Below are 54,446 nucleotides of genomic sequence, written 5' to 3'. Positions count from 1 at the left end.
TGCTATGTACATGATTTGCCGGTGTATGGGCCGAGCTATGGATGTGATTTGCCAGTGTACGGGCTATGCTATGATATGATTTGTTGACGTACGTGCCGAGCTATGGTAAAATGTGTAATACCGGCGTACGGGCCGATGATTTTCATGATATACGTATATATGCAAAATGCTATGATTGATTTGAAAACTAATGATATGAAATATCTATGTATCATAGTTTTAGTATATATTATATGATATCAGAACCTGGTTGGCTTGGTCTAGGCTAGCACTTGCACGGTATCGTTGCTATGTGTCCATGATCATCATGATCATGATATCTATGTTAACGCCGCTGTACAGAGTGGTGTGAGATTGGATGGTCGATGCGGTTTTTTAAGAAGCATGTGAGCGCCCTTGGTGTATGAACCGGGTCTAGCAGATCCATCGGACTTACATACTGTACTCTTGACTTGGCAGTGGTCGGCCAACCATTGTCAGGTCCCGCCTTCAGGCCACACAACCCAGTCATGTGGGGGTAATACATGACAATAGCCAGCTAACCTACTGGGAATATTTTTGTATTATTATTATATGAGATGATATATGTTTATGAAAATGCAGTATGTTCTGCCATGTTTTGATAATATATATATGTTTTCCCCAATTTGACATAATAGTTTACTGAATATGTTCTATATGGTATATGTATAACACATAATACTCATGTTGTCACACACTAGTATTAGTTTATTTCCCTTACTGAGAGGTGTCTCACCCCAAAATTTTATAAACTTTTCAGGAACCCCAGATAGGAGAGCGGGAAAAGCCTCGCTAATCTAGTGCTGTTTGTTTGCCCTCTTTGAAGGGTAAGTTTTAATAGGACAGTTGGATTTTGTGGGAAATGTCCCTAGATCTTGTTTTTGGGATGTAAATACTGAAATACAGTGGATATAGTGACTCTGGTATTTATGGTAATGTGATGGATGTTTTCGTATTTATAATATTGTGATTGTACGTTTCCTGTTGCTTAGGCTTCCGTTATGTATTCTGATGTATCCCTAGTACCCACGGGTCCAAGTGGATTATGATATACTGAGTTGAGGGTTGTGATTTTGTAATATGGAATATATATATATATATATATATAGAGAGAGAGAGAGAGAGAGAGAGAGAGAGAGAGAGAGAGAAATTAAGTAGGTCGTCACATATGTTCAGATTGATGTTAGCCACCCCATGAGGGGGTAGGAGATGGATAGTCGATGTGGCTTTCAGTGTAGAGTTGTAGACATCCACCCAGCAGTTCAGATTAGGGTGTGGCGGGCCCATCATACTTACAGACATTTTTTACTCGGCAGTGGTCGGCCAGCCATTGTCGGGTCCCGCCTTCGAGCTGCACAACCCGTCATGGGGGGGTATTACATGACACCAGCTAGCTATTCATCCTGGGTATGTTTTCAGTATTATTAGCTATACCAGACAGTTATGATTAGTATGATTTATTAGAAATATGAAAGTATACGTTTTTGCAGTTATTAAATGATGAATGTTTTCTAATATGAAGATTGTACTATACATCTATATCATTATTAAGTATTCATGTTGCCACACAACTGTATTTAGTTTATTTTCCCTTGCTGAGAAGTGTCTCACCCCCGAGCATTAAATGATTTTCAGGAAACCCAGAGAGATCGGCGGGTCAGGGCCGCCGCTGAGTGAGTTGAGCTTCCCTACTAGAAAGGTAAGTTTTGATCTAGGATCAGAAGATTTTTATTGTAAGATCCTAGGTTTATTTTGATGTTTTGGAGATTGTATATAAACATAGTATTTTGGAGATGTAGTAGACTCTGGTATTATGTAATTTATGATTCATGAATGTAATTTATATTTACTGCTACCTAGGTTCCGCTGTGTATGATAGGTGTCCCCGCTACCCACGGGTTCGGGTTGACTATTTTAATTATTATGTTTTATTGTATATTAAGATAAGCAGGTCATTACAAAGGGCGCTAACACTTCAATAAACCACGTGGCTATCCATCCTCACGCTGCCCCATACGACAACGATAACACAATTTCATGATGATCATGAACACATAGCTACGGTACCGTACACGTGTAAGCCTAAACAAAGCCAACCAGGTTCTGATAACATATAACATATTTTCAAATTGTGATACATTGCTATTTCATGATAATAATTGTCAATTCAATATCATCATTTCACATTTCATATATAACGTAAAAATCATCGGCCCTTACACCGACATTTTGTATTTTATCAATCATAGCCTGTACGCCGTATCACATAAATAGCTCGGTCTGTACGCCGACATATCATATAAATGGCTCGGCCTATATGCCAGCATATCATGTAAGAACATTCTCGGCCCGTACGCCGGTATATCATATCAAACTCTCGGCCCGTACACTAGTATATCATGTAAAAACTCTCAGCCCGTACGTCGATATATCATAAAAATATTCTCGGCCCGTACGCCGGTATATCGTATCAAACTTTGTATCATTTAACTTTTTCTCAGAAAACAGTAATTCATATTAAATTCTACTCATGCCACACAAAATGGGTATTTCACATATCTAGAACATAGCGTCAATTACAACAGTATTTTTCGCAAACATAATGCATATATATTTATTTATTTATTTTCCTGAAATTAAATGCTGTAAGATTATATATATATATATATTCATAAAACAACTAGTTTAGTTTATCCCCTTACCTGATTCCTGAAAAGTCCCCAAAATATACTAGTCGTACACCCGCAAGGTTCCCCGTTCAACACCCTAAAAATAACATCTCCCATAATAGAAATTCACTATTTCTACGCGTACTACATTTTCTACAACTGTAGGGAAGGCCAAATACTGAATAAAAATCTTACCCTGAATTTGGGATGAAATCTAAACTAGCTCCACCGACGATCCACTCCAGCAGATTTGTAGAGAACTTCCCCAAGAGTGTCGTGGTGGCTTCAGATTGTCGATCCGAATAAGAAAGGACCTAGAAAGCTAGAGAGAAGGGAGAGAAACCGAAGAGGAGAGAGAAAATATGATTTTTCTTGAATAATCTGCGCTAAAATCCAGATTAAGGCTATTTATACACTGACCTTTGTCAACGAGCCACATCACCTTGTCAACAAGGTCACGAAGGAAGTTCGTTGATGAATGCTTGTTCCTCGTCGACGAATTTCAGAGATAGAAAAATAGCTTCTCTGTAATGACCTGAGGAATAATGGTATTTAAATATTAAAGAGAGAGGGAAATGGAAGGTGGCAGCAGACTTCGTCGATGAATGGGGAATTCGTCGATGAATTATCTATTAACCTTGTTGACGAGGTGACATGGCTCATCGACAAGAAGATACCGAGAGGATATTTGGGGTGACTCTGAATTTCATCGACGAAGGAGAAAGTTCATCGACGAATTATCTATTAACCTCGTCAACGAGGTGAGGTGACTCGTCGATGAAGCTACTAGTATAAATTGTGTGAAATTTGGGTAACGTAGAAAATTGGGAAAAAATCATTTTCTCTCTCTCTCCTCTATGGTTTCTCTCTCCTCTCTCTTCGATTTCAGCTCTATCGTTCACCGAATCGACGATCTTAGGCCACCACGACGCTCCTGGGAAAGTTCTCTCCAAATCTGCTTGAGCAGATCTGTAACGACCTGCTTAGATATTCATATAATAAAAGCAGAATAAATAAGATAGCCAACCTGAACCCGTGGGTAGTGGGGGCACCTGTCATACACAGCGGAACCTAGGTAGCAGTAAATGTAAATTACATTCATCAACCAATAATTACATAATACCAGAGTCTACTATGTTCCCAAAGATACTGTATTTATGTATACAATCCCCAAAAAGATCAAGATAAATCTAGGATCTTATAGTAAAAATCTTTTGATCCTAGATCATAACTTACCCTTCTAGCAGGGAAGCTCAACTCACTCAGCGGCGGCCCTAACCCGCCGGTCTCTCCGGGTTTCCTGAAATAATTTAAACTTGGGGCGAGACACCTCTCAGTAAGGGTAGATAAATTAAAATCATCTGTGTGGCAACATGAATATTTAATGTTGTAATACATATATCATACATTTCACAGACCATAAAACATAAATCATAATATGCTTAGATAAACATATAATTTCATACTTCCAAGTAATCATACAAATCATGTATTATCTGATATAATCTATAATATTGAAAACTACCCAAGATGTATAACTAACTGATGTCATGTATTAACCTCCATGACGGGTTGTGCAGCCCAAAGGCGGGACCCGACAATGGTTGGCTGACCACTACCGAGTCAAAAATGTCTGTAACTACGATGGGCCTGCCATACCCTGGTTCGGACTGCCAGGTGAACGTCTACACTCTACACTGAAAGCCACATCGACTGTACATCTCTCACCCCTCGTGGGGTGGTTAACACCAATCTGATCTATAAGCTACGATACCGTGCTCCTGAAACTGAACTAAACTAACACTCGGGTTCTGATAACATATCGTACATGAACATACATTTTTTATCGTAAATCAAATAATAACATGTTCTGAATCTTATAATAACACAATAATTACGGCCTCTTGCCGAAAAACATGAATAAATGTGGCCTTGTGCCGAATAACATGAATAATTACGAACTTGCGCCGATCATCAATTATGGCCTTGCGCTGAACATATCATATATTCTAAAATCATAATTTACTACGTTTATCATGTTATTCCTGAAAAGATTTGTAAACATGCTTTATTTTGCAAATCTAACTTAACATGGTATAATATTCACGCCACATGAATTGAATAAAACCATATATTCTATTCTAAAATCACATTTCCTATACAATTGCAGTATTTTCCCAAACTTACATTTTCTCTATTATACTCATATATAATCACATGCTTTTTGAACATTATTCTACTATTAAATAATAGTAATTTCAATGAAAAATTAACTATTTTAATTTATCCCCTTACCTAGTTACTAAAAAACCCCTCTATAATACTGGTTTTACACCCGTAGGAAACCCTAAGCAGTACCCTGAAAATGATAATTCCCAGAACTAAACTTCAGTATTTATTCGAGTACATCATTTCCTTTAACTGTGGAAAGACCAAATTTCGAATAAAAAGTCTTACCTCAACTTAGGGATGGATTTCAACAGAGTTCCACCGACGATCCGCTCTGGCAAATATGCAGAGAACTTTTTCTAGAGCGTCGTGGTGGCTTCAGATCCTTGAACCGGCGGAAATTAGGCCCAAAATCAAAGAGAGAAGGGAGAGAAACCGAAAGGAGAGAGAGAGAGAGTGTATTTTTCCTTAATTTACTACGTTTAAATCCAATTTTTTGCTATTTATAGGGTCGAATTCGTCGACGAGCTACGTCACCTCGTCGACGAGTCCAGTAGAAAGTTCGTCGATAAACCTGCACCTTCGTCGATGAATTTCAGACTTCCCCAAAAATCCTCTCTCGGTATCTTCTCGTCAACGAAACTTGTCTTCGTCGACGAGGCCCTCTTGTACCCTCGTCGACGAGGACTTGATAAATTTCTTTAGTTATTACTCCCAAAGTGCAATGTCGTCGACAAACGTGAAGCGTTCGTCGATGAAGTCTGCTACCTCCTTCTGTTTTTGTTTCCACTTCCCTCCCTCTTTATTATTTAAATACCATTATTCTTCGAGTCGTCACAAGATCGTTGGTGGAAGCAAGTTGAAATTCATCCTTGAGTTAAGGTAATACTTTTTATTCGAAATTTGGTCTTTCCACAGTTGAAAGAAATGATGTACTTGAATAAATACAGAAGTTTAGTTCTAAGAATTATCATTTTCAAGGTACTACTCAGGGTTTCCTATGGGTGTAAGACCAGTATTATAGAGGGACTTTTCAGTTGTCGGGTAAGGGGATGAATTAAAACAGTTATTTTTCATTGAAATTACTATTATTTAATAGTAAAATAATTTTCAAAAAGCATATGATTATATATGAGTATAATTGAGAAAATGTAAGTTTGGGAAAATACTGCAATTGTACAGGAAATGTGATTTCAGAATGGAATATATGGTTTCATTCAATTCGTGTGGCATGAATATTGTTTTATATATATATATATATATATATATATATATATATATATATATATATTATACCATGTTAAGTTAGATTTACAAAATAAAGCATGTTTACAAATATTTTCAGGAATAACATGATAAACATAGTAAATTATGATTTCAGAATATATGATATGTTCAGCGCAAGGCCGTTGTAAGAACCCAAACTAGGATATATGGATTTAATATTCGGAAAAGGGGTAAAGTGGTAATTTGGGCAAGCTTCATTGACGAAGCAAGAGTTCATCGACGAAGTCCCTTATGTTCTTGGCGATGAAATTCAGTGTCTTGTTGACGAGGAGATCCCGAAAGATTTTGGAAAAATTTGGAACCTCGACTCGTCGACGAGGCCACCGTCTCGTCAATGAAGGTAATGGCGGAGTTGTCGACAAGGACGCCAATTCATCGACGAGTCCACCTGAATCAAAGGGCTATAAATATCCAAAAGGGTTGCTTCAAAGCTAAGTTAACTTAATATCTTCACACTCTCTCTAGAACTCGAAGCTCTCTTTCTCTCTCTTGATTTCTTCGCCGTTCGTCGCCAGATTCATAAATTTGACCTTACTGCGAGGATCAAGGAAGGATTCTCTACGTTTCTAGCGGATCGAAATCTCGTTTCGAACAGTTTTGTGTTTTGGGACAAAATCGAGGTAAGGTTTGGTTTTCCTTTTTGATTCGAAATATGTGTAGTAATATGAATTGTAAGCATGTATTGTACTATGGTTTGTAGGTTTTGAAGTCTCGGTTCGTAGTTTTGGGGACCGTAGAGTTCGTTGTTGGAATTCGGGTTAAGGTAAGGGGATTCAGTTTATATAAGTTTATTTTCAAAATCGGGATCGATAAACTTGTAGGCTACGATCATATGTATGTTTTGGTAACTTATTTGGGAAAATCTATTAGGTAAAATACGGGATTTTAGGGTTACAGTTTTTGGGAAAATTTAGGGATTTCGGGTATCATCTTTGCTTTGTTTGGAAAATCGTTTGTTTTATTTAAACTGTATTATTGAGATAACTGTTATCCATATTAGTATAAATTGTATACTTGAATTGGAAAACGATGTGATTTTCCGTAAACCAAATAAGTGTGGTATGTATGGTTGTATGTAATTGTTCAAGGTATTTTGTAAAACAGCTATGTGGTGGCTAATTACCGTACGCTGATGAGTATAGAAACGTGAGTTCCAAAATGATTCTAGGTTTTGTGAAATCGGTTAGTGGCGGCTAATTACTGTACGCCGAAACAGCTATGTGACGGCTAATTACCGTACATTGCACCATGTACCGGTATGAAAACCGTGGGCGAGAGTGGCGAGAGTGTCTGGCTCTATATCCGAGGGTGTGAAATATCACTACGTATCCCGGCTGGTCATCGAGGGGTGTGAGTTACACTGTATTGGCAATGTAATCACTGTGAAGTTTCGGGTTTCATGGAGTAGTTGCGTATTGGTAATGTAATTGCTGTGAAGCTTCGAGTTCATGGAGTAGTTGCGTACTAGTGTGAGCTACATCGTATTGGCAATGTAATCGCGGTGAATTTTCGGGTTTCATAGCGTAGTTGCGTATTAGTGTGACGACACTAACCGTATGTTTTAGGTATCGTATGTACAGGAATGAATTTGTGAAAATACTGAAACTATATGGAGTTGTATGGAAATGTTTTCGAACTGTATCGTATTTTATAATGTTATATTTTACGTAAAATAACACTGGTATGCCACATACTGATATAACCCGCTTTCTTTCTTACTGAGAGGTATCTCACCCCGAATGTACGTACAATGTTTTTAGGTCCATCAGGTTGCCGTAATTAACATCCTAACAATCGGAAGCGGGGGTGTCATTAGTTGCTTTTAGTGCTTACTAGGTACGAGTTTTGTAATCGGGTCGTTGTGATGGTTTTTGTAGACACCCAGAGTATGTACGGTATTTATAGGACTGTATACGTTAGTATTGTATGGGTTCATGCATCCTAGCTTTGTACAGACTCTGGTATGATATGTTATATAGATAGATGAAACATTTTTTGCTGCGTAACTGATGAGTATGGATGTATATGTGTATGTATATAGGGCATCCGTGTACCCCACGGGGTCGGACCCTCTTATTGTATTGTATCATGTATGTTTGATTGATACAGAGACAGGTTAGGTTACTATATTCACACTTGGGACCCATCTGTGGGTTCGGGGCGTGACAGCTGTAATTGATGATTGGCGCAAGGCCGCAATTATTCATGTTATTCGGCCAAGGTTGCATTTATTCATGTTTTTCGGCGTGAGGCCGTAATTATTATGTTAATGTAGGATTCATAAAATGCTATTATTTGATTGACGATGAACAGTATATGTTTATGTACTATATGTTATCAGAACCTGAATGATAGTTTAGTTCAACTTTAGGATCACGGTACCCTAGCTTATAGATCAAACATCTATGATCAGCATGGTACCTAGCCATTGTCGGGTTTCGGGCTGCACAACCTGTCATGGGGGGTAATACATGACATTAGGTAGCTATGCATCCTGGGTAGTTTTCAGTATTATAGATTATATCAGATAGTACATGATTTATATGATTACTTTGAAGTATGGAATTATATGTTTATCTAATCATATTATGATTTATGTTTTATGGTATGTGAAATGTACGGTATATGTATTACAATATTAAATATTCATGTTGCCACACAACTGATTTTAATTTATCTACCCTTACTGAGGGTGTCTCACCTTAAGTTTAAACTATTTCAGGAAACCCAGAGAGACCGGCGGGTCAGGGTCGCCTCTGAGTGTGTTGAGCTTCCCTGCTAGAATGGTAAGTTTTGATCTAGGATCAGGAGATTTTTATTGTAAGATCCTATGTTTATTTTGATGTTTTGGAGATTGTATATAGATACAGTATCTTTGGGAATATAGTAGACTCTGGTATTATGTAATTTATGGTTAATGAATGTGATTTACATTTACTGCTGCCTAGGTTTTGTTGTGTATGGCAGGTGTCCCCGCTACCCAAGGGTTCGGGTTGACTATTTTATTTATTATGTTTTATTATATATTAAGATAAGCAGGTCATTACATTCTCGGTATCTTCTCGTTGATGAAGCACACCCTCGTTGACGAGGCCTGCTATTCCTCATTTTTAAATTTCCATTTTCATCCCTCTTCTATTATTTAAATACCATAATTCCTTCAGGGTTGCTACACCTACCCCCTTACAACTAATGTCTCCAAATTTTCAATACATAAACCACCACTGCTAACTCTAGATCATGGGTAGGGTAATTCTTCCCATATTCTTTGAGTTGCTGTGAAGCATAAGCTACAACTCTCCCCTACTGCATCAGAACACGCCCGAGTCCTTTGTGTGACGCATCACTGTAAATTAAAAAACCCTCTTCTCCCGAAGGAATCGTCAGAATCGGTGCATTGATGAATCGCTCCTTTAATTCCTGGAAGCTCTATTCACACTCATCCGTCCAATCAAACTTCACACTCTTTCTGCTCAAGCACTTAAAAACACATATAAGTAACTTGTACTTTGTCAGCATCAAAAAAGAGATTGAACTCAAAAAGTCAATTGTTGGGAGTCCTAACCCGGAGTATATAGTCTAGAGGGGGGTGAATAGACTCTTTTCGTGGAATACGTATTTTTCTACAAAATAAAAACTCTTGACAAGATACAAGAAATTATATCGCAATATAAATATAAATCATGCACAAGATATAAAATAAAGAGTGTAAGGGAGAGAAAGAATAACACCGGTATGTTTACGTGGTTCGACACCAAGCCTACGACCATGCCTTAGCATCAAGCCAAGGATTCTACAATCCACTATAATCGCTCCTTCCGCAGTGGAGCAAGCCTTACAAATTCAGGAACAAATCCCTACCGTTCACAAAGAGTCTTTACCCATTTGGTTCACAAAGAACCTTACAACTTGGTTTATAAAGAACCTTTCACAAAAAGATGAAAGATTACAAAGAATGCTCCTTACAATGAGCAAATATGATTTACAACTCAAACCTCACACTATTCTCTCAAGAATTGAATCAAACACAATAAGTGAGTAAGAGAGAATGAGCACATGTAATGAAGAACTAATATGCAATGTGTTACGTTTTGTATAAAATGATGTTTTTTACTAATTATGATCAAAGACCTTCAAAACCATGTTAATACAAGTCTAATAGCTTGTATTTATAGCCCAAGAGCCAAAGGAGCCATTAACTAGCCATTGGTGGGGGGGGGGGGGGGAAGAAAAACTATTTTATTTGGTAAACTAGCCGTTTTCCGCTCGTTGGAACGGTTCTGCCCGTTGAATTCGTCAACTAGGCCCTGCACTCATCGACTAACCATACACCGCGCCTCGTTGACGAATCCCCTGTGATCGTTAATGAGATCCCTGAATCAGAAAAAGTAATCAACATGAAAGTTGTGGCATTTTGTCTTAGCTTTCCAGGCACACCAAGATTGTCCCATTTGGACTTTTCTAACAAAAGTTATGCCAAAATACCGAAAGATGTTCACGACTCAAGGTTGCACTACGGTAGTGACGATTGCTTTGTTTTTCCTTGTCAAAAAACGTTTCTTGGAAAAAATATATGAAATATATCGAGTCTAATGAAGATTAAAACTTGTCCAAGTAAGTTTCCCCATAAATATAAGATATCTTGTTTTATAAAAACATATTTGAAGACTTGTTTCAATATCTTATATGCTTAGTATGTCTTTTATTGAAAATATGCTTGACTTTTAGGACTTTAGGACGTAGAGCCAGTTTTTTTAAATCGGGACCAAGTTTTGAAAATGTTTATAACTCATATATTACTTAACACTTGTCCCATTTTGAAAACTTAATTGAGTATATGATTATTTTGACAACCTCTTTGTTTTTATTTTGAAAACTATGAATTGTGAGTTTGTTACTTTTGTGCAGATCCTATATGCTCATGTGTCCTAGTATGCTTATGCAATGACTCAACTCTAACTCAGAAATCATGCAAGACACACACTGCAAGAGTTATAATACGCACTCACTCACACAACCTTTATTACAATTAATTTATATACAATAAAAATTCTGGGATGTACTTTGGTGCTTCTGAGTCAGTGTCCTTCCGATCTTTTCTATTTGATGTCTATAAGGTCCGATCTTTACTTCTGATTTGGTACCTCTGTGTATCTGACACTTTGTATGTAACACCCCAACCCCGAAAGGCCTGGGATATTAACTTTTTACCATTGATTTACAGCGGAAGCAAATAAACTCAATTATTATTATACTAGAGCACTAATTATCCATATTACAATCATTTATTTCAAAATAAGAAAAATTACATAAGCATAAATATCTGGCATCATACTAATATTTTTAAACAATCTTTATTTTTCTATCCCCACCCGCATGCTTGCTAAACCTGATTTCCAACATGGTCTTCAAAGTTATTTGAAATAAAAATATGATTGGAGTGAGATGATGCTCAGTAAATAAATAAGATTATTATTAGTGTGTGGCCAAAATGAGTTTTTTTTTTAAATTTCGTAAAACAATATTTAATATTATAACTTCAAAACTGTCTCTAGAATAAATATAAATTTAAAAATTTATGCATAAAACTTTTTACCATCAACTATAATAGTAAAATTTTATAATCATATATTATAACTGTTAAATTAAATTTTTAACTTTAAAACTGTATAAATATTTAATGATAAATATATATATACTTTTCCTTATACGTTTTTTTTAAATCGTTATTTAAGCACTAGAATGATCATTTTCATGTAAACTTACACTTTTCCTTCAAATCATCAATGACTTTGTATACGTAATTAACTATGTATAAACATATATTGTAAAAAACCACCCTTAGGCCTGTTTGCCGTAAGTCATGTTTACCCCCATGATTGGGTTGTGCGGTCCGAAGACTGGACTTAGCTGGCTAGCCGACCAAACTAAATCAACGTACGTAAACTTTAAGTGAGATTTTCCTTATTAAGTCCTGATCCGGAATCAAGTGTGCACTCAAGAGAAATCCACTAACATAAATAACCATTCTGTAAACAGTGTGGGTGCACTCTGATCCGTATAAACTTTAAACTGCGGTACCGAGTATCTGTAACTTTAAACTTTCGTTGCCATAAGGGGTTTTAAAATCATCTTATTATAATTTATGCAATTTAAAATAATATCGTAAAAATCTGATCTTTACTCATATTTTCATAAAAAAATGCAATGTAGAAATAAACTCATGTCACACAATTTTTGTGTTAAAAAATATATATAATTTTATTTTAAATAGAAAGAAATGCTGAAAGTTTACCCGAGGGGATTAGAACATTTCTTAACTCAGAAATAGATGCATGTATATTAAAGATAGAACTGGTATAATTAAATATGCGTAAAAAATAAACTTATGGAAATTTTGTGGAATTAATTAACATAATTGAAATTTACTTATAAAATAAACTCGGGTATAAATTTTAAATAAAAAAAAAACTAACATAATCAAAATTTACTTACCTTCTTCCTTATGAACACTGTAACTATCTCTAAGAAATGAGATCGGAAAGAGTGGGTGATTGAGAATTTATTCAAAAATTATCTCTCCACCACAATTTTTTTCACTCACTAATCCTTCTCTTCCTTGGGAAATTGTTGTGAAAAATGAAGGTTGAGAGCTTCCTATTTATAGGAAAATTTTGGGGAAGAAATGAAATTTATAAAAGTGTGGGGAGATAGGTGAAATTATAATTTTTAAAAATTAAAGAATGGGCAAGGGATAGGCAAAGTATGGGTTGAGTATGGAATGGGGATGGAGGCCATGTGGGAGTGCTTGCCACCATTCCCATTAAATAAAATTTTAATTAATCACTTACCTAATTAATTAATCAATTAGTTAATTAATTATTTTATTATTTTTCTTAATCAATATTATCATTATTATTATCATTGTTATTACTTTTAAACTATTTTTAGTATTTATTTATTTTATTATTTATTTTTGAATAAAAATTAAATTTAAAATTTGAAAACTCATGTGGGCCCCACACAATTTCGAGACTCAAATGGATCCTACGTAACTCCAATAATCCTCATACGATTTTATGAGCCCTACACAGTTTCGAAACTCGTGCAAACCTCCACAGGGCTTCGGGATTCATGTGGACCCCACACAATCTTGTGGGCCCCGCATAGGATACTTATATTATTATTATTTTACCATATATTTCTACAAATTATGTCGGTCAAAACATTATTTTATGTACTTATTTATGTATATAAACAGTGTCTACCCTATTTTATCTTATGAAATTCCATTTTGATCAGGCCGACCTCTAGGGAGCGACTGAGCCGCAATGGTCTCTGAGCACTCGCTTAGACAAGGTCTTTCTTAGGCATCAAACATGGAATCAAGGATTCTAACAAAGAAACACTTTCGTTTTGATACTAACTAAATTACCATCATTATTATTCATTCATTTTTTTTTTCTTTTTGGGTTATTACATTGTACCTATATTAGATAAGACCTGCAAGGATGGAAAATACTAGAAACAACAAATAGATTAATATCATCAAAACATATAAACCAAGATAGTGTAACTGATAGGGTTAACATTAACAATATATATGGTTGAACACAAGACCCAATAGGCTTAAACTTTTGGATCAAGTTGGTGTTCACCCATATGTATCAAGTCCATCTATGAGCTTCTCCAGTTCTAACATCGTTAACCACTTGTCAAAATTTCACAAAAAATCACCATCTGACCATCTAGGTAAAACTAACTGTGCAAACACTTTCAATCCCGAATTTTCAGTAAAAAATAAATTTTTTTCTCCCTCACTCTTTCTTAACACGAAACTCTTTTCTTTTTCTCATCCTCTCTTCTTATGTTCTTCCCCCACTATTCTTAAAAACCTTTATTTATAGACTTGAAAATTCAATCAATTTTAAATTTAATTTGATTAATCAATTTCTAATTGATCAATCAAACTTTAACATAAATTGATTATTCCAATCACGTCAATCAATTTTTATTTTTACGCATTTCACACTTTGCCGCCGGCCAAGTCTGATGATAACCGGCGGGGTGATCTCTTGAATTCCGTGGGTCCCTGAAACCTTTTTATCCATATTGGTCGGTTTATATAATATAGAATCTCGGCATTCGTACATATAATAAATCTGCTCGCTTATCCTTTCTTTGACTTTCTCCCCTTTCTCTGGTCTGTGTCTATTCGATCTCAGACCTATCGCATGCATAATATATAGTTGTATTTGGACTTATAATTATTATTATTATTATTAGCTTTAAAAATGCTCCGCAGGACATTAAATTATTCAAATGTAATTAATGGGTTCAGATTCAAATTATTTATTCTTAAAAATAGGATAATACGGGATCATTTGGTTGAAACCCATAAACATTGTTTGGAGGGTTTTAAAAGAAAGTGTTGATTATAAATATTGATTAAATGAGTGCTGTTTGAATACTTTCTATTATTATAAGTGTTATATTTGTTATATAACATAAATAATTACAATGTTATGATGTATAATAAAATAATATATAATATTTTTAAAATAAAATTTAATTAATTTAAATTATTCATATTTCTTTTTCTATTTTATTAATTCCGATCCATTAAGTAAAACAAGACATGATATTATTTAATTAATAATAATCTTGTTATTATGGTATATGTAACAACCCAGTCCTTTATACGGACCAAAATTGTTATCACCAATACAGAATACCTGTACTTGATATACATACATAAACAACCCGCCCTAAATGAGGACATATGGGTGTAAGTCATATACAACTGTAGCAAAAAACATAAACATCCATCGGAATTTCTATTAGACAATACCAGAGTTTTCTACTTGTCTTCCATAATACATACATCCATATTCAACATATAACCTGTGTAATTCCAATATTTTCGCAAACTCACACAATTACATTGTGGTGTAAACCGGCACATACCCTCTTGGTTTAACCTTTTTTACGTATATAGTACGGTATATATCCGACATCTTTTTTCCATATTTTCAGTATAGCAAAATGGAACTCCAGTTCCCATAATTCATACAAATAATATAAAAGAATCTGACATTCCATTTCAATCCATACGTCACACTAGTTTAGTTAAAAGTCCTCTATATGGTATAAAATTCAATAAACATCATTTGAATGAGAAATAAGGGATTCAAGTATCTCCTAGAATAATATTAGTGCAAATAAAAAAGTTTTGTAAAGTTCAGAGATCATACGCCAAAATCATCATTTTTACAAAAAATCGTAAAATCGTAAAACCGACATTTTTATCCCTCAAAATTTAGCAAATAAGCAGTCAAATCATACATATAAATATAAACTAACTTTTTGGCAGTTTAGTTTTACAAAAAAATTGTTGTAAACAAATTTCCCTTACCTTAAACCCGAAAATAGAAACACGTACGGATCGGTCCAAACCAACAACCCGGGATCCTCGAAACCTAAAAACCACAGAACATTACTTTACCTCAATCTCGATTACTATCCAACTACCTAATCAAAAATGAAATCAAATCTTTACCTCGATTTTTGGGAAAACCCGTAAGTCTCCAAAAGGACGATCTAATCCGCTATATTTGTAGAGTTTCCTCCTCTGATCCATGCAGGAACATTCGTTCGTAGAAACGAACGACGAACGGTGAAGGATTGTAGAGAGAGAGAGAGAGAGATAGAGAGAGAGAGAGAGAGAGAGAGAGAGAGAGAGAGGGAACCCGCTGGTTCTAAAGAGAGAGAGAGTTTTTGGGTTTTCTTAATCCTTAAGTAAATAAAAAGGATATTTATAGGGCCCTTGACCGAGTCAAACTCGTTGATGAGGCGGCGCCTTCGTCGACAAGTTAGCCACACAGCTCGTCGACGAATCCCATCCGGATATTTTCTTTGGCTTGCTCGATAGTCCCTCGTTGACGACGCTCTGAATTTCGTTGACGAGGCACTAAAGGAACTTCGTCGACGAACATGTTGCCTTCGTTGACGAACCTTGCAGAAATACCCCCTTTTTTCCGTTTCTTATTTATTTTCTCATTTACAGGTTCGGGTCTCTACAATATATTTATAGCATATGATTATCATATCAAATTGTAATAATTATATTATTAAATTAAATTTACATTTTAAATTAAATTTAATATTAATATACAATAAAATCAACAATAATCTTAACTGCCATTGTCTTAGTAAGTTGTCCAAATTGCATTTTCAAATTCACGTTAAGGCTGTGTTTGGAGAAGTCTTAAATTTGGATATGTATTAAATTTGGATAAAATATAATATAAAATTATATTGAAATTTCTGCATAAAGGTTTTGTAAAATATGATTTAAGAAAGTACTTTTGTATTTACTTACTTTTTTTCAATTTAAGAAAGCTACTATTGTAACTTTTTTACTTATAAATGTTTATTTTAAGGGAGTAGTGTCATAATTGTAAGTGTTCACAAGGTGGAGCTAATTAAGATGAGAATATAGTCCGGATATAAGATATATCAAAAGGTCCGAAATCTATAAAATTATATTAAAATTTGTTCAAATTTATTCAAATCTAAACTCAAGATTCGAAATCTATACTTTCAAACATTACCTCAGTCTCCCAACTATTTTCTTATAAAAATCCAAAAGGAAATCAACTGGAAATGAGAATAGAGGAGGAGGGCTTGTCAATGGATGTAAACAGATACCAATCTATTTAAGCCAGAAGGCCTCTTTCACAACTTGAATACATTCAGCCTAATAAAACAAAGAATGGTTATAGGCTTACACCATTCCACAATAACAACAACAATAATATAAATGTTATATTATGTTTGTTAGATAATGAACTGCATTATTGAATCATCAATTTGACAAGTTGAATTTTTAAGATGGGTAGCTTTCATTCATGACATCAGTCTTTTTCTCTGATCCATTAATTATTTTTGCAAATGACATAGATTTAAATAAAGATATTATATACTCTATTCTAATTTGTTGTGCAAAATCTTAAATTTGATCCTTTCCATAAGTTGAAGAATAATATATATGTTTCTCAATTCAAGTTAACGTTATATACGATTTAAATGCCTAATCCATTTATCGTACGTTGATATGTGTTTAACAAGATTCTTAAAATTTGCTTGCAATTCATAATGATCTATAAAGGTATTATAATATTATATACGATATTACTTATTTTAGTAGATTTGTTAGAGAGTTCATCCTTAAAACTTAGGTATTAAGGACAGAGGGTTAAGAGAATGTTATATTGACTTTGAAACTGCTCACAGAGATGAAGTAAGACTAGATATACATTAATACTTCCCCTCGAGCCCATGAGAGAAATGAGGCAAGGAGAAGTCCAACCCACGGAGGAGTCAAGCAGCTCAAGGCCCAATTCTGATACCATGTTAAAGAACTCATCCTTAAAATCTAGGTATTAAGGAGAGAGAGTTAAAAGGATCTTACACTGACTTTGGAACTGCTCACAGAGACGATGTGGACTGGACGTACATTAATAAGACTAAAATTTACACTATATATACTTGTGTTACATGACGAGGAATAATCCACTTCTCATCCTATATTCATTTTCCTATAAGAATTCAAACTTGAAACCTCTAATTAATTTCTACTTTAATTAACAAGATTAATCTAAGGACAAAAATTATAAAGCTTATTCAATTATTTGTACTAAAATTAATTATATTAAAAAATTCAAGTCATTGAGAAGCCAATTTGGGCATTTTACACAACAAAACTTATTTTTAACCCTTCACATGTTGTTTGGGCATTTTTTTGGTTGTGCAATCAAAGTAGTTTCCTTATTTTCCTTTATTTCTCTCAACTCTTTTTCCTAATTCAGTAAGACCCCGTTTGGAATTCAAAAAATATTATGCAAAGGAAAATATCGATGAATCCATGTTTCCATGTCTAGTTAACAAAGAAAGTAAAAAATAAAAAATCAAATTTATGAACAATATTTTGATTTTATATATGGTTAATATTACCTTTTTCCTAATTTTTAGTTGTATCAAAATAAATTTCCTTTTTAGACAGTATTTTATAAAGAAGAAAAATATTAAAAAAAAACTTTTTTTTTTTTAATTTCCTTTTCTTTCATTTTTTCAAACAAAACCCTCCATCCAAACGTCGTAAAGGTTTCACAATCAATCAATCAAATTAATTATCCTTAAATCATGACCTTTTGGTGCCTTGCAGCATATAATATATATATATATATATATATATATATATATTTGGTCGAGATATAATATTGATACTTTAATTTAGCTGGAGGCAATGCATAAAATGCTTGCTTCCTACCAAGACAAAATACACGTAGATTAAGCACTCATCACTCCCACCTCTCAATTCCTTTCTCTAAACCCAAGTCCCCCCTTTCACACACACTTCACACTTCATTTTATTCCATCATTCACTATTATTATTCTTCTTATTCAGTGATCCTCCTGAGTACAAAGGTCAAAATATCATCCTACCCCCACGCCTACGCCTACCCCAACCCCCCCTTAATGCTTTTTATATTAATCTTGATCTTTGTGATGCCAAAGCCAAGCTCATGTGACCTAAAAATTAAGGTTAATCTTGAGTAAAGCTAATTTATGAGTTACCCAGAATTTGATTCGTGACTTTTTTGGATTTGGTTCCCATTATAATTGGATTTATTTTTGTTATGTCTAATTTTCGATTAAGGTTAAGTCACTTTAATAATTTGACAAGACAATTTCGATTTGATTAATGTAACTCAAATGTAATCAACTTATTTTGTAACGACTCGTAATTGAGTCAACATCAAATCAACACTTTTAAGATTATAACAAGTTCAGATCGAGTATTAAAAAGAAGTTTTGTAATGGACACGATTTTGAGTACTACATTTATTTGATTTTATTGAAAGAATTTTAAATTCAGCATCAGGGAGTTTGCGCCAAACCTGAAAAAATTATCTCGTGGGCTAAACTCCTAGTAGAATGGATGAAACTTAATTGTGATGGGAGCTATAGGGGCAATCTGGGTACTTCAAGAGGTGGAGGAATCATTCGGAACTACCATGACATGGTGAAAGCTACTTTTTTCAAATTATTTTGACAATGGTACAAACAACAGTGCGGAATTAAAAACAATCCTAGAAGGAATTCGTTTATACAAACGACTTCATTATTTTAGTGTGATTATTGAAAGTGACTCGAGAATTATTGTTAATTGGTTTCGGAAAAGTAGACGTATCTTGTAGTATTTTTTGAATTTTTGGGAGGACCTTGTAGCGGAGTTAGAGGAAATAAACTTCATGGTGATCTATCAATATAGGGAAGACAATAGTGCGGTTGATTTTCTCATTAGAGAAGGAGAAATGAGAAACAATGTTATCTACAAAGAATAACATCTTTAACCACGTTTTCTGAAATGTATCGTTTGGATGGATATGTTGGGTCTCACTTCCCTTCGTCATTAGTTTATCATCTCGATTTTTGTTTGGTTGGTTTAAATTTTTTGATTTTAGTCTATTTTATTATTTTTATTTTTGTTAGGCCTATTTAAATTTGTTTTTTATTTAACTTTGTTTGGATTTATAATCCTATTTTGGTTGGTTGTTGTGTTGTTTTTGGGAGACCTTTAATGTTTTTTTTATCGGTAATCACGGTATTCCTCCGCCAAAAGTGAGGGTATATTAATAAATAATTGGAGTTGCCGCCCTCCTTTAGTTAAAAAAAAAAAAAAAGTGGAATGTATATAGTCTTTAACTGTCGAGTCACTTACAATCACAATATAAATGAAACTGAAAACCAAAGTTAAAAATTACAAATAAAAATTAAAAATTAAAAATTAACAACATGTTTGGTTAATATTTTTAAAATTAAAATAAATTATAATTTTGATTAAACAAAACACTCATTTTGATAACAATTAATACATATGATTGAGATAATCAAAGTATGATATAATGCAAATTAAAAATGTTAAATAAAAAATAAAAAATTAGTGTAATTAATATATTGAATTTATTCAAAAGAGTAAAGCTTTTTAATTCATTAATAAATATTAAATAATATTCATCCATTTAGTTAAAATTTATTTGTTTTGCTCGGATAAAAAAATTATTTAAAAATATATGAAAAGAAATAAATAGAAAACGTACCTCTATTATATTTTCTTTTTATGTTAAATATTATTTTAATTTTTTTTTAATAAATAAAAAAAAGGTTGGGACTTTGTGGGCTTTTTGATGGTGAGTGGTGTAGGCCCAGAAGTGAGAAGAAATCAAAGTTTAATAGATCCACCCATGTGTTCAACCAAAATCTTTGAACCGAAGAATCAGCGTAGGAGTGTTGATTTAATTAATCAAGAGTGAGCTGAAAAGAAAACAAGGCATGTTGTGTGATGTGTGTGGTAATTTGTTTTTGACTTTTTTTTTTTTTATGGAGGTGCACATGTCCACCCACGTGCGAGAACAAGTTTAGAAAGAAAAGAATTTGGATTGGGAAGCTTTAAATAGTAGGAAAGGAGTCTTTACACTTAGGTGTTGTGTCATGACATTAGGTCAAAAATCCCCCTTTTTTTTTTTTTTTGAAAAGTATATTAATTTTTCGTGAAATTTGATCTCTCCTAAGATTTTAAAAATTCTAAAGATCTTCATAAAGTTTTAAAATTTCACGAACCTTACTTTTTGATGAAAAATTTTTATTTTTTTGACAAATGGTAGGGAAGGTTCGTGCTACTTTTGAAATCTCCGAGAAGGGTAATGAGATTTTTGAAATCTTATGAAAGTTCTCTTTTCTTTTGCCAAACCTTAGAGGAGGTTGGTATGTTTTACTCTTTTTTTTTTTGCTTTAATATGGTTATTAAATTATAAGATTTGAAACTCACTAATTATAATATGTTATTAATATTTAGCTTCATTAAAATGCCATAAAACCTCCATCATTGGGACCTAAATCATACTTTTCACTTCTACGAGTTTAATTAGGTTACATATGGTGTGTGAAATGTGTATTATTCGGAATAGATTAATTTTAATAAATTAGTTACAATTAGTTATGCAATAATTACGTTATTATAAGACAAATAACAATATAAATATTTCATGAATTCATAATAAAGAATAGATTATTATCAAGATGTCTATTCATTTCTTATTACACATTTAATGAAATAATTAGAAATATATAAGAAATAACTATTCTTTCGATTCTTAAAATTTAAACTATATTTCATTTTATTTTAAAAAATAAATATTCCACTAAATCAAACAAGCTACTCCAAATCATAAATGGAGAAATCATTCCTTATTACTCCTCGTCTTTCTCATAAGGCTACTCCTTCAACCATTTTTCCAAGATAACACCACTGCAATGGCACAGAGAGAGAGAGAGAGAGAGAGAGAGAGAGAGAGAGAGAGAGAGAGAGAGAGAGGATAATGTTGAGGATGCCTGGAGCCATCATCAAAGAGATGGAAGAAGAACAAATAGGTGGCATAAGAACACTCTGCTTTTGCGCAGAGAGAGAGAGAGAGAGAGAGAGAGAGAGAGAGAGAGAGAGAGAGAGGATAATGTTGAGGATGCCTGGAGCCATCATCAAGAAGATGGAAAAAGAACAAATAGGTGACATAGGAAGACTCCGCTTTTGCTTCTTTTGAGCTCTGCTTTTTCTTGCGTCCAGCCGTGAAGAAGAATAAGGTGACCTAAAAAGGCCTCCAGTCGTTTTGGTTTTTAGCAACTACATACGTAGACAATAACGGCAGCAGCCACCACCAGCTAAAAGCTAGCTGTGGACGATCAAACTTGATCAACCTCTTTCTCAAACATCTACTTCTCATTTCTCTCCGCTCACGAAATCCACTTATCCGCCGCCTCCTACTCTCTAAAAAAAAAGTCGATTCCCACTCCCCCCCAACCCAGTAATTTCAAAGCAAATTATTAGGAAATATCTATTTGGTTGATATTTATAAAATTAATATAAATTAAAAACATAATTAAGAAATTTTTTATTTTCATCTTTAAAATAAAATATTATAAAAATATGATTAAATAATATACATATAAAAAATTACTATAGTAAAAAATTATTATAATTATTTTATTTAATTTTTTTACTTTCAAAATTTACTTTACAATAAAACATTTATTAGACATGGCAATTTAAATGAAAAATACTAAAAGTATTTTTAAATTGCCTTTATCATTTTTTTATAAAAAAATTATGTATATTTTTAAATTATATTTAAATTCATAAGATTATTTAATTTTGATTTTAATTTAAAAGTTTACAAAATGAATAATTTTATCCAAAAAAATGATTTCTAAATATTAAAATTTCTGACAACAGATGGTCAAAACAATTGAAAATCTTAAAATTTGATTTTCAGTTTTTTGGCAATCAATTGGAAATAAGCAACAGAAACAAATGCATTTCTATAATATGCTTTTTTATTGTGGAGAAATAGAAATAATAGAGCTATTTCTATTCTTCCTTGGCACCTCTCTAATTTTTTGGCGAAGTAAGAAACAAACAGTTGTAACTCGGTCTAGTATAGAAGTGGAGTATCGGGCTATTGTAGATGCCGCTTCCAAGCTTTTATGTCTTCAATGGTTTTTCGAAGATATGAGTCTTGTTCACAATTGTGCCTCCCCTTTTTATTGCGATAATAGGAGTGTCTATCAAATTGCTCGCTCACAATGATGTTTTCCATGATTGAACTAAGCTTATTAAGATTGACTACCATTTTGTTCGTCAACATCTTGTTCACTGTCTGTTGAAGCTTATCTTTGTTCATTTTATTGATTAGACTGCTGACATTTTTACCAAGTCTCACCTTTTTGGACATTTTCATGACCTACTATCCAAACTCAAGTTGGTTTCCTAATCACCATCTTGAGTTTGAGGGGGATGTTAGCCTTAATTTTAAGAATGATTGTGGGGATTATTATTATTATTATTATAACAAAAATCCCAAATTTATTGATAGTCCTCACTTGTGGAGGAATACCGTGGTTACAAACATGCCACAAGGGGTTTACAAATAAACTATCAAAACTAGCACAGACATCAAAACCAATACAAGCCTATCAAAACTCGTACCGTTATCTAACTAAAACCATCTAAACATGCCAATATGTAATCAAAACAAACAAACACAAACATAAACAAATTACCTGCAAATTGAAGTCAAATACTTGCAAACAAAAATCAGAGGAAAATATAAGAGAACCAAGTGATGAAAATTAAAGGTGAAGGCTTGAAATACTGATCTTATCCATACGAATAAGACTTCTCATTTTACTCGGCAGCACATCACCTACAAAATATCTCTTCGTGTAACCTCTCTCGCCTTGACGAGCCAAGTAATCCATTACCTGATTACCTTCTCTAAATTTGTGCTTTGTAGAGAACTGAAGGCCTTGTAGCTTCTCCTCTAACAATTCCTAAAAGTCCCATAAGTACTAGGAGGAGCAAATTTCAGATGTGATCCATCCCACCATCAGTTCCGCATCCCTTTCAATATAGATATTTTGATCTCCCAACTCTTTACATAGCCGAACACCGCTAGTAAGAGCCTGCAACTCTATTCCATTATTAGTACCAGACTCAAATTTTTCAAAGAAAGCAGCCTTAATATTACCCGATGAGTCACAGATGATACCACCACCACAAGAACCTGAATTTTCTCTACAAGAGCTATCTATATTTAGCTTCAACCAACCTATAGGACGCTTTTCCCATACTACTTTTCGAGGAGTTTTAACCTTCGATGTTATCGTTTTCACTTGGAAATCTTCCAATAAATTCTTATCAATAGAAGGCAGAGAACCCTTCACGCCTTCTGCAATTTTTGCGAGCCAAAACCTCACCGATAACCAAACTACATTCCTTGACTCATACTTATCTTCCATGTGGGCTTTACAACGTCTGAGCCATAGTCTCTAAGAAATTATAGTAGGTAACAAACCAATGATCATACCTTTTTGGGTTGATTTTTCGACACATTTGAACCATCTACTAATTTTCACCCTCCATAGTTCATCATCAAAATTTAGATTTCCCAAGACAGACGCTGCTCTCTTCCATACCATACTTGCGATGGATCCCATTCTTAGAATATGATTGAGAGATTCATCTTTTTTATCCACACGGTAGTTGCAACATGAGACTATATCAACTCACAGTTTCCAAACTCTCTCATCTATAGGAAGACATTAGAACATGGCTTTCCATATATACATTGATACTTTCTTCGAGAGTAGTTTATGCTAGACCCACTTTATCCACAGGAACTGCTCCCCTTTAATTCTTATCACCTCCCAAGTTAAGGTAGTTGAAAATTTTCCATTTATGGAAGACTTCCAAATAAACACATCAGGTCCCGATTTGTGCTTTATAGACAACAATAAAATCTCATCCATTTTGGGGACCTCTACAAAATGTTTCAGCATATCAGTATCCCAATTTTCCAACTCCCAACAATCTCAAATCTTAAACTTAGGATGTTGGACCGTGTAAGAACACTCCGCAAAGGGACCACTGCTCAACCACTTATCAAACCAAAAAGAAGTTTTTCCTTTTCTAACCGTCACAAAAACATTCTCATAGACCTCTGGAAAGACAAAACGAGATCCCGTAAGAGTATAATTGGTTGAAGCCATGTGACCTGATTTACGGGACCAAAGATTATCTAACGTCATCAGTCTCCAAGCAAATTTAATGTGAAAAGATTTTTGAATGTCATTAAGGTCCCTTACGCAACCACCCCCTTCATCTAAGGGTTTACAAACCTTTGACCAAACACACTATTTCATTTTCAGACTACCATTACTATCCCCCCCCCCTGGAGAGAAAAGAAGAGAGAATGAAATTAATATTTCTGATCACTACCAAAGGAACTGAGAGAACCGCTAGTGTATGAGTCGTCATGCACGACAAAATATGTTGAATAAGGATAAGACGACCTCTTTGAGACAGCATCTTCATTTTTTGACTCGCTAATTTCGAATTATTGAAACCAACGGTTCAAGCATTCTAGCAGTAAGGTGACCAGAAATTAAAGGTGCCCCAAGGTACATCATTGGAAAATTTCCTTCCGTAAAACTCGTCAATCGTAATAGCCCCCTTCTTCTGGAAATGTTCATCTTGTTGGACAAAAAGAGAGTTGATTTCTCCTTGTTGATTAATTGGCTAGACCAACTTTCAAACAAATCCAACGTCTTCAAAAACATCTTCAAGGATCTCCTTTTTCTGTTAGCAAAAACAAACAAGTCAGCCGCATATAATAAATGAGAGATTAAAGGAGCTCTTATTGGAAGATAAAAATTTTCAATCCTGCCTTCCTCAACAATTTTTTTTTGATAATATAGAAAGAATTTATTCCATCAAAATAAATAAATATGGAGATAGTGGATCACCTTACTGAAGGCCCCGTTGAGACTTGAAAAAACTTTTATACGTACCATTCATCATGATCGAGAATTATTGAGTCTTAACACATTCTGCTATTAAGTTACAAACCTGACTAGAAAAAGCCAAAACCCTCCAAGACCCAAATAAAAAATCTTTAGTTAACTCAATCATAAGCCTTTGCCATATCCATTTTTTATACTACATTTCCTCCTTTACTCTTTTTATTGATTGAGTGAACCATTTCTTATGATAGAGTAATATTTTCAAAAATACTTCTACAAGGAAGAAAAACCCATTGCTCAAGAGAAATGATTCTATTCAGGTAATGCGTCAATTGACCTACAATAATCTTTGAAAAAAAATTGTATGCGATAGAACACTGGCTAATTGGTCTAAACTTTTCAAAGCTTCTTGGATCCTTCACCTTAGGGATAAGAACAAAATACGAAGACATGAAAAATCTGGGTAGAGGCGCTCTACTGAAAAATTCCTTGGTAGCTTCCAACAAATCCTCTTTAACAAAGTCCAACAAGATTTGTAAAATCCTGATCCAAAACCATCGAGTTGTGGACTACTATTTTTTTGGGATTTTATTAGCCTTAATTATAGGAATGATTGTAGGAATTCGATTAGATTGTATAGTAATTATTTCTTTTTTTCTTATGTACAAATACCTCTTCTAATAATAGATCGTTAATTTTTCTCTCATTCTTTTTTATCTAACAAACAATATATTTTGTAACATAATTACTGAAATTATTTTAAAAATTATATTTTGGTAATTGTTAAACATTAAATAACTAATAAAAAAATATAATTTTATTTTATTTTTTTGAACATGAATTTAAAGGTTTTTGTTTTGATTACGGGAAAATTAAGCATTTGGGTTTGAATTTGAATATGAGCATGGGGCAAATCCAGAGACGCATATAGTAGCACAAAAGTTGAAAGTGTGAGATTAGACCTTGACTAAATAGAGTTTATGTTAATTGAATTGACGTCTAAAAAGCATGAACATATGAAATTATCAATGAATTTAAACATTAGTTGTTAGTAGATAAGTGGACATTCATTGGATAAAATCTTTAATCCACTAATTGACTCATTTAGAGCCAGATAAAAAAAAAAAAACTTAACCATAATCGACTCATTTAATGTGCGAATCGGTTATGAGTTAGTTTAAGCAGATTGAATTCGGTTTGGATTAACGGATTTTTATCTATTTTGCTAAGAAAGAGAAAATAGAAAATAACAACAATATCAAATAGGTCACAATCTTTACAGTTTTAAGTTGGCAATTCAAATATTGAGAACTGCAAAAAACAAAGTAAAAAGGAAAAATGAGTCATAATTCTATTGCCAATTAATGAATATATTCAAACTCATTCCATCATATTTTTTATGCCATAATCAATAGGCTAGCAACCCAACTTTTCATAGCACCCATATTTAAAAAGCATGAACTCATTTTGCCTATGAATTCTATTTTCTTTAGAATTTAGGCTCATTTCATTCATTGGAATAGATGTTTTAAAAAACACATAGGATGAAATATAGTTTAAAATTTAGGAAATTGAGAGAACAGTTATTTCTTATATATTTTTAATTATTTTATTTAACATGTAATACGAAAGAATTAAAGGTACATTCCCATAATGAAATTTTGGAATAATTATTTCTTATTTATAACTAATCGCAACTAATATATTAAAACTAATCTATTCTTAAAAGAAGTATTTCATGAATCACCTAAAATTGTTTTTAATATTATAGATTCATCTTTTAAATTAAATTTATATAATTTTAATAAAATATAGTATAGTGTTATATTATATTTGTATTAAAATCCACGTAGATTCAAATTTAGAATACAAACTGCAAGCTTGAATAAGAGTTTTGAGGGACAAAGGCATTAGTGCTTAGAGGGTTAATTAATAACTAGAACTCTAGCTTACAATTTACGACACACTTGAAATCAATGCAATAAAATCAAAGACTCTGAAAGGTGTAATTAATTGATGGACACATAATTATTAATCTAACTAATGGCTGCAAATGGTTCTTTGCCAGTCAATTGCTACTAATTGTGTTCAAGGACTAATAATATCACTACTCATAACTTCTCTTCAATAAATTTCACCTAATCTTTAAACAATTTTTGTTGTTTTTAGGGGATGCAAGTTGAGTAGCAGAGGACCCAATTAAGCACATCTTCTTTTTTGTTTTTGTTTTTGTTTTTTCCTCTTTTTTTTTTGGAGTTTAAAAAATAAACAACAACGACAATAGACAAACTATTAAATAAATAAGCTATGTTTTATTTGAGAAGTAGTGTTATGTTTTCAAAAGTATCCAGAATTGGTAAAAATATGTGAATAATTTTTAAAATTATATTCATATTCTCTCATGTGATTATTATAATATATTATTATATTTTTTCAAATTATGTGAATTTAATGTCTAGTGAGCAGTTTATTTGGTATTGATATTGTTAGTGTATTTTAATATTATTATTATATTATTAGTGTATTATAGTATTGTTATTATGTTTTTTTATTTTGGAAAAGAACGTGTACCTTATATTTGGGTTTTGTATCTATATTTAATAAGGTCATTCATTCATGTATTTCATAAATACATAAGACTAATTACATGAATGTATCTTGAATATAGGTTTGTATCTATTTAATATATACACATCTTATTTATTAAGTACATGGAAAATGAAGGGTCATTTTGTGCCTATAAATAGACCCTTGAGGCATTAGTACAACATACCAATTTCTTCTCTTCATTCTCATCATACCATCTTTCTTTTAATGCTAGTGCGTTTGACAAGAAAAGAAAGGTGAACTTTTTTTTTTTACAGCTTTGGACTATTCCGTTTGTGTAAAATTAGAGAGAGTCATACAATTTAAATCGGACTGTTGTATCCTGGGGGAGACAAGTCTTGAGGAGTTCTACTACACTGGTTTGTGGGTTAAGCCAAAAAACTACAGAAGGCTTGAATCTCCTTAAAGATAGCGAGATATCTGTGTCTCAACCTATTTGTGAATCGTGGTTATATTTATATTTTATTGGTATCTAAGTTCTATTATTCTATTTGAAATAAGAGAAATATATATATATATATATATATATATATATAAATATATATAGGTAAGTTATTATAATATATAAATATATATGTGTATATATATAAAGTAAGTGAAGAAGAAAGAAGAAGAAGAAGAAGAAGAAGAAGAAGAAGAAGAAGTCAGAGAGAAACTCCCCCCCCCCTCAAATATTTCCTGCGCACGCCAGCCACTCTGTCTCCGTCTCTCTCCTTCTCTCAATTTTTCAACGAGTTTGTGGCGGATTGGGAAATGGAAGGTGCCGTTGGATTCCTGGTTCTACTGCTGACATTTCTACTGGAGCAGATTTTTCATGGGAACGACTTAAGCACTGCTCCTGGATAAATATAATTTTTCCCAATTTTCTCAATTTTGCTGTTAATATGTGGTTAAATCGACGATCGATTTAGAAAATTAAGTGGGTCCTGCAGGCATAATTTAGAAAATTAAGTGGGAGTATTAAATATTTATTTAAATGTTAATTTGAGGTGTGTGGAGCCTAGGAAAGGTTAGATGGGTAGTATCTTGGGGGAAAAAATAATTAATTTAGGAAATTTGGTAATTTGACTATATTTAAGGGTATATTTATTTATTTAGAATTTATGGGCCTAGAAAATATTATAATAATATTTTATTCAGGATTAATTACATAGAACTAGAATTATTTATTCAAGATTTAGGTGAGCGCCGCAGGTATTTTTCTGGAGTCCCTGTCGGTGTAGTTCGAGAATTCAAGTAAGAGAAAAATTTATATATTAAATCAGGTTTTTCATGAATTAAAAATGACTATGTGTTATTTATGTATATATGTTTTTATGTGAGTTTAAAATGCCAGTCATAAAATTTATGTTTTCTGAGCCTAAGATTGTCGATCTAGTTATGTATGTGTGAAAGTAAACGAACGAAAGTGAAATGAATTTTCTAAGGAATTATATAAGAAATGAAGTGTATTTTGAGTATATAAATGTTAAATGTGGGTTGACTTATTTTATGAGAAATATTTATGAATTTTACTGCTAAATTGTGTGGCATGAGAATTTGTGCAAATTATATGTTAAATGTATGAGATGCAGGCTAAGTAAGTAAAGCAATGAGAATAAAATATGATATAAATAATGTTGCCTGTATATGTAAATGCAATCATGTAAAGGTACGACAGCTGAAAGTCGGGTTAGTAGATTCTAACGCATTTCTATGTGGACTAACAAATGATGGCTAAAGAGCGGCTGTAGTACAAATGAATGAATTGAAAATATTATGAAATGAAATGACAAGGAATGACAATGCGATGAAATGAAATGTGAAATGTGAATGATACAAGTGGGAAAGAGTCACTTAAAGTGAAACACAAGGAAATATTAAGTTATGAACATGAAAGAATGTGAATGATTGAATAACGATGGAAATAATGATGTATTATGATATTAGAAGTATTTATGTATGTGGAACATATTATGTTTGGGCAGGGCGCACTCTTCGCTTAAGGGCTTGCTGAGTAAGGCGAGTGCACTAGTAGTTTCAAATGTGGCAGTAGCTGCATAATGTACTAGGGCAGAGGGAACCTACTTGTATGGGTGGGTAGAATTCCCTATCCTTAAGGCTTTTGCCGGTAAACTATTGTTGAATGCGTGAGTACAAGATCAATTTAACACTTGAGGGCTTACTGAGTTAGGTGAATGCCCTGGTATGCTTAAATTGTGACATTCGGGTTGCTAAATGTATTAGAGTAGAGGGGTGCTACTTGTTTGGGCGGGTAATTATCTCTGTAGACACCCCAATTTTAACTAGGCCTTTCCGAGGAGACCTCATGTCAAAGCCTTCCCACACGGTTGTGGACCCCACACATCCTTGTAGATCCCACACTGGTTGTGGACCCCACACATCTTTGTAGGTCCCACACTGGTTGTGGACCCCATACATTCTTATAGGTCCCATGGTGTTCGTGGACCCCGCACATCCTTGTAGGTCCCACACTGCTTATGGGCCCTACATATCTCCATTGGATATGTGGGGCCCCACTTCTCCTGGTACGCTAGTTTGGATTCCTACATCCGATGCACGTTACCCTCTTTGGTACGCCCTCTGGTACGCTAGCTCGGGTTCCTACATCTGGTGCACGTTACCCGCTCTGGTACGCTAACTCGGATTCCTACATCCGATGCACGTTACCTCTTTTGGCATGCTTGTACCTACTGGCTCGGGTTCCTATAACCCTTAAATGGCTTGTGGACCCCACATTACTTGTGGGCCCCACATATCTCCATTGGGCCCCACATAGTTTGTGGGCCCCACTTCTCCTGGTATGCTAGCTCGGATTCCTACATCTGGTGCACGTTACCCCCTCTGGTATGCTAGCTCGGATCCACATATCCGGTGCCTTGCTAGCTCGGGTTCCTGTAACCCTCAAACGGCTTGTGGACCCCACATGGCGCGTGGGCCCCACACATCTCCGATGGGCTCCGCATAGCTTCTAGAACCCTCATATTATTATTATTATTATTATTATTATTATTTGTCAAATGCAAGCATACTTTGTTCCCCCATCATCACTTACCACATGTCATGTTTCTTCCCTTTATCATTCTTCCCATACTATATTCCCTTCATAATTCTTCATCCCATACTTTGTTCCCTCCATCATCACTCACCACATGTCATGTTTCCTCCCTTTATCAATCTTTCCATGCTATATTCTCTTCATTATTCTTCATCCCATACTTTGTTCCCTCCATCATCACTCACCACATGTCATGTTTCCTCCCTTTATCAATCTTCCCATGCTATATTCCCTTCATCATTCTTCATCCCATACTTTGTTCCCTCCATCATCACTCACCACATGTCATGTTTCCTCCCTTTATCAATCTTCTCATGCTATATTCTCTTCATTATTTTTCATCCCATACTTTGTTCCCTCCATCATCACTCACCACATGTCATGTTTTCTCCTTTTATCATTCTTCCCATGCTAATTTCCCTTCATCATTCTTCCCCCCATACTTGGTTCCCCCCATCATGACTCCCCTATATCTTCTTTTCTATGCTTGCCCCAAGTTAAGTCTATAAATAGCCTTCTCATTCCAAGCACAAAGGGGAGAGAGCTCTTAGTGGTGGTAAGGAGAAGATTTCAAATATTGAAGTTTTCTATCATAAGTTTAGGAAGCTAGTTTTTTTTTGAGTAAAGATCAAGAGGTCGACTGATCCCGTTTCCTATCGGTGTTGAGTCACCCCATTTGAAGAAGGCACCCCGTAGTGCCTCAAATCAGAGCTCAAGAACAACTCTCGGGAAGACGTTGTAGAGCGACCCTAGTAGACTCATCAACAGGAAAAGAAAACCGGAGGAGAGGAAAACGAAAGAAGATTAAGTGATCGATTGATCCCTTTTTCTATCGGTGCCGGGTCACTCTATTTGAAGAAGGTACTCCCTAGTGCCTCGAGTCAGAGCTCAAGAACAACCCTCGGGAAGGCGTAGTAGACTAACCCCTGCAGATTCACAGGCAGGAGAAGAAGACCGGAGGAGAAAAAGACGATAGGTAAGACCAATGAACTTTCTCTTCCTATGTTACATCTCCGCCCCCCTTTCCCGAACCGATCTCTGCTGGTTTATTTGATTCTATTTCATTTCTTATTTTATTTTAAATGGCTTCTTTTTAACTCATAAAAAATAAAAATAAAAAAAGAAATTTCATAAAAGACACAAAAATTCAAAAAAAAATTGTCAAAGAAAATTCAAAAATTTTTAAGGCTTTGAAACTTATTTACATTTGAAAATTTTTGAAGAAAATCCAAGAAAGTTTCCAACATGTTTGGCAAAGGTTAGATCTATTTCCCTACATTCAAGATTTTCAAAAATACATTCTAAAGTCATATCTTTAAAACTATGACTTTTATGATTGTTGTCTAAAATTCTGTTGTATTCGGAAGAACATTGGAAAACCCTGAAAAATCAATGGTCTCGACTAAGACCTTAAACTGGTTTTCCCTCAAATCGGTCAACGTTTGACCGGTTCACCATTCCCGAATCGGTTCACTCCGGTTTTCTCCATTTCGCTTCTATACTATTATTATATCCGAAAAATTCATAAAAGTCATAAAATTTTTGAAAATCCCAAAAATACTTTCACATTTTGATTTCAACTGATTTTATTTGTGTTATTTTGAACGTTCAGGAAAAATCACAGAAATCACAAAAATCATTTTCATATTTAGGAAAAATCACAAAAATATCTTTTTAGGCACAAAAAATCATTCCAAATCCCGAACAAATTTCAAAAACCTCCAGGAATAGTATATTTCCTTCTTAGAAAAACCCATAGATTTCAAAACTCCCGGGAGCGTATTTCGTATCCTATTTTGGATTTTACTTCCCGATGATTGTGACCAAGAGCATTGACTCTTTAGGGTATTGGATTGACCCGGTTCTGAGGAAATACCTATATAGTATTTTCATTTTTTTGACTTTTGAAAGGGAGTAATCTTTAAGGACTTATTACATTTATTTCGGGATAATTCTTTATTAATCTGGTACCGTTCGTAAGAACGGGTGTGTAGGGGGTGCTAATACCTTCCCCTTGCGTAACCATACTCCCGAGCCCGACTCTGGTGACGCAGACCGATTCTACCCCTAACGGGGTAGCAATCAAGTGTTCTAACCACACTTCAAAAGGTTAGTGGTGACTCCACCACACATCGTTTTACACGAAAATTCACATTTTCAAAATACACATTCATTTTTCTCAGTTCGCAAGCCGAACCCATTTTTAACCAGAGATTGGTTCTCTAGGCCGGGTCCGGGACGTCGCGACAATCTCTATCCTCGAGAAATCTCGTGGGTTAAATATTTGCGTGTGATTGTTTAGGTTTAAAAAACGATTTCAATGTTATATGATGATTTGCAAATGAAATAAAAATAATATCTTTTTACTTCATGTTGGCCACACGCTGTTTTAATATATTGTTTCTTCCCTTACTGAGATGTGTCTCACCCGAATATGATTATTTCTTTTTCAGGACATCTTTGAGGTAGGACTTAGAGAGCTCGAGGGTTTTTAGCTTTCTGAGGATTGTATAAAGAGAAAGGGTATATTTTTATATACTTTAGGGGAATGTAAATATTTATGTTTTAAGTTTTTATGTTTTAAGCCTGTTGAGAACGAAATGCTTGTGAAAATACTGAAATGCTTTTGGAGATGTATGTATATATGGAAATGCAGGTATTGGATGGATACTTTGGATTATAGATAGAAATTAGTAAACTTTGGTATATTGTTATATGGAGATAATGATTATGTTTTCCGCTGCATATATTATGTCAATTATGGATTATCAGAGATTTTATCAGGTATAACGCGCCGGATCCGTGTTTAAGGTTTCGGGGTGTTACACAAAATATCGAGCCTATAGTTGAGAACCAAATGAAAATGTTGGAGATCTCAACAAGTCTTTTCGGTTTAAAAGAGTCTACTTCAAGAGATGGAAACAGGAAAGTCAAATTACATTACAAGATGCAATTCTGCAAGAAAAATGGCAATACCAACAACGGTAATACCATAAAGGTAAATTTAATTGCTTTTGAATATAATACTTTGTCTAAAGATGTTTTTTCTTAAAGTCCCTCAACTAAAGCCTAAGAGGAGAAATATGAAAAATAACATTATACCTCACAAAATGAATAGGGGCAATCCTAATCAAAAGAATTTGAACCAAGAACCCCTTTATAATCATAATAAGCAAGATAACAAGGTTTGTTATGTTTGTGGCAAAAGAGAGCATATTGCTCGGATTTTCAAATTTAAAAAATGTGGGCCTATTCCTCAATCTAATATAGTTGAGGAACCATTTGTGGCGATGCTTACTGATATAAATTTAGTCCACAGTATTGAGGGGTGGTGGGCAGACTGATCGTGTGCTAATAAACACTAATATAGGTGCCTAATTAGACCTCTAAATGAGGGGATACTGTTAAATAAACTCTCATAAGAACTAATATGGATGAGATTTAAAATATCTCTTTACCCTTTATTAAATCATTTTATAAAACATAAATATACTTACTCTAAAAACATTTCATACGGTTCAAATTCATTAAAAAACTAACATAACTTAATCCCTTTACTTGATTCTAAAAAAAGAAATCGAAACGGACCAAAAACTCGAAACCCTAGCTTTTTGAACCAGTAGAAACATGAGATCCTATGAGCTGGGAGGAGAGAGAGTGATCCGAGAGTACGAGGGAACCTATAGGAGTCTTTTGAAAAAGAAATCCTGAAACCCTAGCAGAGCTCAAAAGAGGAGTTTTTGGAATTTGTTAAAAAAAAAATGAGCTTACTTCTATTTATAGGTGAGCAGCCCAGGAGAAAACCGTCGACGATTTTCCCTATACCCACAAAAACCGTTGATGGTTTTGTGGTTGATTTGCCCTATTGACCCAAAACCGGCGACAGTTTTTCTCATGCTTTATGGAACTGTCGACGGTTTTGGCCCTGCCAACTAACTTATTTCCTTTTTATTTTGTTTTTCTTTGTTTCTCTCTTTTATATTTATTTTCTTTTATTTTTCGAGTTTGGGTTTCTACACTAGCCCTCTATAATCTTCAAACCTCCAACATTAACTCTTGAACTTCAATCCCCTCTATTTGAACTTCGACAAAATTTTCCTAACCCTTCACAAATTTTCCTCCAACTCTCAAGCTTTATTGTTCAATTTTGCTTAATGATCCAAATTTTCTGATTTTCACTTATAATTGTCTGTATGCTATTCTCTTTTCTATCTGTGTGACTGTGTATCCTCCTCACCCCATGGAGTCTCTATTTCTAGGCTTTAGGATTCAATTAATTCAATGTGGAGTTAATCAATCAACACTAAACTTTATCAATCACCATTAACTCCAATTTCGCACATTTTTCACATGTTTAGTTTTTTTTTTTTTTTTTAGGTTTGATCTTGAAGCTGAAGATTGCTGGTCCACTTCTTTTTATTTATTTAAATATTTTTTGTGTGTATTTTCTCCACTTTATGGAATAAAATCTGTACAATTTTGTTATATTGGCCCCAGACAAAATGGGGTGCCTGTGTAACAATCCTGGGTCCAACTCCAATAAGATAGTATCCAATTTGGCTTATTGGCCTTATGAATTTGTCTTATAAAATGCACCTCTTATAGTTGGAGTCCAAACCATCATTATAAGCTCAAGATCTCTGTAACACCCCGACCCCGAGGGGTCTGGGATATTAACTTTTTACTACTCATTTACAGCGGAAGCAAAATAAACTCAATTTTTATTAAACCAGAGCACTAATTATCCATATTACAATCATTTATTTCAAAAAAGAAAAATTACACAAACATAAATATCTGAAACCATACTAATATTTCTAATCAATCTTTATTTTTTCTAATCCCCACCCGCATGCTTGCTAAGCCTGATTTCCGACATGTCCTTCAGAGTTATCTGAAATAAAATATGATTGAGGTGAGACGACGCTCAATAAGTAAATAAGATTATTATTAGTGTGTGGCCAAAATGAGTTTTTAAAGAATTTCGTAAAACAATATTTAATACTATAACTTCAAGACTGCTTTTAGAATAAACATAAATTTAAAAATTTCTGCATAAAATTTTTGTCATAAATTTCAATAGTAAATTTTTACAATCATATACTATAACTGTTAAATTAAACTTTTAACTTTAAAACTGTAAAAATATTTAATGATAAACATACATATACTTTTCCTTATACGTTTTCCTTAGATCGTCATTTAAGTACCAAAATGATCATTTTCACGCAAACTTACACTTTTCCTTCAAATCATCAGTAACTTTGTACACGTAATTAAATATGTATAAACATATATTATAAAAACCCACCCTTAGGCCTGTTTGCCGTAAGTCATGTTTACCCCCATGACTGGGTTGTGCGGTCCGAAGACTGGACTTAGCTGGCTGGCCGACCAAACTAAATCAACGTACGTAAACTTTAAGTGAGATTTTCCTTATTAAGTCCTGGACTTAAACCAGGTGTGCACTCAGGAGAAATCCACTAACATAAATAACCACTCTGTAAACAGTGTGGGTGCACTCTGATCCGTATAAACTTTAAGCTGCGGTACCGAGCCTCTGTAACTTTGAACTTCCGTTGCCATAAGGGGTTTTAAAATCATCTTATTATAATTTATGCAAATTTAAAAGTAATATCGTGAAAATCTCATCTTTACTCATATTTTCTTAAAAATGCAACATATAAATAAACTCATGCCACACAATTTTTGTGTTAAAAATATATATAATTTTATTTTTGAATAGAAAGAAATGCTGAAAATTTACCCGAGGGGATTGGAACATTTCTTAACCCAAAAATAGATGCAAGTATATTAAAGATAGAACTGGTATAATTAAATATGCGTAAAAATAAACTCATGGAAATTTTGTGGAACTAAGTAACATAATTAAAATTTACGTACAAAATAAACTCGGGTATGAATTTAAAATAAAAAGAAACTAACATAATCAAAATTTACTTACCTTCTTCTTTTACCGTGTGCTACGAACACAATAATTATCTTTAAGAAATGAGATCGGAAAAAGTGGGTGATTGAGAATTTATTCAAAAATTCTCTCTCCACCACAAATTCTTTCACTTACTAATCCTTCTCTTCCTTAGAAAATTGTTGTGAAAAATGAAGGTTGAAAGCTCCCTATTTATAGGAAAATTTTGGGGAAGAAATAGAATTTATAAAAGTGTGGGGAGATGGGTGAAATTATAATTTTAAAAATTAAAGAATGGGCAAAGGATGGGCAAGGTATGGGTTGAGTATGGGATGGGGATGGAGGCCATGTGGGAGTGCTTGCCACCATTCCCATTAAATAAATTCTTAATTAATTACTTACCTAATTAATTAATCAATTAGTTAATTAATTATTTTATTATTTTATTATTTTTCTTTAATCATTATTATCATTGTTATTACTTTTAAACTATTTTTAGTATTTATTTATTTTATTATTTATTTTTGAACAAGAATTTAATTTGAATTTTGAAAACTCATGTGGGCCCCACACGATCTTGTGGGCCCCACACAACTTCGAGACCCGAATGGATCCTACGTAACTCGAATAATTCTTATACGATTTTATGCATCCTAAATAGCTTCGAGACTCGTGTAAACCTCCATACGGCTTCGGGACTCATGTGGGCCCCACACAGTCTTGTGGGTCCCGCATATGATACTTACATTATTATTATTTTATCATATATTTCTACAAATTATGTCAGTCAAAACATTATTTTATGTACTTATTTACGTATATAAACAGTGTCTACCTTGTTTATCCTATGAAATTCCATTTTGACCAGGTCGACCTCCAGGGAGCGACTGAGCCGCAATGGTTTCTGAGCACTCGCTTAGACAAGGTCTTTCTTAGGCATCAAACATGGAATCAAGGATCCTAACAAAGAAACACTTTCTTTTTTAATACTAACTATTATTATTATTATTCATTTTTTTTTTCTTGGGTTATTACAATCTCAGTATACATATGAGGTGGGACTATGACAAGCTCTTTCGTCCGATGTATGACACCCTCGTTAGAGTGGTTTACACTTCTTTATAGGATCCACCCACAAGATAGTACTTTTAGGGTAGCTTTAATTCCAATTGTAACGATCTTGGACCCAATTTCAGTGACGTATTGTTCGCTTTGGCTCGTGGCCTCACGACTTTGTCTTATAAAAGGCGCCTCACATAGTTGGAGTCCAAACCGTTCTTATAATCCCAAATCCTCCTTAGTACACATCCAATGTGGGACCGTAATAGGCTCTTCCATCCCATCTTTGATGCCCCATTAGAGTGGCTTACACCTCTGTGTAGGATCCATCCATTTACATGATAGTATCCCTAAGATGGCTTTGATACCAAATGTAACGGTCTTTGACTCAATTCTAGTGAGATATTATCCACTTTGACCCACTGGTCTCACAAGTTTGTCCCATAAAAGGCGTCTCCCATAGTTGGAGTCAAAACCATCCTCATAGACCCAAGATCTCCCTAGTACACGTTCGATAGGGGTCCGTGACACTTAACCTAATTATATCTTGCTCATAATCTTCATTCGATTGCTCCATGCTGCTAAAATGTTAAAAAATATTTTATTTTACAATATAACAATACATGATAGGATAAGATTAACCATTGTCCAATGAGTTGAAAAGATATCCTAAAAGAACCTCTAAAAATCTATTAATGTCATTTATTTGCAATCATCGAGTGAGTAATATACTCATCAATATTAGATATTATGAAACTGTAAACCTAAAAAGTCAAATGTCACTTGCATCAATTTGGAGCATTTAACTCTTAGGCATTATAAAAGATATCAAAAAAGGATATGATCAAAAACATTTTATAAAAGAACTATAATTATAGTACTTATACTCTCTTTCTTATATTACTTATATTCTCTTTCTTATAGGAAAGACAATAGTGCGACTGATTTTCTTACTAAAGAAGGAGAAATGAGAAAAAATGTAATTTACGAAAAACAATATCTTTTATCACGTTATCTGAAAGGTATCATTCAGATGAATATGTGAGGTCTTGTTTTCGTTCATCGTTAGTTCATCTCTAGAGTTTCGTTTGGTGTATTTCGTTTAGTTTCATTCAAATAAATATGTGAGGTCTTGTTTTCGTTCATCGTTAGTTCATCTCTAGAGTTTCGTTTTATTTTTAGTTATTTTTATATTTTTATCTCCTTTGTTAGTTATGTTTAATTTTGTTTGTCATAGTTTGGTTGGTTGGTTTTAACTTGTAACCACGGTATTCCTCCATTAAAAGTGAGAGTTTATTAATAAATAATTGGAGGTGCTGTCCTCTTTTAGCAAAAAAAAAAAAAACCTTGGAGATCATTGGAGTTCCCCATATTCTTTATTTTCTCTTTGGTTGCATGTGATCTAAAATTTCTAGAGACACATATCAATGTTCAATTTTTGAAATTAACAATATGCAAAAATAATTTACTACTATTATTTTTTTTTAAAAATGATAAAAAAAAAACTAGTTTAGTTTAAAATAAAATGCTAAATATCAAAGTGATTTTAGTTATTTATTTAATAACCGAATAAAAGAAAAATCGGAGTTTGGATTAATAGCCTTCCCCATTAGAGATGTTAATGGATTCCAAAATTGGTGGATATTCTATCTCCCTCAATTTGGTAGTTTCTAAATAGATTTGGGGTAGTAGTTAAAGCACATTTTATAACCCGAAGAAAATTTAGAGTAAGGTCAAAATGTATCTTCATGCCCTAAAGCCTCACCCAAAATACCACCTTACTTAATCAAAACTTATCGTGAATATAAATAAATAAACACACACGTGTTCGTATTTGCATGCGTGCATAAATATAAAATTTTCATTCAATTATTCATAGTTTGTAAATATATTGTTTTTATTTTTCATACATTCTTATACTAAAAAAGTTATGTTGTCTATATTTATATTTAAAATGTGACAAGTTATGTAATTTTTGTCATGATTTTTAAATTTATTATTATTATTTTGATAGTTGGTAGGGTTAGATTCGTATCCCTTACCAAAGACAGGTTGCCTGATGAGACATAGACGCGGATATAAGTATGTTTCGAAATAAATTCGTGTTGAAAATTCACTTGGGAGAGTTGTCTCACATTAAAAAGTTAAGCGGAGGATATATTACATGTACACATAAGAACCGATAATTTAAACTTCCGAGTCAATTTAGTGTTAATCCATATATATCATATTTTTGTAAAAACTTTTTAGTTCTAGTCAGTGACATCATAGTTAATAATTTGTATTTTCTGGTAAAAAGAAAAAGAAAGGTAAATCTAAAACCAATGTGCATGAGTGTGAAATACAATTTGAGACACATAAGGCACAAATAAGTCTGCTTCAGTAATTGGTAGAGCATTGAACTGATTTTTGAAGGGAGAGACAATTCTCTCTCAAAGAATAATTATAAAGACTTACAAGTGAGAAAAAGAATATTAATTCACTTACTAGAATTGTTTCTCTAAGAGACGATGGAGTACAAAATGGAATTGGTTAAACTTATGAGTTAATTGATGTTTACTATAAAATAAGGTTATAAATTCGGATTCTGTTTACATTTCCATTCCTCGTTTCCCCCCCCCCCCACAAAATAAAAAAGTGTAAAAGAAAAGAGGATTTTGGGAATAAGAATTTACAATCTTGCATCCACCCCGCAAAGAATTCTTTACACCGCAGGCAAAGCAAAACAGAGGTTTTTTCGCGAAGAAAGAAAGGGTGGGGGGAAGAGAGAGAGAGAGAGAGAGAGGGGCTGAGCAGTTTGGATAAGCCTCTTTGTTATCTTCTCTTCTTACCTTTCAGAATGATCATCTCCATCTTCCCATTTAGAATGATTAGAAAGGAAGGTAGGAATGTGAGTGACTCAGGGAGACAGCAATGGAGAGGTATTAGATAGAGAACCAAGAAACTGAGTGAGGGAGGCAATTCTCTCTCACTCTCTCTCTCTCACCTCCTCATGGGTGTCCCTGACTCACGGCCCTGTAACAAAGTAAAACATTTTCCCATTTAATTATTGAAGCCATTATAGTCTAATTATTATATAAACACATCACATTTTCCCAAAATTTGCCGCTGGATCCCCCTGCGTGGATTCAACAGCAAGGCTTCTTCTCTCTCACTCTCTCATAGCCATATACGGAAGCAAACAACAATTACTGTCATCCCCCTCCCCCATTATTGTTCCTCGCAGGATGCTTTCTACCACCTGCATTCTCCTATTTTGCCTTATAACCACTCTCCCTCCTCTTCTCAGAGCCGCCTTCAATCTCACCCTCTCCTTCCCCCTCCCCCACCAGCACCCCGATCCTGAGGTTGTTGTTCAAGAATTGCACAGGTAATCGATCCCCCATTCAACCATACCAAAAACCCCATTTGGGTTTTATTCGCCACAGGGTTCTACAATCTGGGCCTCTCTCATTTGCTTGTATTTTCGTGGACAATAACATGAATCCCTCCCCATATGGTTGTCGCACATTTCAGCTTGGTTTCCCCCAAATTTCTGAACTTTTCTGGACAACCAAACAGCATCCCATCTGGGTTTTGTTCACCACAGGGCTTTACAATCCGGGTCTTTCTCATTTTCTTGTATTTTCATGGACAATCATATGGGCATCATAATTTCAGCTCGGTTTTCCCAAATTTCTTTACTTTTTTTCTGGCAAACCAAACAAAATCCCATGTGGATTTTGCTCCTTTTAGCATTTTAGGGTTTAGTTTTACAATCTGTCGTCACTCTGTTTTCTAATGACATATTTTCTTTTACAGCCGCCTGAATGGGTCAATATCCAGGCGGCAAATGCTCGGGGTCCACGAGAAGGACCAGTCTTCCTCGTGCCTCACCGGAAACCCCATTGACGACTGTTGGCGGTGTGACCCCAACTGGCGCAACAACCGCCAGAAGCTCGCCGACTGCGGCATTGGGTTTGGCCAGGGCGCCGCCGGCGGCAAGGGCGGCCAAATCTATGTCGTCACTGACTCCTCCGACAACGACCCCGTGAACCCCGCTCCGGGCACCCTCCGGTACGCCGTGATCCAGACGGATCCACTCTGGATCGTCTTCTCCACCAACATGCTCATCAAGCTCCGGTGCGAGCTCATCGTTAACAGCTTCAAGACCATCGACGGCCGTGGCGCCGACGTCCACATCACCGGCGGCGGGTGCATTACCCTCCAGTACGTCAGCAACGTCATCATCCACAATATCCACGTCCACCACTGCTACCCCGCCGGAAACGGAAACGTGCGGTCGTCGCCGACGCACTCCGGGTGGCGGGGCAAGTCGGACGGCGACGGGATCTCGATCTTCTCGGCGCAGAACATCTGGATCGATCACTGCTCGCTGTCGTACTGCACGGACGGACTGATTGACGCGATCATGGGGTCGACCGGGATCACGATTTCGAACAACTACTTTTCGCACCACGACGAGGTGATGTTGCTGGGTCACGACGACGCGTACTCGCCGGACTCCGGGATGCAGGTGACGATAGCGTTCAACCACTTCGGGGAGGCGCTTGTGCAGAGGATGCCGCGGTGCCGGCGGGGTTACATTCACGTGGTCAACAACGATTTCACGGCGTGGGAGATGTATGCCATCGGCGGCAGCGCTAATCCCACCATCAACAGCCAGATGAACCGCTACACTGCTCCCTCCGACCCTAACGCGAAGGAGGTAATTTAATTTTCTTTCCCAAACGGAATTATCAGTGAATGATTGTTTCCCCCACTTCTTGTGGAAGCGCGTGATAACAGGCGCCGCTATTGGCAGTGCTTCTTCGCCCATGAAAGCGTGGCGGCTGGACAATTTTTTATTTTTTTTGGGGGAGAGCGTGGGGTGGGGTGAAGGGTGATCTAGTTGGATTTGGATGCCCATTTTAGGGACTCTTGGGTATAAAGTGGGCAATGATCAGTGGCATCCAGTGAATTGATGAAAGCCTAAGGCTTAGGCGCGTTGGATTTGGTCTTTTCTTGGTGTCAAATATACTTTAATCTTATTTTTTGGATAAAACATTTGGAAATTTTCTTTCATTCTACAATTTGAAATTTGACTACCATCTTTCCAAAACTAAAATAAAATTCAAATATTTGACATCAATGTCCATATCTTTTTTTGAAAAAATATCATCATTCATCAATTGGCCGAACATTGGTGGCATGGGTGGTTGGATTTTGAATTTAAAATCAGGCCCTCTTTTGCTCTATTCTTTTTGTCCATTTAAAATATAATATATATTGAAAATTTGGAAAAGAGTTTTTTTTTTTTTTTTTAATTAAAAGAAAGAAAGAGCAGTGAGCTTATCCTGGGGCCAGGGTAGCCTAGCAGTAGAAAGAGTACTCAGTAGTAGAGAACCAGAAAGAGTCGAACAGAGCAGAGTGGCATCAATTAGGTGGCTTACACGGTGGACATGGGCCACATGGCCCGTTGCCAGTCTGCTCAAATTTTGGAATTTGTGAAAATCGAGCAATGTTCTGCTCGGTGGACACCAAACTCTCCTCTTCTTTTTTTTTTTTTTTTTCTAGCCAGCTCCATCCCAGAAATTATTGAATGAGGTGGATGACTAGTGTGCATGTCCCAAGGGCTCAGATTCATCCAAGTAGGCGTGACAGGCTGACATGGGTGAATCTCAGCGGTAATCTGCCCACGGAAAACGAACAAAAATTTTCGATTTTGGGATTTCCAAAACGAAGTCGAAATAATTGAAAATAAAAAATGTAACTATTCGGTTGCAGTTTTTCAGTTTTAAATCCATTTTTTTTATAAATAAAATAATTTATATTTTCTATAAAGTTATTAAAAAATTATTGAACATTTTAATTTTTTATAAGGACTCATAATTTTAACAAAATAAAATTTATTTGGCACTTTTAATAAAAATAACTTTTATTTTTATAATATTCTTAAAAATTTATTGAGAGATTTTTATTATATTGCATGCTTTGTTTTTACTAGTTTTTAACATAAAATCGAAATCGAATATTTTTATATTTAAAAATTGAAATCGAAACTGAAAACCGAAAAACCGAGCCATTTATGATTTCGGTTCGTTTTGATCCGATTTTTGATTTTTCGATTATTTTTGTGGACCCCTATCTTTTCCCATCTTCTTTTGCATTTAAGTTGGCATATAAATTATTATATACTCTATGACAGGTGACGAAGCGCGTGGAAACGGAGGAGCAGGAGTGGGCGGGGTGGAACTGGAGGACGGAGGGGGACAAAATGATAAATGGGGCGTACTTCGTTCCGTCGGGGGCGGGGCTCAACGCCTACACCAAGGCCACCAGCCTGGACCCCAGGCCCTCCGTCTTCATCGATCAGATCACCATGAACGCCGGCGTGTTTGGCAGCTCCTCCAGGTACATGTATATTTTTATTACCTGGATTACCCGTCTCTTGGTACAAACTTGGGGGGGCATTTTCGTCCTTTCGCAAAATATCCCGTTCGTGTGTGAAATTATGAAAATGCCCGTCTCTCTCTGAAAAGTGCCCCCCCTACTTTTTTAATTTTATTTTTTATTTTGTTTGTCTACTTGCCAGGGCAAGTGGGCGTGTATGTTTGGACTTTGTGCATGTGGGGTTTGGATTATTATGATTATTATTTAAAATTAAAATGGGCGTACGGGGTCTCCTGATACCGTGCTTGCATCTGAGAAATGAACTGAGGGTGAGGAATTAGAGGTAATATGTATTGGGTTCTCAGCCTCTTTTCTCGTTGTGTCTTTTAGTTTTGAGAAATCCTAGGGTGGAGGAGGACAAAATACACAGATGCATGCATTTGTGGCCGTTGATTGTATGGAGAGTAGCAAGTGGTTCTTGCTTTGAGCCTTTATTAGTATGGTCCACCCAACCCTACAACTCATGGGTCACATCCCTCCTGCAACTTCATTACTTTTTCCCTTCCAAAATCGGCTCCCATTGGTGAAGCCCTACTCTACACACGCCATCTCTCATCCTATATACAGATATATAGAGACGTCAGAAGCAGAGATTAATTAATTACACAAGTTGCTTCATAAATTTTATTATAATAATAATGATTACATATTTTGTACAGGAAGTAGTAGAATTAATATAGGATATATATATGTCTGTATTAATTTTTTGAGGAGCTAGAAATAAGGGCCTATATATATAATGCCATTATTTGATGGGGGAGGGTGATGAGTCCTTTCAGTCACATGGAAGGTTGAGAAAATTGGGAAAAGAGGAGAATCCCATCGACCCTGGTACATAGATTTTCAATTTTATGACATGCATGTACAGGTGGGGGAAAAAAAAGAAGAAAAAAGTGTAAAAGCTATGTTGATTGTTGTATAAACGAGGGACTCCACGCACACGCATGTGTGTGTGCTTGGAGAGTTGTCAATTTTCATGGGCTGTGACTCGGTTATATATATATATATATATATATATGCTCTTCCCTTCGTTTGCATGTGATTGCCAGCCCATGGGCCTGTAGGCCCACGCGGCTCATGCATGCAACAGCAGCATCAGCATGGGCCCTTCCCACGTCTGATATTGGGTTGGACTTGGACCGTTGCATGTATTTGCTGGCTCCTACTACAACTTCCTGGCCTAGTTGGTGCAATTACCAGTCAAACCTTCTACTTTAGATTTATTGCTTGTTTGTCATGTCAGCCGTTTGGGGTCCACAAGTGCTTACTTGGCAGCCAGTGTTGGCGTCGACCAGTTACCGCCCCCCACGTAGCCCTAAATTTACCATCGCCTATTTCACTTTTGTTGGAATATTGAAATTATAATAAGGACGAACCTAATTAAGTAGCTAGGTACACTCATTTCATTTATTAGTCAAGCATTCATTCAAATAATGCTGCAGCAGCATCTTGTCTATATTTTCATAGAAAATGCATGTCTAGTCTCCATCATCTCCATTGCCTTTTGTGGGGACACCACCTACAGCCTTTAGTACATTGAATGACATTGTGATTCGAAGTGTGTAACGGTTGAATTTCATTAGGCATGACTAGGGGTGAGCAAACAGTCGGTTCGGCCATATTCGGTTAATTAATCGAATTAATCGAAATTTTAGGTTAAAGAAAACTGTTAACCGAACCGACTAAATCGTTTGGCCTCACCGAACCGAAGCGACCGAATTTCTTTTTCGGGTAATTTGGTTAACCGAATTTAACCGAGAAGTGAGGGAAGGAGGGAAGCCGGGAAGGTGTATCTGAGAAGTGAGGGAAGGGGGGAAGCTTCCCGAGAAGTGAGGGGAGGGGACTCGGGGGTGGTTCTCATTTCTCAGTGAACTGGTATGTGCATGAGAGAAGAGAAATGAGAATAAGAGGGAGCTTGCCAGCTTGTGTGTTGGTGATGATGGACGGCGACGACGATGGTGATGGCGGTGCGGAGCAGTGAGCTCGGATGAGCGGGAAAGAGGCAGTGACTCAATGATGGCCTTCCGATTTTAGAGAGCAGTGACTGTGTAGTCTGTGTTGGTGACGATGGCTGGCGATGGCGACGGCGATGGACACATACGACGACATCGCGTGAAGATGGAGTCTGGTGGTGTCTGGTGTGGATTGCGGAGGAGCGAGCTCAGGTGAGCGAGAGAGAGGCAGTGACTCACTGCCAGTGAGGTAGGGTCTTCTGCGTTCTGGCTTTTGAGAGCAGTGAGAGTGTCTGAGTGTGAGAGTGAGCCTGAGAGTTTGAGAGAATACCAGAATAATAATAACCAGATTTTAATTTACTAATTTATATTTAAATTTAATTAATTATTAATTCGGTTAATCGGTTAACCAAATTAACATTCTCCATTAACCGAACCGAAACCCGATTCACTGAAATGTTGGAAAGCATAACCGAACCGACCGAACATAATTTTTAACCGAACTGAACCGATCAATTTCGATCGGTTAATTCGATTAATTCGGTTTTCCCCGAATTATGCTCACCCCTAGGTATGACACAAAAAATTAGAAATCTCTTTTTCATGTCCCCGTCCCCCTAATCCTTCATGCCACATCGCATCTGATTTGGTTGGAGTTTTTCATGTTCAAGTTTTTGTGTTATGGAGTTTAATGACTTATTTCTCAATTTTAATAAAGAAATTTATTAATATTATATCATTCGTCTCTTCAATTTCATTTTCACAGTAGAATAGATGGTGATTCTGCACTAATTTTTGTAAACAAATCTTCTCCAACCACACGGCGAATCATCCTTTTGCGCGGGCTTCCCTCTCCCTTTCTCTTAATTAGGATATTAAAGTCATGCCTATTGGGTCATTTTTTATATATTCTTTAAAGTGGGGTACAACAAATATATGCGTATTTAATGATTTAAACATATGGGTGCAGGGACAGCAGCGCCAGCATGTCGTATCCGCCGGGGTTCAGCGGCGGCGGGACCAGGGGCGGGGGATCGGGGTCCACCAGTGGTGACGGGGAAGACTTATTTGGGATGATCTTTGGGGGCGGGGGCAGGGGCGCCGCTAGTGGGAGCGCCGCGCCACCGTCCCCCGCGTCAGCAGCAGCAGCCTCTGCCCTTTTGTCTCTTCTAATTATTCTAATTTTGTACGTTACCACCACCAACCGTGGTGCTCTATAATTATTATTTATACAACCCAAAAAAAAAATTGTATGGAAAATATTGATATTTTGAAATGAAAAGAAAAAGAAAAGGAAGAAAAAAAAATTGCTCAAATTTTGAGGCATCAGGGTTGGGAATTTTTTTTTTCGGGTTGATTTCATCAAACATTTCATATCTCAAGGATGTTAGAGCGTGAGCTCGGGTTGTCCATCCACTGTGTTAAGAGAAATTATAAAAATTGCATCATTTGTCTATATTATTTATTAATCTCTTTTTAAATTTATCAAAAAAGTACTAATATTTTTTAAAAATATTTTGTAAGGGATAAGAATTTTGAGAAATATAAGTGTTTTAAAAATTAAATATTAAGAAATGTATATGGGAGTGTTGAAAAGGAGGTCGTGATTTTTTGCCCAATCATTATGAGCGGCACTCGCACAATGTGTTTTACATTTAGGTAAGGATACCAACACTTGGGGAAAAAATTGGGGCCATGATTTAGTTTTGGAAAATTTTTTTTTTAAAATTTTTAGTACTTAAAAATTTATAAAAATTTTAGCTTATTTTAATTTTTTTTAAGATTTATATTATAAAGATAGAAAATAGAGTGTAGCTAAATGTTAAAAATATTTATTTTATTTTATTTTTTATTTCTAGATTTTAGCATAATTACAAAAAGGACAATTTATTTTTTAATTTTCCAAAACTTATATAAGGTAAAAGTATTATTTGGAATCATGGATTTTGAGATTTGAATTTGACTTTATATAAGTTAGAAAAAAGTTTACATAATCGATAAAAATCAAAGTTCAATGTCTGAATTTCATATTTGCATATGTTAAAGTGAGGGTTAAAAATTTTAAAAAATAAGTATGAAAAGATGTTTTCTCTTAGTTTATTTTAATATTTTAATATTATTAAAGTTGATTAATTAAGTTTTTGGATAGGGCATGTACCTTGAAGTTAGACTTTATTAATTAGAGTCTTTAAAAAGGACATGAGTGTAAGACTTTTATTTAATTAAATCTTTAGAAAAGTTATATACCTCAGAGTTGCATATCCATTTATTGAGTTTTGTTTGTATTTTTTCAGTTTCTCAAATTCAAAAAGTATTGGCTCTATACATAGTCTCTACATATAATTCTTTTTACATCACTCTCATTATATTATTATAACATCTGAATATAAAGAGTTTGACAACTTAAAAAATGTGTCTTTTTTGGGATTTTGGACTCTTCCATTTATACGGAATTAGAGAGAGATACGATTCAAATTAGATTGTTATATCTTGGGGAAAAGAAGTTAAAGTGAAGTTCTATTGCACCGGCTCATATGTTAAATTGAAAAAACTATAGAAAACTTGAATCTCCTTAAAAGATCATGATATCAGTGTTTCAATTTAATTGTGAATCGTGTTTGTATTTAAGTTTAAAAAAAAAAAAAAAATTTATATTGTACTTTATTCCTAATATTTTCTAACTTTTCTATATAAATTTAGAAAATTGAAAAATAAGATATCATTTTTTGTAATTAATTTTAAAAACTAAAAATAAAAAATAAAACTTTTTTTCAAGTAAATAGTATCAATAACAGTTTATTATTATTCATTTATTTCATAAAATATTGTAAATAAAAAAGTAGTTAACTTTTTTTTTATTTATTTATAATTTTATAAAAATTAAAATAAATACTAAAAATTATTTTCCATACCTAAAATAAGGCTTAAGTTTTGAAGAATTTTCTATCATAATAATAATAATAATTAACGGGATGCAAAAACAAACAACCTACCAAATAACTCAATTAAGATATTCCATCTCTCTTAAAAATGAATGTTAAATCCTTGTTGACGGTGACGGTAAAAATATTTGATCCTCAATTTTTGCATGTGCATTAATTGCAAGTTGTTATTGATCACTATTAAGAAAGAAAGTAAAAAAAAAAAAAAAAGATATCTCCAATGTATTTTTTTTTGGGTGGAGGTGGGGGTATAAGTTTATTGAATTTTGAGCTTAATTATATATATAAACATCTACTAAGTATGTTTTTTTTTTCATATGAGACAAATTCATAAGTAGAATTTTCAATAATCTCTATTACTTGTGAGTCCCAATCACTTTCCCTTTTTATAGAATTCATCCCTTGTCATCGAACCATGGGAATTCACTCCGCACTACTTCTCTTCCACGTATCTACATCTACAAAAACATATGTATGAACAGTCAAGCCTAATTCAAACTCTTCTCTTAGGGAAAATCTTCTTCCTCATGGAGTAAGTCCAATGCGCCAATAGTTGGTCAAGCATATTTTATCCTCACACCTTATGTGCCTTGGATTGGGTATTTAATGTTTCTCCAAACCAATCTGGCCTCACACCTTTACTTTATTCAGATTCATCTATCAAACTTGGATGATCTATGTTGGCCTTAATTGCATACTTGATCCTCAAACTATTAGCACTTTAGAAGAACTAGTTTCATATCTCGATTTTACGATATCGTCGCCTAGAGTTAAGAATCATTGGCTATAATACCACTTATTAGAATTGAAAAATCTTTGCACGGGCTTGATATAGATGAGTGACAACCAACTTGATCCCAAAACTTAAGCTTTTAAGTCTTGGGTCCATCCACTCATATAAGCCACCCATTTTGTTCAATTTTCTGATGTAAAACAACTTTTATTAGTGAATTTTTATCAACTTTTATCCTACTCGTTTTATATCAGCCTTGTCCACTCACTTGGAAATTCTCTTGAGAAGTTTATTCCTAGTTTTTTTTTTATAAGTTTCAACCCTTCAAGTCCCATTCCTCAATATTCTTGGGGTTACACAAATCCATTTATTTTTGGGGTAATCTAAGGATTATTATATTAAAGACCCAATGACCTCTTGGTACTTTGCTCCTACCAAATGTCCTCCACTTTTGGGCCTTGAATGATACCTTTAGGCTAAGGAGAGTGCTTTCATTCTCTAACAACATATTGCTTCAATAATCAAATTTTCTATTAGGCTGAAACAATTTTAATTGAAATGTTTCTCCAAATTTCGTACAGAGGGGTTTTCGACTCTTAAGGTTGAGGTGGCCTAAGGACCAACATCATTTCAACCAAGGTGGGTCTTCAACTCTTAAAGCAAGTTTATTTTTTATCCAAGGTGGGTCCCTGGATCTTCAAATATAGGTGGCCCTTTTGGTTCAAGTTCATTCTCCACCTTCGATTTTAAAGATATTTTCTAAGGTTATCCCTTCTTGTATGAATGATGTACTTTGGTGTAACGATCCGATTTTCTATCATTTTTTTTAAAATAATAATAATAATAATAACTCTATACCTCTAATACCATAATAATAATAATAATAATAATAATAATAATAATAAAGTGAACTCAGATCCAAAGTGGGATACCAGGGATACTCCTGTCCATATCTACATTCTAACTACGCAGCGAAAAACATAACACACCAAAACTTTTTATATAATAATAGATTACTAAAGTATTCAAAATATACATACAACTTCCCCAAAACTCCATCAAAAATCCCAAAGATTATACAAACATAATTCCAATCCCCCAAAATAAACACATACCCTGTATTCCTGAAGCTACACCTATACTATCTTGGAGCTCGCTCCGTTTGGCTACCTGAATTATCTAAAATGTTTAAGATTCTTGGGGTGAAACACCTCTCAGTAAGACGGCATAAGTTATTACCAATGTGTGGCAGATGAGATTTTACACGCATAACATAATTGTTAATTTAATATGTAACTAAAATAACAATTTAATATAAATACATAGTACAACTCACGCCTACGCCATTTAAAATACAGATTTTCTATTTGAACATACTTCTAACTGTATTTCGTAGTTTCTATTTCTGTAAATCTACGTATATATATATATAACTGTGAAAACTTCCCTAGATGGATAACTGTAATCATGAATTAACCTCGCATGATCGGGTTGTATGCCCCATGGATCGGACTTAACCATGGCTGGCCTACCAGGCTAAGTCAAACTATAATTCGTCTGTAGTATAATTGACTTGCTCAACCTGGTCCGGACTACCAGGGAGCTCCTTTATCTCTTTTGAGGCACAATCAACTGTCATTCCACACTTTATCTGATATCTGTGATTGCACTCTCTATACTATATTAGCTACAACACCGTGCTGTGTGTTCTATTTTGGTCCATCAGGGTTCTAATACTGTATAATACTATTTATGTATATTACCGTTTTGCCATGATTCTATGATAATTGTAATACCATGATTCTATAATAACTGTAATATCATGATTCTGTAAAAGTTGTAATATCATGATTTTGTAATGGCTATAATATCATGGTTTTGTAAAAGCTATAATATCATTGTAACGCCCTGAACCCACCAAGTGGGGCTCGAAGGTTATGTGTTTCATTTACCTGTTTTTGATACTATAAACTACAATCATGTAACAAAAATAAATAAACAACCTCTATTTAAATACCAGAGTTTATCTATATATCCCCAAAAACAACAGCATCTATTTGTTTATATTACCTTCTAGTATTTAAAAACATAAATTATACATAAACTATTCTTACATTCACCCCAAATATTACCCAAAATTACTACCCTGCCCGGAGCTCTAAGCTCAATCACCTGATGGACCTAAAAATATAATCATTTGTTAGCGTGAGACACATCTCAGTAAGACGGGATAAGTTATTACCAATGTGTGGCAGATGAGTTTTTACACGCATAACATAATTGTTAATTTAATATGTAACTAAAATAAAAATTTAATATAAATACGTAGTACAACTCACACCTACGTCATTTAAAATACAGATTTTCTATTTGAACATACTTCTAACTATATTTCATAGTTTCTATTTCTGTAAATCTACGTATATATATATATATATATATATATATATATATATATATATATATATATTTATATATAACTGTGAAAACTTCCCTAGATGGATAACTGTAATCATGAATTAACCCCGCATGATCGGGTTGTATGCCCCGTGGATCGGACTTAACCATGGCTGGCCTACCAGGTTAAGTTGAACTATAATCCGTCTGTAGTACAATTGACTTGCTCAACCTAGTTCGGACTACCAGGGAGCTCCTCTACTCTCTTCTGAGGCACAATCAACTGTCATTCCACACTCTATTTGAGATGTGTGATTGCACTCTCTATACTATATTAGCTACAACACCGTGTTGTGTGTTCTATTTTGGTCCATCAGGGTTCTAATACAAAATAATACTATTTCTGTATATTATCGTTTTGCCATGATTCTATGATAATTGTAATACCATGATTCTATAATAACTGTAATATCATGATTCTGTAAAAGTTGTAATATCATGATTTTGTAATGGCTATAATATCATGGTTTTGTAAAAGCTATAATATCATTGTAACGCCCTGAACCCACCAAGTGGGGCCCGAAGGTTATGTGTTTCATTTACCTGTTTTTGATACTATAAACTACAATCATGTAACAAAAATAAATAAACAACCTCTATTTAAATACCAGAGTTTATCTATATATCCCCAAAAACAACAGCATCTATTTGTTTATATTACCTTCTAGTATTTAAAAACATAAATTATACATAAACTATTCTTACATTCACCCCAAATATTACCAAAATTACTACCCTGCCCGAAGCTCTAAGCTCAATCACCTGATGGACCTAAAAATATAATCATTTGTTAGCGTGAGACACATCTCAGTAAGACGGGATAAGTTATTACCCATGTGTGGCAGATGAGTTTTTACACGTATAACATAATTGTTAATTTAATATGTAACTAAAATAAAAATTTAATATAAATACGTAGTACAACTCACACCTACGTCATTTAAAATACAGATTTTCTATTTGAACATACTTCTAACTGTATTTCATAGTTTCTATTTCTGTAAATCTATGTGTATATATATATATATATATATATATATATATATATATATATATATATATATATATTTATTTATATATAACTGTGAAAACTTCCCTAGATGGATAACTGTAATCATGAATTAACCCCGCATGATCGGGTTGTATGCCCCGTGGATCGGACTTAACCATGACTGGCCTACCAGGTTAAGTTGAACTATAATCCGTCTGCAGTACAGTTGACTTGCTCAACCTAGTCCGGACTACCAGGGAGCTCCTCTACTCTCTTCTGAGGCACAATCAACTGTCATTCCACACTCTATTTGAGATGTGTGATTGCACTCTCTATACTATATCAGCTACAACACCGTGTTGTGTGTTCTATTTTGGTCCATCAGGGTTCTAATACAAAATAATACTATTTCTGTATATTATCGTTTTGCCATGATTCTATGATAATTGTAATACCATGATTCTATAATAATTGTAATATCATGATTTTGTAAAAGTTGTAATATCATGGTTTTGTAATAGCTATAATATCATGGTTCTGTAAACGCTATAATATCATTGTAACGCCTCGAACCCACCAAGTAGGGCCCGAAGGTTACGTGTTTCATTTATCTATTTTTGATACTATAAACTACAATCATGTAGTAAAAATAAATAAACAACCTCTATTTAAATACCAGAGTTTATCTATATATCCCCAAAAACAACAGCATCTATCTGTT

The 54,446-nt window shown here is 34.4% G+C and overlaps 1 protein-coding gene across 1 annotated transcript; it reads left to right on the top strand.

Annotated features, from left to right (window-relative positions):
• The first annotated feature begins 40,971 nt into the window (after window positions 1-40,971).
• Window positions 40,972-47,918, top strand: LOC131165440 (probable pectate lyase 12). Its single transcript, XM_058123267.1, has 4 exons — window positions 40,972-41,588; window positions 42,020-42,926; window positions 44,406-44,611; window positions 47,573-47,918. Exons 1-4 carry the CDS (start codon window positions 41,446-41,448, stop codon window positions 47,820-47,822), a joined length of 1,506 nt encoding a protein of 501 aa, XP_057979250.1. The 5' UTR covers window positions 40,972-41,445; the 3' UTR covers window positions 47,823-47,918.
• Window positions 47,919-54,446: the final 6,528 nt, after the last annotated feature.

Source organism: Malania oleifera, chromosome 10 (genome assembly GCF_029873635.1).
Source record: "Malania oleifera isolate guangnan ecotype guangnan chromosome 10, ASM2987363v1, whole genome shotgun sequence".
Taxonomy (NCBI): domain Eukaryota; kingdom Viridiplantae; phylum Streptophyta; class Magnoliopsida; order Santalales; family Ximeniaceae; genus Malania; species Malania oleifera.
Note: the sequence above shows the minus strand (reverse complement) of the source record. Positions and strands in the feature narration are given on the sequence as shown.

What these genes read in the sequence shown, in the direction of transcription:
- LOC131165440 (XM_058123267.1), top strand. Translation starts at nt 41,446, where the DNA reads ATGCTTTCTACCACCTGCATTCTCCTATTTTGCCTTATAACCACTCTC. An exon ending in GTTGTTCAAGAATTGCACAG is followed by an intron (nt 41,589 to 42,019) that starts GTAATCGATCCC and finishes TTTCTTTTACAG; the next exon opens with CCGCCTGAATGGGTCAATAT. An exon ending in CCGACCCTAACGCGAAGGAG is followed by an intron (nt 42,927 to 44,405) that starts GTAATTTAATTT and finishes ACTCTATGACAG; the next exon opens with GTGACGAAGCGCGTGGAAAC.